The sequence below is a fragment of the Momordica charantia genome (assembly GCF_013281855.1).
Source record: "Momordica charantia cultivar OHB3-1 chromosome 7 unlocalized genomic scaffold, Mcharantia_2.0 BLBB01000007.1, whole genome shotgun sequence".
NCBI classification, from domain to species: domain Eukaryota; kingdom Viridiplantae; phylum Streptophyta; class Magnoliopsida; order Cucurbitales; family Cucurbitaceae; genus Momordica; species Momordica charantia.
The window spans coordinates 924,086-995,203 of NW_028275165.1; the positions used below are offsets into that span (position 1 = coordinate 924,086).

The window sequence follows — 71,118 nt, forward strand, 5'->3', positions numbered from 1 at the left end:
CATAAAGCACAAGAAGTTAGGTAATATCTCAGCTGTCTTTACTGAATAGACTCGATGAAAACATACCCAAAAAATAGGCCAACCTTAATTTGTTCATGAAGAAATTGTATGTATTCCATTGCCTCCAGAAGAACAGAAGCTGTGTCTGTCTGCAATAGATTTTTCGGCTTCAGTCTTCATCAGATAGTTCTCTTTTACTTTATGATAGAGCAGAAAATTTTACTTCCATTAAGCAGCATGAAAGTACAGGAAGATGATGAATAAAACGAAGCCCACATCAAGCACATGAGAGAGATTCTAGAAGAACACAAACATATATTGATCCCAACTTACAAATTGATCGTTTACGATAAAAAGAACGAAAATGCCAAAATGTTTGGCAACTCCAATGAATTGATATCCAATTAGATGTGTTAGACTATACAGTACTTCATACCGTGTCCAAAGATTAATATATTTGATGAGAATATCTGTTAAGAACAATGGTATCCTTTTACCCCAAGTATTTCCAGAATATTACTATGATATTACCCGCTTTAGGCATAACCTTCACCATTTACTTGTAGTTACACCCAAAAGACATCGTACCAATGGAGATAGTTGTCCTCTCTTATATACCATAGATCACTCCCTTCCTTTTCCAATACGGAACTTTGTTTGCACTCTTTTGCAAATCCAATAATATCTAAACTCATTTTGAAAGCTGTCATAACTAGCTCTTGTAAAGGGCATAATTATAAGGTTATAAAGGGGAAATAATGCAGAATATAGTTTGAATTAATTTGAAGAATGTTTTCTTGGTCATATGACATGTTTTGGATTTTTTTCTCTGAAAAGTAATGTAATGAATGGAAAACCATTATAATTATACAGAAAATTAAAAGGCCAAATATCAAAAACTGAAAGTGTTGATGCTAAGAACTCTAGTTTTCTTGCCTTGAACTGAATTTAGGCATTGAGATAGATCGTGGCATTAGCATCCATAGATTTAGAATTATGTTTCCTGAAGTCACCAATGTTCTAAGTTTTACAGGTCAGCTTTTCCATGCATACCTTTCCATAAGGTGAAACAAGTTGTTGCAAAGCTACAATTCTTTCGCCCAGCTTCTCCTTCCTATCCTGTAGCCAGAAAAAAAGCATAATAACCTTAGAAACCAAAGTAAAAATTGTGTGCCTTTGAAGATCTTGACCTGGAGTTGTCAGTTTACCCGGTTTATTTGGAGTCAGTTCTTGGAGGTTTTTGGGATTGAGCCAGTAATAGGGATCGTAGGGCAATGTTGGAAGAGGTGTTGTTTACTCCTTTTCAAAATTGAGGGATCCTGCCATGGTAATCTTGTTTTTTCGACGGTATTTGGATCAAGAGGATTAGTAGAATTTTAGGGCAGTTGAGAGGTTTTAGAGAGAAATTTGAGAGCTGGTTAAATTTAATACCTCTATGTGGATATCAGTTTCTAAGATTTTTGGTAATTAATTATCAATTAGGTGTTAACTTTTTTGATAGGGGTCCATTCTTATAGAATGATCCTTTTTTGTCAGACTTATTCTTAATGGCCCTTGTATGAAATGAAAGCTTGATTTCTCATTTTTTGAGATTAAAATATACTGAACAATTTTGCTCTTGACTACAAGCCTATGAGAGTGAACTTTTCCCAGTAACAAATTCTGTGAAAAAGAAACCAATACCCAATCTAGTTTGGAAAAGCTCCGTGCTTATGAATATTGAAAGAACAATTACAATAGGTGCAACATAATCAGAACTCACTGATATTGTTATGTAATGTTAAGACTGTTTAATTTTCATTGATGTGAACTACTGAATAGTTAATCAAACAATATGTTCATGATAGACATTATATAGTGCCTAAATTCCCAAATTTTATGGAAAAATGCATGCAGCTTGAATGTTTTGCAAAGATGAAAGAAGTGGTTTTGAAGATATATGGGATAGAGTCATTCTTTATAGGCATAGCTTCCTTACGATCTTCAAAAAAAAAAACTTGAGAATTTTGCAATTATTATATACCTTACATCACAACAAGAAGAATTTTCTTTCAATTTTCGTCGAAATGCTAATATGGATAAGAACATTCAGATTGCCATCATATAAAAGGACAGGCTAGGATAAGAAGAAACCTTAGCTGAAATAGAAAATTGAGCCTTGTGCCTTTTGCTAGCGAGAGAAATGAGGTAGCCTTCATCAACGGAGCAAGGGCTTCTTTTCTGTTCCATTCCTCTTTCTTATCTTTGTCACCTACCCCTTGAAGAGAAGCTAAAGCTAATGAATATGCAAATGATTCATGGAAAAGAGGCACTGGGATCAAGATGAGAAACTTACAAAATTAAAGGATATAACTTGTATTTGAGTATGAAATGCATCTCCCCTAGAATACTAATACAGTAAGAAATTCATAATAGAAAAGCACAACTTATGCTACATCAAGACGCCTACCTAAAGAAAGGGGCTTCAAATAACTCCCATCCCTAGATCTCTCCACCCCTAAAAATCCTACCACAAAAATCTTCCCTTTTCCCAAAAAGAAGAAACGATAGAACCTCCTCCATCAAAGTCCAACATACATGGTCGTTATGTTAGTTGTACGGTAGGAAACATCTTGGAGGTGATTTACACGAGACATTTTTTCAACATTTTCACAAGGTCGTTTTATCAAGAATTATAATAATCAATCAGATATTTATCAACAGTGTTAATAGTAATCACTTATGAAACAGTATATATGTCCCTAGTCCTACGAAGAACAATTGTTCTTATGAAGCCAACCTAAGCTTGACATGTTATGCCACCTATCTCCGACTCAAATGTCGCGAATTCAAATCCCCGCCGTATTGTTGTATTTAAAAAAAAAGAAAATAATGAAAGAAAATAAAAAGACAATTGTTCTTATGAAAACAATATCAAGAATGGTCTTCACTCTGCTCTCCTAAAGGCTAGATTTGATAATATAAAATGATTTTGTTCTCACGGCCAAAAAACCATGAAACATAAAACAATGAGATATGCCCCTAGATCATTCTTCCAAAAATAGACTTCCATTGAACGTTTAACTTAAACCAAAAATAAAAAAGAAAATTATCACCCTCAGATTTTTAAATTTAAACAATTTTTTTGTTAAATATTTTTAGGACAAAATAAAATCATTTCCTTTGGTTAGTTGATGCGATCTTTTTGTAATTTTATTAGCTTTGATCAACCTAGATTGTGGTTTGTTTCGATTAACTTGCTTAAATTGTGGGAGGGGTTTCCTCTTCCCCTAGCTTTAGGTTGTTTTCTCCTTCTAGTTGAATTAATTTTTTTTAATAATCCCAAATAAGAATTTTGCTCTCTTATATCAGGGTCATCATCCCTGTCCAGCCCACGAGATATCAAGAATTTTTCTTGTTAAACTCCCAGAAAGTTCAAACATGCAACCTCTAAGTAAGTGTTACTCAAAGATTGCATGCCCATGCCTGGCGAATGGGGCCATCCCTTGGGAGGTTAGGTTGAATGAAGTTTTTGTTTCTTACTTAAAAAAATTGCAGAGTCTTTTACCACTACTAAAAGTTTTCTAACACAAATAAACAGCTGCGATCCACACGTGTGGCAAATCCCCAGAAAATCTGACAATCCCAGAAGCTTTCAAAAAAAAAACAAACAAAACAACTTTACAAACAATTTGTGTGGTCAGATCATTATAATATGTCTTGCACTGTTATCCTCAAGGTTAGGTTTCCAAGTAGACACCAAAACTTATATTATAATATGGCACTAATTAAACTAATTATTTCTATCAGTCACCACTCACCAACTGCAATGCTAATTAAAATATTGTTGACCAAATTACATTTTCATAAGCTGATGATCACTATAGCCACCAAAAATCAATGCTAAATACAAAATAAACAAGGTCAATTAATTCAAATATTGTCTTCCAACTTGAACTGTATATTTTATATTTCATTTGCTTAAATCTCTCTTTACATAATTATAACCAAGTAAAATGCCACAAATGACCTTAACAAACAACACCAATCTAATCTACCTTCTAAAAGTAAAAGGGCAAAAACTGAAGCTATACTGAATCATTAAAACAAAAGTTGGTAGCAAGTAGCATCACCCTACATAAAAAGTAAAAATAAAAATAAAAAATAGTGTGCTGTATTTAATTAACAATTAGACCATATCATTAATTACCAAATAATGATTTGTAAAATTACAATTATTTTATTTTTAATTTTCTATTTTTTAAAACACCAGTTCCATTTTCTTGGTTTAGTTATCTAATTGTCAAAATCGTTTTCAAAATTTAAGAACCAAATTTTAGAAACTAACCATGGTAGTTTTTGAAGAGTTACTTCTATGTCTTAAATTTAGGGAAAAAAAATCAAATGTGTTCTTTTAGGAAATATGGAAAACAAAATTTTGGAGAAGCAAGCATAATTTTTAAAACCATAAATTTAAAAATAAAAAAATGAGGCCTAAGTAATTAATGTAATTAATTAAAGCTGGTGGACCTCGATTTACTTGACAGCATGCATGAACTAGGGTAGAGCAGATCCAAACTTGTATAGAAAATCCTCCAACCAAATTTTATTTATTGTCAAAGAATATCACTATCAATGCCAGACGTGAAGATGACATTTCACTGATGACACGTCATCTTCAACCGAAGTTTATTATTTAATATTAGCAAAAACAACTCCAAAAATTAGTTTAAAATTTAGTCCGTAAATTATTCTGCATCACAGTCCACACAATCCAGAGATCACAAGGCACACTCAAACTTAGCATACATACGCCTCAAAATAAGAATAAGAACAGAATAAGCAACCAAGAAATTTTTTCAAAAATAAATAATAAGCAGGCAAGAAAACATATATATGGAATACATTTACTTGTTTTTGTTGTAAGATTTTCAATTTTTTTTTAGAAATCCTGCGCAGAATCTTCCTCTCTTTCCAGTTAAATTTTGAAGTGTCTATAAAATACAGTGAACATAATATTTTATGACTCAGTAGAAAGATGAATAGAAACTTTGACGAGTTTTTATTTTTTTATTTTTTTAAATATATCAAGAGTCACTCAAGACTTAATACAAGGATGAATGGAAACTTTGACGCTAAAATAGATTAAAATACTTTTTGGTCTCGTAGTTTCAGTTTGGATTAATTTTGGTCCTATACTTTAAAAAAAAAATGTTCATTTTGGTCTCCGATGACTCACCATTAAATAGATAAGAGATTTTATATTCAAGAGACTAAAGTAAACAGGTTCAGGTATCAAAATGAACACAGAGACCAAATAATGGATAGACCAAAAAGTATTTTAACCTATTTAATATATATAAATTTCAGTATATTCACAAAATTGAACGAAAACGAATAGAGTTGGGAAATAGCAATCGAAGTTTGAAACAGAGTTCGCATAGAAACGATGAAAGCAAGCAATGTCCTGTTGATTTCTATACACAAAATTTAAGAATCGAAGAAAGGAACTGTAAGGCTCACCAGAAGTGTGGAGGTCGCCTTCATCTGAAACAGTTTCCGGAGGCAAAATCTTCGCAATCAATCCTTCTTGTATCAACGAACAAGTCCTTCTTTTCCGCTATCGATGGCCTCTGATCTCTCTGTGAAGGAATAAAAGTTACTGAAACCCTCGAGGTTTCAGAAATTGAAGCCGGAAATACGAATCGGAAACTGGAAGCGCAGACGACGGTGGCTGTAAAATCAACATCCGACTTGAGAATCAAAATTGGAAGAAAAGGCCGGAGAAATGGAGAGCGGGAAATCGAAGTGTTAGAGAGAGAGGAAAGGATTTGAAGGTATTTATAGGGCTCATTCATTCGTTCTCAAGAACACCATTTGACAGCTAATATTAGATATTTGTTATTTTTCCAAATTTTGTGATTAAAAATATTGTTTTCTTTTTTTCCCTTTTTTCGAGACACGTAAATCTATAATTACATTTTAGTACAAGTATAAATGGAGTAAAGAGATTCGAACTCATGATCTTATGATTAGAGATAGATGTCAATCACTGTCGAATCAAGTTCATATTTATTTTGTATCGAAATTGTTACATAAATGATTTGACACGAAGTGCTCATTAAAGGATTTGACAAAAAGTTACATAAGAAAGTAGGTAATCTAAATAAAATCCGGGTCACCAAGAAAATTTCGATCCAGTACAACGAATTCTATCCATCCACCCTATCAAATTTTCTGGTCCATCTAACTTATTTTATTTATTATTATTATTTTTTAATGTTAGCTCATACCGAACTATATCACATGAACATTTATAGGTCAATTATTGCTCATCTACTGCTTATTATTTTTATTTATAATTAATTTTTTTTAACACAATGCAAAGGACAATAAAAGACAGTTTTGAGTTTTAAATTTCTGACGATGGGTTAACATTTCTATTGTGATTTCTACATTAAGTTCGACATCGACACAAATAATGAAATTTATTCAACATCGACAAGAAGAATGAATTGACATTTCTATTATATTATAAAAAAGATGTAAAAAAAATACCACTGATATAGACAAAATATCGATTATGATAAAATGTGTATAGATTAATTTAAATATATTTGATAATTTTTTTAATTTTTGTAAATATTTTTGTCGATATTTTCGGAAAATTGAGACTGTTGATTTGATAGGACACGTGGCAAGAAAGGGTTATTGTGATAAATTTGGTTCGTCTCCCTATATAAACCCGTGGGACGTGGGTCCCATCCTATTTGCTGACGTTTATTATTATTTTATTCTGAGATGTAACTATCGATAATCCACCATCCACTTGGAGATCCGGACACGTGGGACAATCGTGCGGCCTGTATAGTTCCTGTGTATGGCGGTAGCAAAAAGTCAACAAAAGTCCTCGCGTGGGACCCACGCGGTTTCTCCTTTGGCGGGAGGGGACAGAGTATATATGTCATCGACAATGACATAATTTCTGAATGCCACGTCACCTTTTTTTACCAACCCCAAGAAAAAAACAAAAGAAAAAGAAAAAACCTCACATCGAATTATAATCATTTTAATTTTCTACTCAAATTTCGAGTTTTCTATTTCGATGATATTTTTTCTTTTAAATTTTCCCTAATTCACTTAAATTTATATAATGTAATGTAGGTGGTCAATCAGGTAGAGAAGGAATTCTCTTCGGAATTCGACGGTTAGATTAACCTTCCTTTCTAATAGGAACATTTTTAAGACGTCAAGCAATCTATCATAGGTATGATAGATCGTTTTGTACTCTTCACGTACCTATCGATGTCTCATCTCTTCACTTCACTCATGTATTAATGTGAAAAAAAGGAAAGAAGAAGAGTGAAAGACGTATCCGAAAGAAAGGAACAAAGCTGCTTTATCGAAGTTACAATGAGAAGAAACATCATCTGTCAATTTTAAGATTACTAACAACGAGGGACTAGTGGCTACAACTAAAAAATGTTAAAGCACGAGGGATTAAATTGAAAGACACTTAAATATCAAGAGCTAAAATATATATTTAACCTTTAAAATAATTAGTATTTTATTTTTATTGGTAGAAGACATATATATCTTAACCCATCACTACAATAATTTTTAAATTTGGCAACGAAACGAATCGTCGTCAAAGGTCAAAAAACGTTGGGAAAAGGTTTATCAACAAAGTTTTTTCGTCGCCATCATCGTCATGAAATGTATATTTGACGATGAAATTCGAATTTTATTATTGGTAAAAAAATTATATATTTTATTAGTGCGTTATTTGACGCAATGTATTTGAAATTTAAAAGAATAAAAATCTCTCCCATTACAGCATTATAAAAAGAAATATTCACTTTAGGGGGCGTTTGGCACACGGGTCAGCATCAATCACTTGGGTTTGCTTTACTAAGCCTAACGGGTTGATGTTGAGATGTTGTGTAGCTTCGTTTTGGGTAGCCTATGTCTAGGGAGGGCTGGATAACATGGATTTGGGTAATATGATTTTTTTACGCGTTTTTTTCTGGCGAAATATTCAACCCTTTATTTAAACTAATTAAATTTGTAAACAGTTTTGTACGAATTAATCCACATTTTGAATTTGAATTTCTTAATTTATATATTTTATAACCATAATTTTCTTTATTTTTTATTCATAGATCCAAACACAAATTAAATTTTAAACTCAATCAAACTGTTGATAATAATTTAGAGCACAATTTAACATTGATATCATGGTTTTAAGAGTCATTGGGACAGATAAAGTAGTTTACCTATATCAAAAGTAAATTTCACCAAACTATTTTTAAAATTTTTTTCAATCAAACTTGAAAATGTACGTATTTTTAATTATTTACTTTAAAATTTTGAAAACATAAAGCATACTGTAAGCTTTTCTTTCAATATTAGTTGTCTCCTAGTATAATAGTTTTGTTAAGTTGCATATTATTAAAAATCAAATAATATCATTTACTTTTTATAATTTTGAACATAGCTAATTTTAAAATTGATTATTCTTTTGTAAAAGAATTGGTTTAAATAAAACGTTGTAAATGAACGAGACGTTTTTTAAAATAAGAGCGAAACAAAAAACAAAAAACAAAGAAAAATAAAACAAATAATGGAAATAATAAAAATGGTATGTAATCAATGGAGTTGAATAGTATCAAACTAGGGTTTCCAAATCCATGACCAAATGACCCCTTAGAAGTTTGGGTTTAGTCATGTTAGCAATATAATGATAAAATATATAATTTATTTTTCATATTAGCATTATAAATGAATAATAAAAACGTTCAATCAACACTAAATTTTTAATTAGCTATATTATGTCAGTCTATTAATAACGTTTTCTATATTTTGTCCAAAATATACGATTTGCTCATCATATTGATATCGAATCTATTGGCAAAAATTAATATGTAAAGTATCATGTACGCTAAATTAATTAACTAATTTTTCCAGTTGGTTAACATCTGCTCTTGGATAGTATATATACTACAATATAATAACTTAGATATGTTGTACTAATATATATATATATATATATATATATATATATAATAACTTGATATAATGTAACAAAAATGAACAGATCAACTAGATAAAATAAACATACGAGAGAAAAAAAATTGACGAATAATAGAAAGAAAATATTTTGTATGTACATAGCATTAAATTATCTCTATTGAACATGTCATTGAAGACGTTAGAATCAAAGTTAAAAGTTGAAGAGTCTAATTCTAAATAGGTATCATTTTCGGAAATAAACTTATAATCTAAATTTATATGATTTGAAATGTTATGACTGTGTGCTTTGGATTTAATTCATTTTGATTTTGATTCTAATTCGTGTATTTTCTACTTCTGTTCATTAGTATTCTCAATTTTGTTAATTTATATTGATCCTTGTACTTTTCACTTTTGTTCATTTTAGTTCTCGTGATTTCAAAGTGTTTATCTGATCCCTGTGCATTTAAAAAGTGACTATTTTAGTCGCTTTATTTTTATTTTTATCTCATTTTTTCGATCATAATTTTAACACTACACTTTCTTCATGAAATTTCTTGAAATTGAACCATAAACTTGGATTAAAAAATTCTTATTGCGTATAGAATTTGTATTAAAAATTTATAAATAAAGACTAAATATATTACTTTCTAAAAGTAAAAGGACTAAAACGAACATTTTGAGAGTACACAAACTAAAAGGAAAAGTTAAAGGTGCATGACCAAAACGAACGTGCAGGTGCGACCATGGAACCATTCTTATGGACATAAAAATTCTTCTAGTGATTTCTTTTTTAATCGTCTAAGATTTCAAAAGTAAACAATTAAGCCTACAAATAATAGGGTATAAATAGTTTTCATAAGTTTGACATTTAAAAATAAAAGACCAAAAACAAAATTAAGGTCATTTTTTGGGGACAATTTACAACTTGACCAACTTTTTTTATCCATCTAAAGCTCTCTTGAAGAACACTATGCCTACTTGAAAACTAATAATAGAAAAAACTAATAACTTAGAAGAACAAAGGCTCTTACCTCATGGCCACAAGCAGCAGGATTGTAAAACTCGAGATGACAAAATTGGTACAACCCCACAGTTTTAGCTTTTAAACCGGATACTCCGACTGATTCCTGGGTTAATTCCCGTCGTCTCTCCACCATAAGAATGAATTGGTTGCTTAACTTCCCGGACCTGACCTTTGCGACGATTTGCTGCATCTTTAAACTTCAACTGCACAACAAAAATATGGATAGAGATGTAAGTAGACAGTTTAATCATAGAGGCTGAAATGTGTAGATGATTTGCATATATTGTTAAGTACCTTGTATTTCTTTCTCGGGTTCTTCGTCAACTTCTTTCGACGTCGAGTGAGGCCTCGATTCTTCTCCATCTGAACATGTCGGCCATGAGAATGTTAACGACTCAGCGTTTGACAGCTAAATCAAGAAGGTAAAAAGCAGGTAGGCAGAGAACTTACTTGATAACTGATCTTGCGTTTTCCGTCCACGGTTTCGGGAGACAATGGAGTTTCCAAGGTCCTGTAGAAGTTGTTTGTTAGACAAAAGTCATACAATAACATATTAGATATAAAATAGAAGGTTAAAGACTTTATATTGGTTGCAAAAAAACAGCCTCGAATTCAGTTTGTGTAATAGAACAGAAAGAAACTCTCCCAAAACCTCCTTTTGATGATATCCCCCATACGAGACACCCGTTTAATTTTTCTTTCAATTCTGTTTTGTATGACTGATTAAAGCTTCCCAAACATCCCGTCATAAATAAGGAGCGACAAAATTTAAGCATACCAAATTATACGTGGTTACACTCGAAAATGAGTCACAAAAATACTACAATAGACACATTAGCTTACACTCTAAAAGAGTATTAGTCAGAGTTAGGTTGTCAAAACAAAAATCACATCATGAAACTTATTTTAAAAATCTATAAACAAAAAACTTGCCGCAATAGATTTCGATTACCCTTCATAAATGACAAGGGCAACTTGTAAACTTTAAGGCAACATGAAGACGATAATGAAAACTTTTGAAGTATAGGACCTTTTTTTTACCTGGAATCCGTGTGTCTCGGCCATTGCATGCCCCTTGATTATTCTCATGGGATAACCTTTTGACACAACTACTTTGGTTGCCAAGAATACTCTTAGAATATCAAATCCTAGATAGGTGGTCATGATTTAAACTCATTTCATCTAAAGCCTTGTACTATTTTTACATTGTCCCTTATTGACCACTAATTTCCTGAAATCTGCGAGTGTCTAGACCATTGCACACACCTTGGCTATTCTCATGGGATAACACTCTAATCCAACTATATTTGATTGCTAAGACAAGACCACATTTTAGGATATTCATTCCTAGACAGGTGGCCACCATTATTTTTATGTTTTTATTTTCATATGAGAGACACCCAAATAATTTAAAGAGAAAAAGAAGACACCAAGACTTTTTGGCTCATAACTCAAATTATCAATGGAACGCCGACTAAACAATGGTTTATAAAAGAAATTGACACGATATCAGGGATAACTATAGACGAGACAATCTGTAGAAGTTGACCTTATTCTTAGGGTTCTGAATGTTTCTCCCCACCAGAGAGAAGAAAATAAACCAAGTCTCAACATAACTAGTAAATTTGTGACATCAAAAAGTAGTGGTAGGAACATACCTGGAGTAAATTTCAGATTTGGCAGCAAGTTTTGCAGCTCGTTGTTGTTTCACTTGTTTGTAGAAATCATCTTCCGAGTCTATAACTTCATCATTTCCTTTCACATCACCATCACTGTCACCATCACTGTCACCCTCAAGAGCACTCGAGTCATTCTTTGACTTGGTTCCAGCTCTCGCCAACATTTGAAGTTCATATCTCCTCCGCCTTTCTCCAATATCATCTCTTGTAGGCAAATCATCATCACCAGAAACAACCTTCAGGGGAAGGAAAGGAGTGAAAACCAAAACCAGCATTAAATACCATTAGGCACAAAAGTTTTAAATACAAGGCATCGTAATTTAGTAACAAATCTTCATAACCCCGCAAAAGAATTCTGCTTCCATCCTGGATCATATTCCAATGCTTGCAGATGAACATCAACACCTCTTTTGGGTGTCCAAAACCAAAGTTCTGCAATTATCCTTTGTTTCTTATGCTTAATAGACCCAGTCCTTTTATTTAGTTTTATTTGGCTTCTTCCTCTGTTTTGTCTCGGCTCCTCTTGGTTAGGCCAACTCTTTTTTTACTTGGCTGTTCTAATCAAATTCCAAATCTTAGTGAAACTCGAACTATATTTCATGCAAGTTCAAGAAACAACCGAACTCCCTTGTACCTAATAATCTAGGGGAAATGAAATGGCTAAGTTTAAATACGGTTCGAACCTTGGGCTTCTTTAGTTTTGCAGCAACAAGCCGTGAGAGATCAGCTGTACTGGCAGAATTATCTTGGCCCTTATTCCTTTTAGCAGCCTGAGCATCTGAAGTATCATCATTAAAATCGGCATACGCTTCAAGCTTCCTATGTGGACGAAACAGGAAAAAATAGTTGTCAAAATACAAGAGAATAATAGGAGGCTGCAATAAGAAAAACAAAGCAATACCGATTAATTGGTTGAAGATGCTTCTTGGTTCCATTTTGCTTTGGTTCAATTAGAGTGAAGTCCTTCTGTTTTAGCTTTTCTTCAAGTAGGGCTCTTACTTTTAACATTTCCATGCTCTGGACACCCATTGGATCGCCCTGCCAAATGTTTTAAGATTAAGAGGGAAAATAAAATAAAATAAAACAAACCCAAATAAATAAAAAAAGGATGATAAGGGCAATAAAGATCCTAATGAAAATTTTAATCAACTTATTTAGCAGTGCACAATTACCATTTGTTTGTGCTTTCCTTCTTTCTTCCCTTTATGCTTCAATTTATCCACATTCTCCGACCACGCATTTGCATTGGGCTGCACATAGAATAAAACCTTAAAAGTCAATAACTTCAAAACTAGTTACATTTTATGTCTAACATTAGACAATACTCATCATTTTTTTTTTATTATTATAACTGGAAATCGAAACTTTGTTCTCCTATACCTGGGGAATCCGCACCTACCCCAAGATCCATATCCAAAAAACATCAAGAGTTTTTTGTATTAAACTAACCCGAAGATTCGAACTTGAGACCTCTAAGCCAGTAAGACCAATAGACCTCAAGCCCTTGCCAACGGAGCCGCTTGAGGCACAATTGACGCAATCTTGCACAAGAGTTTCTTGAAGAAATTTTAGAATAGTCTTTATTAAAGAGATCAGCCCTATTTATAGAGGCTGCCTACTAACTAACACACGGAAAAACAAGTTACTGTAAAGTAACTCAGCAACTAACTAAACTGTTATAATAAAAGCTACAACTTATCTTAGGAAAGGCTTACATGGCAACTTATTACTACATCAACAATACTTATCATTATTATGTCACAAAATCAAAAGGTTACATTAGAATTTGTAAGATTAATTTTCAGAATGAAAAAATTATGATAAAGATAAATGTAGGATAATCATTATTCAAATGTGTGTCTCATTGCCAAACATATGATAAATTTTAAATCTCAAAATGCTTTCTAAGACATGCCAATTATATTACAATGAAAACAAAACTTGCTGACTTAGAATGGTACAATATTTCTTAAGTATTTTGTGAGGTATCTTCCTCACTATTTTTGATATTCAAAAGACGAAATGTCCAAAGGCTTACACGACCAGCCAATTCGAGAGGGCTGGGATCTCTCCTATAGCCAAGCGCTATTACTTACACCAAAAAAGCAAAAAGCTCCCCTCCCTAATCCCGAGGGTCCCCAACCATACTTTCCATTACCCCCCCTCCCGTACTACCCTACAACTTCCTCCTCAATTTCCCTTCCTACCCCTCCTTGCATAAGTACAAACAATTGAAGGTGTAACATATTTTCCCTCCGGAAAAGTGACAAACAGGATTAATCTCATCATGTAGAAATAATATATGCAGATTGGGATAAATAGTCTTGCATATATGACCAAAAAAAAAAACTTCTTAAAATATGTACATACATAATATCCTAGTGCAAAATCAAAATAATACCAATCCCACTTCTTGGCTGTCAGAAGAGTGAAGAGAAGATCCCTGATCTCTTGTGAGCGACTCAGCTAAAACAGGAGCATTCTCTTTGTCCAACTTTCCATCTGTTTCTTCCTGGTGATATTTGTTAATGATCTCTTCCAATTCAGATGGAAGATTCTCATCAAGTTGTTTCACCTGTGGGGTGCAGAACAATTTCATACTTGTAACGTGGAAGGGTGACAATAAAATGCAGACAATGTATAGACCTAATGACAGCATTGCATGCTTCCGTGCAGAAACAAAGGAAGAAAATATGAGCCACTTGCTTTGCTTGATAAACATATTTTTCATATATTTCTATAATAACAGGCTTCTCAGAGAGAAAGGACGAAGGAAAAAGAAATAATAAGAGGCCAAGGAAATCAACCCATCAAGCAAAGGAACTAACAAAAAATTCTTCGAAAGGCGTGTGATAAAAGTGCTTAAGAGAGAAGCACACACACACAAGACCACAACAACGCTTAAAGAAAAAGTTCTTCACCTAATTTCATTGCAAAGATAGGAAAGAAGGACGTCACACTTGTAACCACAAATGATAAAATGTAAGTGGGACCAAACCTCGTTAGAAAATTACAAGTTTCTAAAAGAATAGGAAAACATTTTGTAGTCACCCTTGGGAGCTTATTAACTCAAGTTTTGAAATGTGAACATGCATTTCAAGAAGTCAAACTAACGACCTATAATGTCATTCAAGAGACTTCCATTAAGGGATAAATCAGCAATCACCCTATTAAACCTTGTCATGCTTTTAGCACTCAGACTTGCTATAGAACTTCCAAAGGGCCAATGAGTAATATTGAAGCCAAGTCCCACAACATAAACCAAACAAGTCATCTAGCTCTCTCCAAGACTTACTTCTCTAATGGTAGACCCCCCGCCACAACCCCACAACAGACAATTACAGTTAACACACCTCATCCAATTGAGAAGAGGAAAGAGAAGAACAAGATAGGACTTAGAAACTAAAATTCATTCAAATTAAAAGATAGAAACGGAATATAAACTGAAGAATATTCAAAAGACTTTCCTGAATCTCCCACCAGCACGTCACTATTGACAAGTACAGACAGAAAAAATAGTCTATGTTAGATAAACTCACCCCCCCCCCCCCCAAATTGATTGTGCACTCATGGTATAAGAGAAGAATTAATTGAAAGCGCAAAACAAGGTATATAAGAAAAGGTAAGAGTTCCCTTACACTAAAAGAGACTACAAAAGGCCCTTCATTTGATTTAAATATTAAAGAGAAGTAATTACCAAAAGAAAAAAAAAATCAAGAAAAATTTCACATTGTTCACTATGCTTTCATGGGAAAAAATCATTTCATGGTAAAGCATATAAAACTAAATTGAGGGGGAAAAAACCTTATCCAGAAAGCTTTTTATCTCTACAAGGCGGGCTATTACAGGATGATCCCGAACTGCTTGCCCTTCAGACTTCAGGAGAAGATAGAAGGCAATAGCTTGGCAATAAGAGAGCAAAATTTGCTGCTTTAGCTCCAAATATTGCAGTCCTCCTCCCACTGCAACTTTCCCATTTTGAACCTTTAGAAATCCACAGTGCAAAGACCAGAAAGTTAGTAATAGTAATGCCCACGATTACAAACTCAATAATGTAGAATCTTAAATAAACTCCATAATGAATATGGAACTTTTACTCCCTTGAGAGTAATATAACATAAAAGCCACCAAGAAAAAAAATAAATCCATACCTTCATAAACAAAACGTGAGTACCCATTATTATTATTATTTTTTTTTTTTTTTTTTTGTATAAGAAAAATACATACGTTCACTAGGAAAGCCATCCTTGAGTCAGCATTCCAAGTTATCCTCACTAGTGTTAAGCATGAATAGTCCTCAATTTTAGGCTAAACAAGACAAAGCCATACCTTGTTCAAAACTGGATTAACTTTGCTCTCAAGCTGATCAAGTGCTTCATTCAGTTCAGACAGCAAACCAATTAACTCCGGAGCAGAACTGTAATACCAAGATTTGCAGAAGGGGAAGATGTAAGAAAGCCATAGAGAACTTCAACTTCACACAGAAAGAGGCAATTCAAATGAACAGTTCAATGTTAGGGTTGCAGCTAGAATATGAGAAAATTGAGAGTTCTTATTCATGTACTTGGAATGATCGATTACAACTCTCCCACATTTGAGAGCCTCAGGTCTTTCCCACTCAAATAACCAAATTCAGAGCCCTCTCACTTTCTATGTGGAAATACATCACTCCACTTCTCACTTTGCCACATCACCACATCTCCAAGCCAATTGAACAAAAAGACTTATGTACCCTTCTAATAACCTCCTTACCCACCTGCCTGTCCATCCCTTACCCCTCTCAAATTCCCTATTGCCATATATTTATGTCAGAATAACAGGCGGCTTATCATGCAAAAGAGAGAGAGAATGAAATAGAAAACAGAACAAAAAAAGGCATTTTGAATCACAAAACTAGCAGAAGAACCAAAAAAACTAGTACATGCACCATCAAGAATAATGAAAACAAGTGTGCCACGTAAAATTTGTGAATAAAAAATGTTGCAAGTCAGTGGTACAGGCATGACTACGTGAGCGGGAATAACCACATAGGACAAGATCTTTCAACATGCTTTACCAGGATCCTGTTGAATGAATCTGAGCTTAGCGCTGTTTGCCATCTTTTTCAGAGAAGTCCTTGAGCCTGGGTGAAATTGACTATATCTTTGAATTTGCTAATGAGCCTCTTGGCCAAAAAGGTCGATATAAGCTTGCTCTGCATATCTTTCAACCAATCGACAAACCGGATTGCTATACTAACAAGCAAAGTTATTCTATTTTAGTGAGGCTATTCATTAGTTGAATCCATGTCCACGAATTTCTCAGAGGGGTAGTGGTGTGGGCTTTTTGTCAAACACCCTTTTGGATGGTCTATATGTTAATAGAAAGATCGAGCAGGTTCTGGAAATACTTGGTCAGATCTATATGAATGGACTAAAGATTCAAGTAATTTCATCATCACTTAAAATCTTTCCAAGAATGAAGAATAGAAATCCAGCCATCACAAGCTATTAACTTTATTATTGATGCAGCTTTAACCAAAGGCCAAAAGTGGAGGCTAGTTAAATGCCAGGAGGGGCTTCCAAAATAATAAATAAATATTACCTGCATAAGACATCCATCTGCTCCTCCCTTGTAAGAGCATTCACGTCTTTAGCAATCTCCTGATATGTAGCATCCATGTCATCCGGAGCTTCATTTCTTGCTGAAGTTTTTACATCAGTTCCTTTTGCAGATATTTCCTGTGGAGGCAGAAACTATAGTCATGTAAGAGTTGATTGAACTTTGTAGTTAAATTTTCAAAGAACTTCTCCAACTGAATTGTTTTTACTTGAGAGAAGAAAAGTTGATAATTCAACACTAGAGAAACAAATACAGAATACCTCTAGAGTTAATTCCCTATCACTCTCTTCTCCAAGGCCAAAATCCTCCAATGAGAAAGTCTTTGCTTTCTCCTTCTGCAATCGGATTACCTCTTCCTCCTCTTCTGCAAGGGACTCATCATCACTGGATTGGATCTTCATTAAGTTAAAAACCAAAAGATTATTTCAAGTTCAACTACATTCCAAGTCTATAAGACAAAAAAAATATAAAATATAAATTAGAAGACATTGTATCTTACAGCAATAGAAAAGCCACAAAATTCCAATCAGATTGCCAATCGAACTCAAACAAATAAACAAGTTAAGTAGAAAGGAAATGACAACATCATATGTCCTCACCTCAAAATCACGATTATCAGCATCATAGTATTTGCTCTTCCTTCCACCCCATACGGTCTTTTGTTCTTCCATGTCTTCATCTTCATCCTCGTGCATTTCATCTTCCACTCCACCAAACTTTTCCCGTAAGAATTTCTGTTGCCTAGCAACTATGACAAACAGATAAAAAGGGATCATATTTAAGGATCAAAAACCACATTTATAAAAAAAATATATCCAATGAAAGAAATGACAGGGCTTTTCCGAATTTAATACTGGTAGCAATATTGTTAAAAAAGATATATCTTGAGGATAGTTGTATGAAGTTGTTTTTTATATTTAAAAAAATGGATAACTGCCTGGGTCCAGAAAATATGGACAAGAAAAGGGTAGCTTTTGTACACTTTTTTAGGTGATCCCAGAGTTGGTTCGGCCCTTCTTCCAAACTTCATTTGTTTTAACAAAAGATGCCTTTTCATTTAAAAAATATAAAAAACATGAACACTCTATTTTCAGCCATTGCTGGCGTCTAACATGTGCCCAACAAGGAGACACTTTTAACATAAATGCAGTCTGATTATTTTAAAATCATGTACACATAGGGAACACCCAAGGGACACGTGCCAAAAACATATTTCTGAAATAAAGAATAAAATATTTAAAAAATAGAAATCAAATTTTTTCTTTTCAATCTAGAGCAGAGATATTTACATCAAGAAACAAAGATATAAAATGAATAAGATTTCAAAAAAAAATGAAAATAAACTGAAAAAATAAAGAAAAATAATTAGATTCGTTAGACAAAACTTAATGACGTGGTGTGGGAAGATATGAGAGTGGTATTTTAGGTGCAAGTTTTTCTTCATCGGAATACTTGGATATATTGAGGGACAATTGATTTTATTTTGTTGTTGAAAAATGTTGTCCATGGAGAAATATAATTTACCTTACAATATTCAAATTTACTTTAAATCGAAAAGATGAGAATACAAGCTTCAGCTTGTATCTTTGACTTCTTTACGTCATACAAATCATTATACTTGAAAGAATCAATGTGCAAAAGTATAAAAAATATTTATGAAAAAGATAGGTAATTTATCATGTCCTGTCATTTTTTCAAGAAAATGGTACATCTCCATGTCCGTATTGGGTCATGTTTGTGTCATGTCTGTGCTTCTTAATATTGACTATAAAAAATGCTTAAAATGACAGATTTACCTGACCCATGAGTTATAGAAAATTGTTATTCTACAACAAAAATGAGCAGAGACACAAGAAACTTATAATGTATGAATATGAACATCTCAACCCATATTTCTTACTTTTTGCAGCAAAACCAGTATCATGGATATTTTCCTCTTCATCGTCATTGTCATCATCAACACCCTATAAAGATATAGCAAACGTAAGTACTAAGATCACTTTAGTAGGAATTGGCAACTCCCATGCATGGATTAAAGAAAAAATCAGCTTTGGAATTGAAATGCACATACAGCCTTTGTGATAAAGAAGTCAAAGATACTTGGTTTCAGCCAAATGCACAAAAACCTCTTCCAATTGGCACAAAGAAAAGAAAGGCTGAATTTAAGGGAGCATAAAATTTACAGCATACGAGCTGACTTTCTTCTTATATGGTTCTAATTTCCAACGTCACACACATTAAGGGAACGAAAAACTTAGCATCTACAGTAAAGAAACAGAGTCAGGAAAGATTCCTCCCATTTTCATCTCCTTATACGCATCACTAATACCATATTCTTAATTCAAACAACATAAGAACCAATAAATAGAAACTACTGATAAATCCATGGGATAAGTACAGGATGAGGATCCAATAAGCACAAAATGAGACCCAGAGAATCACAACTGAGACAACAGGAGAAGGAAACTAAATGACGCAGCTTCAAGAAAGGATGCCAGACACTTATGAAAAAGGTTAACGGCTACTATTTGGTCACTCTCTATCAAAGAGTCCAGACCCACCACCATAACCAACCCGTCTCCTTGGTCCTTCACCACCCTAAACAGAAGGCTTGCTAGGGCCAGCGACATCCACAGCCTTATAATGATCAGCTTGCACCTTCATCATAAGCTCCATCTCCTCTCCCTTGCCAAATCTCTCAATTGCATCAACTAACAAATTACTTGTTGAGGAAAGGGTTGTTGCCTACTTGATTCAAGGTGAGGAACCCACACTCCTTGTCACTACTCAATAAAATACAGCTCTACCCACACACTCCCTCACTTATCCTTGATCTCCTGCTAAAGACATACGATACAACCCTAATCCCTTCTTATTGTCTAAAAAATTTAAGTGGTCCATAATTCAAAATAAAAATACATACAGTTCGCTTTTGATCCTTGTGTTCAGCTAGCTTCTTTGGATAAACTTTGTTCAAGTTTTCTTTTGGGTTCCTTGCCAAGAACGAAACCAAAGGATCTTTAAAGACATGGAGCACTCCTTTGGCTGGTTTTATACGCATGATCTTTTTGGTTGTTACTTAGTGTAAATGTTCTCCCAATTTTCACTACTATAGCTATTCTTCGTTTTTATCCTGAAGTTTTTTCGTAACTCCCTTGGATTGGTGTTTGCCCCTCTTATCTTTTCTTCTTTTTATAACCGGAAGTTGGAGCTTTGCTCCCCTATACTCAAGGCACCCGCGTCTGCTCTAAGGCCCGAACCCAGGAGGGTTTGCCCCTCCTTTGTAATTTTCATCAATAAAATAGTTTCTCATAAAAAATAGTAATAACAATAATTTGTGTTAATTTCATCCAACTTTAAGAAGTATTAAAGTCAATCATGCAAAAACTAATTGATCGGCTGGAAGTAAATGATATTGGCAAAGATACTTCTACAACTTGAGAAAAGACAAAATGTAGGAACCTCTAAATCAAAAACAGGCTGCTCATCATCTCCATCCGACTCTGGAGCATCACCATCAATATCAAGTGGAATAACATCCCTCTGCCGGTGAACTGCAAACATGACGCACATCATTAGACTCCATTGCTTCCATTTCCTCAACCATTATAACCATGGATATTAAAGACACCCAAAAGAATTGAAATATCAGTCAACATCGAAACATATGAAAACACTGTTAAATGACCAAAAGAATAATCTTACAGGCATCAATTTCATCGTCCATATCTTCAGAGGCAGCATCATCTTCTGCGACTCTTCTCTTAGAGCTTCTATTGTCTGGCTTACGACTCTTTCTCTTGCCCATAATTAGCTAATAAACTCAACTCAAGTAAGAGAATGATACACCTGCAACAACTTTTGGTTGCCTATAAGCCTGTAACCAAAATAGACCACAAAGCACTCAATTTTCCACGTTCTATCATCCAAAGACCAGACTAAAACATGACTTGCAGTAGTTTCCAGAATCACGTGTCCGTAGAAAGTCAATGGGAAGTTCCATTCCATGTTGAAAAGAAATCCCCGTGGAGGAAACTTCCCATGTTGCTTATTCAGTGAATTAGTTAGTTGGGCAAAACTTTAGAACCGAGTATTGAACAAAGTTTTTTCCGCTACAAATTAAACCGAAACAAACCCAGCATCCGCTTCAAATGCAAACAACAGAAAAACAAAGAAGCTCAAAGAATTAACAATGGAGTTGCTTTTGTTTATACCTGTTGCGGCGAGCGGTAATTGGTGAGTTAGGGAGAGCTGAAGCCTGATGAGGAGGGGAGGCGATGGCATGTGGTTTATAGGGTATCGAACAAAACACAACAATCTGGTTTTCAAGCGAACCGGTCGGTTCGTGGTTCGGGTTTTAGGGTTCGGGAAGAATTATACAACAATCTGAAACATGTGTAGGGTTTGAGAGAGTACCTGAGGAAGAAGATGAAGGTCGGCGGCGGCCGGTCGGCGGTAGAGAGCGGGACAGACCGAGCTAACCGCTAATGTGAAGCAATAGAGAGAGGGAGAGCAGCCGGTGTGGGTTTTGTCGATTTTTTTCCCTAATAAACTTTCTCTTTCATACAAAAAAATAATAAAAATAATAATAATAAATACACTTTCTTTATAACTTTATATTTTCTTTCCAGGTTAGAACAATGGGGCCTCGAAATTATTCATAATAAGATATTGGATACAACTAAAAAGGGTGTGCATTTTTCGCTGATTATAAGTTAGGCATTTTAACCATTTCGTCATTTGATATATGGTGAATAACCAAATTTAAATCAAGAATTGGTCGGACCTCACAATCACTAGCCAATATGTTTTTATCGATCAACTAGGAAAAAAAGAAAGTATTGTGTCAAACTCTTCTTTGATGTCAATGTAATAGCTATAAAAAATCATGATTCCCGGAGAAATATAGAAGAAAGAAGCTTGTTGAGTTTGGGAAGAGGCTTTGATTGATAAAAAGAATAATCTACTTCAACTATTGAGAGTTTAAATCTCTCTCTTGTTCTGCTCGACGAATATGTTTGCTTCTTCATACAAAAGTTAAAATTAGATAGACTAAAATTTACATTTTAAAAGTATATAACGTAGATCAAAGTAAAAAAAAACAATATATATAGAAACTAAAATAGTATTTAAATCTAAAAAATTATATATTTTTTAACTCATATTTTTTTAATGCATATCTTAACTTTTTCTTTTTGTTTTACAGTGATATTTTAACTCATATTGAGGATAAGAAATTAACCTAAAAGTTATATAGCAAAGTTGACTAATGAAATCCAAACTTTCCACGAAATTAAGTTTGGAATAAAAATCAAAGCGAGCATAGCTCAACGTTAATTGACATATACTTTCAATCTCAGTTGTGAGTTTGAATCCTTCTCCAACATATTGTACTAAAAAAAAATAAAAAAGTTCGGAATAAAAAATATCACTTATTGAATAAATCTTCCAAAACTAATAATTTTTCAGATAACGTCTATTAAAATTTGTAGTAAATACTTTTTAGACAAAAATCTACCGTAAAAATTGAAACATTTATTAACTTTAAAATCCAATACGATGAAATTGAACTTTGATAAAGATCCATACCCTCACATTTTATGAAGTAAAAAATATTTGACAGAATCGTCCCTCTTGTGATATTAGGTTTGTTTAAATTGTATTTTGGTTATAAATTTCATATTGCTGTGAAATTAATTAGATGTTGGATCTAAGTATAACTTAGGGTTTATTTGGGACGATAGAAAAAGAGATTTAAATATAATTTATCTTTTAAAATCTAGTTTTCCTAAAATCAAAATTTTAATTTGTCAAAATCAACAAAATATTTTAACAATAACAAAAGTGATTTTGACATTACTTTTTTTGTGAGTTTAAATCCACGTTCTCTCTCACGTGTTATTATATTAAAAAAAAATAATAATAAAATTTCAATTTCGTTGTTTATATACTCATTTTGTCCACTTAGAACTCTATCAATACGCCTTAAATATTTTGACAATTTAGAGAGAAAAACGTAAAAATTAAACAAATTAAAAAATATAACTTTAAAGAGTCAAAGTTTTTCCAATTATAAACGTCGATCACTTTAACATAATGTGAGAAATTAAACTCACAGAGTTTCTTCAAAAATAAAATTCAAACCAATTAAATTATTTTTTAATGTTCTTTTATTTATTACCATGTAGATTTTTCTTTTAAAAGCGTGATTTCCTTGTATCGATTTAGTCCTTGTACTTCAAAATTTACCCAACCCATCAGCTTAAACTTTTAGGTTGAGTGGTTGTTTATTTATCTTTAAGATGGTATAAGAGCGGGATCCTGTATTCAAACCCCTGCAAATTTACCCAATCCATCAGCTTACACTTTTGAGTAAACCAACACCATTCAACCCTCCAATAAATTGGATATATAATACTGAAGGAGTTTGATTTCTTTTTAGGTTTTGATTCAGCATAAGTGATTGCGATTTCGACTCATCTGAGTGTCTTGTATTTTTCGTTCAAAATCTCTCTAAAAAATGAAAACCCAGATCGTTCATCCTTCTTTACAATTTATTTATTTTTGTAAGTCCTAACCCGATCCGTGTACAAATGGAACATAGCTGACGGCGAGATCAGATTTCTGTTAAATCTTAATAGAAATTTTAAGATTAAAGACTAAATCATTACCTAAATTATAGTTAATTTTGAAAGTTCTGGAACTAAATTTGGTTGAGAATGGGAATATGGTGGTTGTTATTATCATTATTTAAATTTAGGGACAAAAGTAGACATTTAAATAGTTCAGGGACCAAAATAAAGCAAACCTGAATGTTTAGAATAAAAAATGCACATAAGTTCCAAGACCAAAATAGAATTCAAACCTAATTAAAAACTAATAAATACTAAATGTATTCATAATTAATAACATGAATCCTAATAAATATCAATTTATCAAGAACTAAATAAACAATCAACTATACTCTGCTCCAAACTATTAATCACATGTACAAACATTAGATGACTTCTTCTTTAAATTAAACTGTATGAAACAAACCGTTACAATTGGGTTTCGACTATACATAAGCTTTCATCAATTTAGGTAATGATTCCAAAACTTTGAAAGAGGGCCCAAGAAAAAAAAGAAATAAGTGGACAAAATCTTCACTTGGAAAATGCAACCTCTTTGGCTCAACTTTCATCTTCTGAATTAGCAGATTCAAGCTCAAGTATGGCATTGAATCCAAACTCTTTTCCTGGAGTAAACAACAGTTTCAGTTCATCTGCTGTTTGTGTTGTGTTAACCTTCTTGTCCTTCACATTTACATTTTCCTGTCTTGGAGTCAACAGAAAAAAATGAACTTCTGCTTTTCAGAATACAAATTCAACAAAAACATACTTGGACAACCACTTTTCCAAGTGATTGATGTCTATTTAGTCCCTAAACTTTAGAATATTTCAATTATGTGATACACTTTCTAACATTAACACTATTGACTACACGATGACGTTATGTACTTATTAAATGACAGAAGAAAAGAGTAGACAACAAGACTAATCAAAATAGTAACTATGAACTTCTTTCTGTCATTTGTCTGTCATGTCATGCAAGTTCAACTAAACATTTGCCTATTAGACATGTCACATCATGATTTAATTAATAATTATAGAACTATATAAAATCCCAGCTCAAAGTTCAGAAATGTAATTGAAACTCTTAAAAGTTTAGGGACTAAATAGTGTAGAGTATAAATTTGTAAAGTTGTTATATTGGTTAAAATAACAGGTTTATGAATACTGATTTTAGTTTACACAATAACATCAACTTCTACTAGTCATCTAGAAAAACCATTTTAAAAACAGCTCAGAAGCAAAGCAATGGTGATAAGACTTGCCTTCTTTGCATAATCTGCCATGGTTGAGTTCAATATTTCTTGTATGACAAACTTTGTGACACGCTCCTCACCAAGGACTTCTAATAGGAAGCTTTTTGGGACCTGAAGGAATTTTTTAGTTAGAAATAAAAACCTTCAGGAAGAAGAGCATGAAATATATAAGATGTAAATCCCGATCAAATTTAGCCAAATCTAAAGACAAATATTCCAAGTTACGTAATGGGAAATGGGAATGACTTCTTAAACTTGCCCATATTTCATGAATATGTTCTTTTTAGATCTACATCATAATAAAATTTTGGTTAAATTGCAAGTTTAGTCTATGAACTATCATTCTAAAAAAAAAAAAAACTATTAAGATTAAATACAAAATTGAAAGTTAAAGATAGATTAGACACTTTTAAAATTCAGAAACCTATTAGATATAAAATTAAAAGTTTAGAGACCTATTAGATGCTTTTAAAACTTTAAGTCCATTTGATAACGTTCCCGTTTATTGTTTATGTTTTCTCCTTTTTGAATAAAGAAAAATAGAATTGTGTGGCCCCAACACTCTATAGATTCAAGAATGATAAAACAACTTTTTAATTTATATTTTGGAACAAAAGTGGAAATGGAAACAAGAAACGAGAAGCTTATTTTTATTTTTTTCAAAATTTCTATATATTTTTTTCTTTCTTTTTAGAATTGTTTCCACAAAAAATAGAAATAAAAAACATAAATAGTTGTCAAATACTTGGGTTTCTTAATAAAATTGGAAAAGAGAAACAAGAAATGGGAATGTTACGATACGGGTCCTTAAAGATCTATTAAACATGATCCTTCAGGAACTAAGCTTCTTATTTAACCTAGGATCCCAAGGAATCTGCCGTTAATTTTGTGGAAGTATAATTAGGACTAAATCCTGAGAAATAAAAGTAGGAAATGATAAGGCATATATTATACGAGTTAGAATAGAATCAAACAACAAATTGGAAAATCAATGGAATCCCGAAGGGGGAAGTAGAAAAGGAAAAAAGAAACAACTCACATTTGATGTTTTCCCTGTCAAAGCATCAACGGGCATGAGGACACGAAAACATTAGAAATCATATAAGGCCAATTCATCGGCTACGAGATATAAGAGCTCAGAAGCTGTAAAGAAACTACATATATGAATTCATATATATACATAGAAAAATCAATTCCCATGCTTCTCTAATATGATGAACATGTAAAAAAAACTTCCGTTACATTATGAATGAATTGTTGTGACATTCAACGGGTAAGGGGAGGAAAATCATGATACTACCTCCTTTTTGCATACGAAATCCTGGCATTGGCGGTGCGGAACGGGCCAAATTTGTCAAAACCTGATCGAAAATTTTTTGTGTCTCGTCCCCACTCAAGTCCACTCGAAGCTGCCAATTGGATCTCATAAGACTTTTGGATAGCTCACTAAGAGTAAATGTATAACAAAGGGAATGTGTAAAAAGTGTAGGGACTTATATTGAGAATAGATTTTTAGTTAGCATTAGTGGGCATAAATGAGATATTATTGGGAGTGTGACCATAGTCCTATATTAGCTAGATAAGGGAAAGACCATAGGTATATAAATAAACGACAACATCTCCATTAGTACGAGGTCTTTTGGGTAAAACTAAAAACAAAGCCACAAGGGCTTATGCCTAAACGGCCTTATGCCTAAACTTGACAATGTCGTACTATTGTGGATATGTGGAGAGATTGATTGTCCTAATAGGTGGTATCACAACAAAGTAGTTGTGAGCCTTGAAGATAGTCATGGTAGTCTGTGGTTGAGCTCTATCAAATGAGAGATGTGCTATGAAGAAAAAGAGTTGACATGGATAAAAGCAATGTGTTCGAAAGTAGTGGATGAATGACTATAATAGGGGACACAGTGATACTTTGTTAAAAAGGAGGATTATCATAGTGCGACCAAATTCTCACATTAACTAGATAAGAGAAAGATCAAATATAAGTGTGGGTCAATATCTCTACTGGTATGAGTCCTTTTGAATGAAACCAAAAAAAGAGTCATAAGTGCTTATACTCATCATACCATTATGGAAAATGTAAATGGTCAGTTGTCCTAACCATATATATATAAAAGGAAATGCAGTTTTTACTCTAATAACAAAAGCAAAGATCAGATATTAAAACAATGACAATTAAAATGGTAAAACTAAATGACGGCGGATTGTCAATCCCATGGTGCAGCCAAAAATGTTACAAATGCCACAACTAGTTCACATAGGTATAGCCTTACCTGTATCAAGTTTTCATCTTCAGACTCTACAACTATCTTAGCATTTTTTAAGGCTATTGCATTGCCTTTGTAATCTGTGATGGCTGCCTCCAAACCTATGACATCACAACAGAAGAACAATAAAACAACACAAGCCAAATTTTTTTTTTTTTTTTTAACGATCAGAACTAGAGTTGTTCTAAAAATTTATGGTTAATAGTTCAAAAAGTAATGATAAAACTACAATAATTTTTAACCAAGTCCAAAATTGTGTTTCTTAAACATGATTTATTAGGTCTATTACGGTGTTTCTTAATCACATCTACAATATATTCGACACTGAGACTATTTTCTGAACTTTAGTTTATAACAATTTAGTCACCCATACTTATAAATTGGTAACGATTTAACCCCTGAATTTTAATATGTAACAATTTAGTTCCTATAATTTGAAATTCATAGCAATTTAGTCCTACAATGAAAAATCTCATCAAAATTAAGTTTTGAACTTTCGAATCTTATCCTATATCTGTAATTTGTAAACATATTTGACCCCTCATCGGTTTATATATCAATCTACATATATCTTAACAAAATTTTTCATAACAGGAATTAAATCGTTACGAACTTTAAACTATAACTACATCGTTACAAACTAAAGTTCAGAGACTAAATCGATTCTTCGATGAAAGTACCGAACCAAAGTTTTTTCTAACCTTTCTAATAAATCAATTCATAGCATGTACTAGGCATGATTTACTATGAAAACTAGCCAAATTTTGTCATTAGTTTTAAGTAGCACTACTTTTTGTAATTTTTATCCAAAGTACATTAAATAAACAGAAACCCTAAATTCAGAACTACCTGAACTAGCTATTGAAGTCGGTCTGGACAAAAATCTGGAACCCAATTTGTGAGGACTACAAGAAAATGACGACCTGAGAAAAGGAAAAATAATGCTTCAACTTCTATCCATCGGTTTTCATATAGGATTCACCAAATTCTAACATGAACAAGCTATATACATCATTAGACTTCTCAATAAACAAATAATAAACTAAGAATCGACATCGAAATTGGAAACCAACCAAAATACAAATTTACCTCCTGCACAGCCCATTTTGTACATTATCGAATTCAACGCCTCCGGAGTTCGAACAGGCCAGAACACTGCGGCAGTAGCCTTTAACAGGAACCTGAAACACAAGAAGAATTTGAAACTGATGATATTGTAAACTTATCGGCGCCAAAACGGAGCAGAAGAAGAAGCAAGATGAAATTGAAATTCGCAGAATTGCTTACTTTGATAAAGCTTGCCCGCCGGTATTCTGAGGCGAGATTGGTTACCGTTGCGGTTGCGGACGCCATTTTTCGGCTGGAAGTTTCTCTCTTGTGTTCTCAGTTCTCGCAGAGCAGATACTTATCCGAGTCCCAATATGACGTCGTTCTCGGTTGGTTTCTTTCCCTCCTTTCCTCTATTGTCGGTAAATTTAAATTTGGATTTTTCTTTTCGATACCATACCAATTTCAACGCACCACATTTTGCTCGGAGATACATATACTTGAGCTAAGGTCAAAGTTGACAGATTTGAATTCTTAAAATTGTTATTTTTTACCCCAAAATTTAATTTTAATTTTTATTGAAATCCGCTGCAAATACAAAAATATTTACTAAATTAACAAAATAACACAACATTTAATTTATTTAAATATAACTTTTTTTTATAGAAAAATGGGGTTCAATTTTAAAATGATAACTTTATCCAAATGATATATCTGTAATATATATGTAATTTATCTGACTATTGATATATGAATGTGATATAATATGAGTATCTGTGCAATATATATGTAATATATATGATATAAGTGTATGATATATTACTGATATGAGTAGATTTTTTTACTACATTTGAAAGTTAAAAAAATAAATGACATTTTTTGAAATACGTAAAAAAATTTTGCTACCCAAGGCAATTTTTATTTTTATTTGATTCTTAAAATTTTAAATGTAATATATCTGTCCCTAGACTTAGACTTCAATTGTTCATTAAGTTTAAGTTTGGTACTTTTCTCTTGTACCTACTTTCAATACTTTTATATAAATTTCTTTGACCTAATTTTAAATATGAGTGAACAAGCACACTAAATAATTGAAAAGTGAAGATTAAATTTGTAATTTAACTGTAATATTTTAAAAATGTATTAAAAAAGAGAGAATTACTAAAACCATATAAAAGAGAATGAGAATAGGTATCTATTTTTTTATAATGTATTCATTAAGTTTGAAAATTTTATAAAAATGATATAAATTACAAACTTATATAACTAAATCCTAAGATAAACACCTGCCTTGGAAATTAGTAATTTCGATGTGTTTATTAGCACAAAATATTATAGGATTAGACGTTGTCCGAGATTAGTCGAGGTGCGTGTAAGCTGGTTCAGAAACTCGTTGAAAAAAAAATAATAATAAAATCACATGAATCAAAGGTGTAATTCAAAACTCATTTTTTCAAACCATATTAAAAAAAAAGTGATGATATTTTTAGAAAAATGGCTCATGAAATATTTGCATTGGGCGAAAACCGCCGTCTGAAGAAAGGAGACGCGGCTTCATTTCAGTAAAAGTGGATAAGAGAGACGAAATCGACAATGGAAATCGCCGCTACCAACTTCTTTCTCTCCGCAAATCCCAAGGTAAACCTTTCGATTCTCTCCGCCTCAATTCGTTTTCCGTTCAACTTTCAGTGTAATATTCTGACTTCAATCCCGAGTTGATGGAATTCTTCAATTTGTTACCGAACGTTATTGATTGGGCAAGGAATAGGAGAGGCAGTGAGCAATATAACTCACAGTACTGTGTATTAGCTCAGTACAATTTGTGCTGGGATACAAGTTGCTGCCAGACTGATATTTGGGTTTGATGAGCAGTACTATTTATCTGAAATTGAGAGGTTTTTATTCGACGGTTCAAGTTCAATTTGTCCCAATTTGCCACTTATTTGGCATTTTTGGCTGATTTGCCCTGAGTTTTGTGGCATTCCATGGAAATAATCGAAGGATATGTTGTTGTTTGGAGAGGAAGTCGGTTTAACATTGTTTGACATGTTTTGTGGGCAATGACGTAGGAAGTAATAATTTCTTGATAAGAAACAAGAATATATTGAGAACAAAAAGGGGGGAAAACAGCCTAGAGCCGAGGGCCAAGGAGGCCCCAACAAACTAACACATTCCAGCTTTCCAATCTTGTTGAAATAAGACTACACCATAGTTACGAAAGAATTTTCTATGAGTAAGGCACCAAGAGGTGTTCACAAAAAATATCAAAGGACGTCGCTGAGTTGTTGAAGGCTCTTTGCTTCCTTTCATGGAGGAAGTAATATTATACACTCACAATTATCTGGTCATATATTTTGTGGGTTTTGCTTAAAGTTATTTGTTCATACCCGAGGTAGTTTTAGAAAAGTTATTTTTTAAAACATGGTTTCTGTGATCTTAGACATGTCTACTTTACTCACTTTCTTTTATATCCTTCCGTTTCTAATTTTGGTTTCTATGTTGATATTCATTCTTATTAAACCTTCTTTCTTGATTGTAGGTTATATATCATAAGCAGACAGCAGATTGCTTTACTCCAAGCCTCACCTGCACAAGTGTGTCTTTTCCAAGTCAAATAGTATACAGTAGCAGAAAAATTTCTTTGAGGTAATTTCTATTTAATTTTACCAAATTATGTTGCAAATTGTTGCATAAGACAAATTATGAAAGCTGATCGTGCCTCAAATTAGGAAGACTTCAGCATCTAATTGATTTACTCTGAAATTTTCTTTAATATGATGAAGCTAATAGGTTGACCGTTGACCAACAAAGTTGAGTAAAAATAAAACTCATAAGAGACTTGATTTAAAAGGAATTTTTTTACTACTAATCTGGGTGGATATATAAACGCTCATGATTTTCTTCATTTTTCCCAGTTGGATGCTGCATACCCTGTTCTGTAATTTAGTCACTTCAAAACAGAAAGTTAACGTATCATCATGAAATAGCCATCAAGACCATAACTAAATCTTTGGATGGAATTTATTTGGTGGATGGAAAAACCAACTCTTATCTCAACGAAACTACAAAAAAGGCCACCAAAAGCAGGAATGCACCAAAAAGCAATACAAGAACAAACACCAACTGTTTGCTAATAAATCATTAAGAACATTGGCATGATGGCTATATTTTTATTTGAAACTGTTTTGATTGTTTAAAAAGACAAATTGGCATCATTTGTGGCTGCTTCATCTAATTGAGGTCCGCCCACTCCCAACTCCTTAACTGATAAATGTAGCCATCATCATTTGTGTGGTTGTGAATGACAAATAGGAGTTGCCTATGTTTCTAATTATAAATTTTTCTTTGTTCGTTATACAGTAGAAGTAACAGATTTCTTCCAGCTGCTTGTGCTGTGTTATCAGGTTGAAATACACTTCCTTCTCTTCCAAGAGTAATTTCAATATTTTCCATTCGTAAAGGACTTTGTTGGATAAATTTAATTCTATTGGGTACAGAAGATGTGAGTGTTTCTTCTTCTCAGTTTGAAGACTTCTCTGTCACTAGTGCTCTCAATGAGAATAGAGAACTAAAGGTATGAAATACGGTGAGTTTTGGTTGTATTCTTTATTCTTGGCCCCTTTAGTTTGTAGTCCTCAGACTTCTATTGTTGGTTTAGATCCTATTTGGATCCTTAAACTTTCCTACTTATTTTGTTTTAGTCTTTCCCCTTTTCTAATTTAGAATATTTTATTTAGTTCCTAAACTTTGCGTAAAAACTATTGTAATATTTGCCATTGATACTTCATGAATCATTTAACAAAAAATTTGACTCCATTTCAAAGCTCAACATTTAACGCACTAGATGCGACTTCAAACACCACCAACCCATCGTAGATCAGGTAAATGAATAAAAATCATGCTTATGTTAGGTTTCTGTTGAACAGTTTATAAAAAACTAACGGCAAAGATTAAAATGATTAATTATACAAATTTTAGAACTAAAACAAAATGTTTTAATGTTTAGGACCTAAATAATACATGTGAAAATACAGGACCCAAGTAGAATTTAAACCCTTATTGTTTTATGGAGAACTATTTAGTGCAGTTATTTAAATCATGCTAATTTTATTGAGTTTGCAACCAGATTCGTGTAGAGGTGTCCGGTACCAAAACTCGAGCAATTTTCAACAATGTTTTTGATGAAATGGTTGCTGAAGCCCAGCCTATTCCAGGTTTTCGAAGAGTGAAAGGAGGTAATGTGGAGACCCATGTTTCTTATTTGGGGTTCTCATGGCCTTCATTTTTATTTCCCCAGAAATCAGCATAATAGTGTTGCTATCGCGATTGATTTCTGTCGAGCTGTTGAATATTTTGACACGCATAGTTAAGGATATAGGTGGCTGTGTTGTTTTTATATCTCATTTACAGTTCTCATATTATTCAATGACCAGAAACTTGCTTCCTTTCACTTGTTTTCTTACACTGTTTTCATTTTTCTTATCCTTTCCAATTCATTTCATTGGCCTGGAATAATTCTGCTCTTCATCGGATATCAGGAAAGACGCCGAATGTAAGTTTTCTTTCCTTTCAATCTCTCGAGGTTGAGCAAGCAACCGCTGCCAATCTTAATAGTGAATACAGGAGAAGTTGAATACTGACAAGTTCATGAATCGTTTGTAACAGATACCCAGAGACATTCTATTAGAGATACTAGGACCTTCTAGGGTGTACAAGCAAGTTATCAAGAAAGTTATCAACTCTACTGTTGCTGCATATGTGGAAAAGGTAAAGATATAATTGGCATTTTCATATTCTGATTCATATATTTTCCTCATCTTCATGTGCTCACCTTATGTGAAATTGGTTGCTTCAGGTATGTTTGATAGTGTTCCCGGTTTTTGTTTCCATTTTTAAAGAAAAAGAAACAAAAATGTGTTTTTTAGGGTTTTATTTTTTGCTTTCCATTTTTGAAAAGAAAAAAAAAGGAACAAAAATATTTTTCGTAGGGTGTTTCTTGTTTTCCAGTTTTGAAGTAAAAAAAGAATCATTTTGTACAGTGGCCAAATGTTTGGAGATACCCTTTAGGCTCCAGGGTTCTTAGGTTCAAGTCTTTAGGTAGAAAGCTTTAATTTAAATGTGTAGGCTTAGGCCACTAGAGGCTTTCAATACCCTAGATTTTAAAAAAAGTTAATTATTTCTTGATTTTGTTTAGCCTGCAAAGCTCAAGTCATTGGTTCAGTACTACTCTCCGGGGCAAAATGTCCAATATTTACAATGCTTGGGTAGTTATTTGGTAACTTTTTTATAAAAATGAAAGATTTAGTTGGAAAATATATTTTCTTAAGAAGATAAAATATTCAAAATTATTATAATTGTTTTTAGTTCATTTTGTTGAGGGGTGGGGCTCTCAAAGATTTTGATGACTTTAAAGAGATTCTCAGTGCAAACCTTGGCAAATGGATAAAAGGATTGTGTCATCCGCAAATTTAGGGTGATTTATGTCCAAGGAGTCATTCCCAAAGAGCGAAACAAGTCATACTTAGACATTCAACTACTAGAGGGAGAATGTCCTTTATCGAATAACTCTAGATGCTTTGATTTTTCCCCTAGGTTTCCCATTGATAATAGTAGGTAGAAGGTTTAATAACTCTAGATGCTTTGATTTTTCCCCTAGGTTTCCCATTGATAATAGTAGGTAGAAGATATGCAAACCCGAATCCAATCTCTCTTTTAGTTCATCAATAAAAGCTCATTGCGATAAAACAAGAGCATCGAGGACTTGTCTCCCAAACACAAATGCAGATTTGTATTCAAAGATTAGTGCGGGGAAGTATCTCTTTAGACCTCCAAAAGAATTTAGGTGATAATCTTATACAAACAAGAAATGAAACTGATAGGTGTGATGTCATTCACCATTTTAACCTCCAATTATTTTGGGACGAAACAAATGTAGACTTCGTTAAGACTAGTTGGCTTGAATGTATTATTGTGTTGACAAAATGTTTATAGAAAGTAAACAATGATTTTACTTCATAGTTAATATTATCTATACATGGACACAAATATAAAAAGATAGATGGTAAATAGGAGGCCGAGGCACTATTAAGAATATGGTCAGAATTCATTAGTCCTTGATAGGAGGCACCCTAAATTCCATCCATTTAAATCATATACTTGAAGGAGTGGTGCAATTAATATCTTAATTAGTTAGGTCGTGTTTGGTGACTATTTTGTTTTAAGTTTTTTCTTTTTGATTTTTGAAAGTTATATGCTTGGTTCCTCGTCATTTTTTTAGATATGTTTTTCACCTTTCTTAATAACACATTTGAATTTTTAGTCAAAGTTTTAAAACAAAAACAAGTTTTAGAAACAAATTTTTTTTTTTTTATAGTTTTTCAAAATTTGCCTCGGATTTTGAAGACGTTTTTAAAAAGTAGATACAAAATAAAAAAAACACATTGCTGGAAATGGTGTCTATAAGTTTAGTTTTTAAAGAAAGGAAAACTAAAAACCGAATGGCTATGAAATAGGACCTCAAGGTTTTTTTCTTTCTTTCTTTCTTTATTTTTTTGTTTTGCGTTTGAATATTTGTGACCAGAAATATTTATGATTGGATAAGACTATTTTTTAGGTATTAATTTTTTCAATTGTGTTGGATGTTTTTAGTTAATCGGATTTGATATTTTGTTGCTAAGTTTGAGTGTTTTTTATTTGCTTGATTTTATGGCAGCTAGATTCAAGTATTTTCATGATTGAGTTTGGACATTTTTGTAACACGATTTAGGTATTTTGTTAGTTGAATTTTGTATGGTTTGTAGGCAGAGTTTTTGTTTTTTTTTTTACTTTGGGTTGAATCCATTTGCTTACTCTTGGAAATGTTCTTCATGCAATCCAATGAGTAAGATCACTAAAACCATTTGGTTTTTAGTAAAAATTATACTCGTTTTTGTACCATTTCATTAGTAAGTTTTTAATCTCTCTTAAAAATGTATTTGAATTTTTAGCCAACTTTTAAAAACAAAAAAGGAGTTTTTGAAAACTATTTTTTAAACATACTTGAATTTTTTAGTCAAATTTCAAAAACAAGAGACCAAATTTTGAGAACCGTGTGTATGTATGTGCGTGTGTTATATATTTATTGTTTTCAAGGCCTAGATTTTGGAAGTGCTTATAGAAGCTATATAATATAACAAAACAACGACTCCGTGGAAGTAATGTTTCTAAACTTAGTTTTTAAAAACAAAAAATAAAAAACGAAATGATTATCAGATGGGGCTACCAATAATATTTCACCGTGTTGGGACATTTCATATCATAGTGTTTTTCTCTTTCCTTGAAAGTTTTACTATTGTAGCAGGAAGCTCTAAAAGTGGGTAAAGACTTGAGAATAGAGCAAAGCTACGAAGATCTTGAAGATCAGTTTGAACCAGATGAAAATTTCTTTTTTGATGCCATTATTCAGCTCAACAAAACAAACTAAACTGTTGAGCTATGTCTAATTTACTTCCACTCAAATATATTGCAATTTCTTCCATGAATTTCTTTGCTAGGTTGGGCATTATTTGTTCTTGGTTGAAGGCTATCATCAATTCAACTAGAGTTATGCTTGGAATCGCTTTTAACTAAGATATAAAATCTTTCTGGTTTAAATATTATTTTGATTTTGATTCATTTTGGTTCTTGTACTTTCAGAACGTTCGTTTTGGTCTTTGTACCTTCAAATTTTGTTCATTTTAGTTCTTGTACTTTCAAAATGTCAGTTTAGGTCCATGTACTTTTAAAAAAACTAGTCAGCAACACGTGTGATGCACGTGAAATTTATCATTTTATTACTACTACCGAGTAATTTTGTCATTTAAATACAAATTTTTCACTCAATTACGCTAATTTGAGCTCTCTTTCTAAATAATATCTCTCAATGTTTAATATATATATATATATATATCCATTTTTACAAATTTTCTCTTTTTAAATACTAATTTTTGTCCACGTGCAACATTTTTCCCTTCTAAAAGTAAATTTAATGGAGAATTATTTTTGTAACCTCTAATCTGACCAATGTAAATTTAATGGAGAATTATTTTTGTAACCACGTGAGCTGACCATTTGGTCATAGATAGATGTTTTAACACTTGAGCGATGTTCGATTTGACTTAATATTTGTATTAATATAGTAAATTGCGTCCCAAAATAATAAAAATACAACCTTAATTAAAAATAATTAAAAATAAAATAAAATAATTATGATTTTCTATTAATATTCTTTGAAAGCACCCTAAAAAACAAATATTGAAAATATCAAAAGGTATGGACTTTTTATTTTATGTCTAATAAATTTTTGAATTTTTAGGTCTCATTGTATATTCATTTCGTTTTTAATTTTACGTTTTTATAAATTATGTTTGCTTCCTCATCATTTCTGTTTATGCAGGATTTTGCACAATGGTTCTTCACGAATCGAGCTCGAACCCGGTCTCCCGTTCCGACCTGAACACTAGAGTGAACTTGCACAAGAGGGTAAGCACTCCGACGCTCAAGTCAGTATAGATCAGACTCCTTATTTAGTTCGAGGTGAGATTCGATACCTGAGCGTGAAATGAACTCCTCTATTTATAGGTAATGGATCCGACAGTACACACGACCGGCGGTTACATGTCTTTTTCTCATCTCGGACCTGTCGGGTTCCGAGCAGGTCGGACCCCAGTCAGGTCGAACTTTGCTGCCCACACTTAGTCTTCATGTCGGGTAAACTTGGTCTCCCCGGCGGGGCCGAGGTGGACCTAAGCAATCCTTTTTATGCGGTTTCTTCAAACATTAATAAGGGTCCTCCACGTGTCTCGGGTGTGTTTACCCCCAAACATTGGCCCCCTCTCTGTCAGGTTCGATCTCGACCTGGCAGAGAAGTTTATTCGAATCTATTTTGGACACGTGGCGACTTTCCATTTGTAGAGGGAATATGACCGTTGCGGAATACGTTTCGACCTGCCAGGTTGTCGGAGTACTCAAGCGTTTCGCCGTTGCGTATCCCGAGAAGATCCCAGTCGCTCGTTGATTACACGTGTACGACGCGGAGGTTTTTCCGATCAGCTATAAATAGTCCCGAAACTTCAGGTCAAACTTTACGTTTCCTGAATTCCTGGAGTTCGATCTGAAACCAGCTCGAACCCTTACTCTAGGTCAGTCATTTCTCCTTGCTCTTACTCTTCTTTCAAACATGGTAGTTTTCTTATCTTCCCCCTCCAATAGTGATAGCCTGGGTAGTGTAGGTCGGACGATAAGTAGTTCGCCCCCCAAACCGAGTGACTCTGAGGAGGTCTTAGCTCGTAAGCTAGAGTCCGAGCTTGAAGAAATAGAGAACTTTAGGTTCTCAGATGATGGAGAGGATAGCGACACCTTCACCTCGGGCCAGGGTCTGAAGTACCCTTCTAGGATGCCCGAACATTATCTTGGACCCCTTCGTAGGGGGTTTAACATTCCGAACGACATCCTCCTTAGGATTCCAGAGGAAGGGGAAAGAGCTGACAATCCCCCAGAGGGATGGGTCATACGGCCTCAGACTTCCTCTTCATCCCTTTGCTCAGGAGTTCTTAAACCGAACTGGACTGACTCCTGCTCAAGTGGCCCCCAATGGGTGGGGTGTCATTTTTGCTTTAGTCATTCTCTTTTGGTTGCGAGCTCGGGATGAGGACGAGGCCGAGCTGCTAAGTGTCAACCAGCTGCCTGGGTGTTTTGAGGCTAAGAGGATAGCCAAAAAACCTGGTCGGTACTATATGTGTGCAAGGAAAGGCGCAAGTGGCATAGTCAAGGGGCCGACCTCCATCAAGGGATGGGTAGGAAAGTGGTTCTTTGCCTCGGGAGAGTGGCTGGCAAAGGACGAGTCAGGTTGTCCCTTCTTTGACGTACCCGCTAGGTTTGGGAACCTAGGTATGAAGTCTTTCTCGTTCTCTTTTCTCTTTCAGCTTCTTGATATTTGCATCTAACTCGAATTTTTTGCTTACTGTGTGCAGTATCGATCAAGCCGATTCCCGAGCTCGATCAAGCCACTTTTGACACCCTCAAGTACTACAAGGACAACTTCCCCAAGGGCAGGAAGATCGGAACCTTGGTCACCAACAAGCTTCTCTTGGAGTCGGGGCTTCTTGACTACAACCCTCTAGTTCGGCCAATTGAAGCTTCGAGGCCAAACTCCGAGCTCGGTAAGTCGTGTTCGATCTCAATCTCAATTTTAGCTTCAAGTTTTTTTTTTACTTCTAACCTTTCTTCCTATTCGTACTGCAGCCATGGTGTGTGGATTCACGAGCAGCGTGAAACGTAAGTCTAAGGGCCGTGCTCACGCCCTTAAGACAATTCAAAGCTCTGACCCAGTTACTCCTGCTGTGGATCAGAATGCAGCTCAGGACCAGGCGGGTCCATCTTCTGCAGCTCCAACTCCGGTGATTGAGTTGGATTCTGCCGGGGAGCGCTCCAGGGAGAAGCGCTCAAGGAGCGAGTCTGAGGCCTTGGACGTGTCACCTCTTCGTGAGGTGAGAGAGGGCTCTCCTCTGAAGAGGAGGAAGAAGAAGAAGAAGACCACCTCCTTCTCGGAGGTTGGACCCCGTGGCCCCCTGCCTTCAAGCCACGCCGAACTCGTAGACGATCCTGAAGCTCGGATGGGGGGCACATCCGATGTGAAGACGCGGTTCAGAATGGAACCGTCGAGTTACGGGGTGAAAGACCAGGTGTCACGCATCTCGGCTGCCTGCTTGGATCGCTGTCTCAGGAGAGCCTCCAAGTTTGTGAGCGACCCAGGGTCCGTACTGCAACGGACTATCGACCACGCCGTCGAGGTAAGACCTGCTCTTTAATACTTATTTTGTTGTCTTATAGCTTTGACTTGGTTTAACATATGCTCGCCTCTTATGTCTTACAGGCGTTCGCTGCCTCTATCCATTCAACAGTCATGATCAAGGCCGAGCTGGATGGAAGGGAGGCCTTGGCAGCGAAGGAGAGGGAGAATTCCTCTGCTGCCCTGGAGGCTGCTACTACGCTCAAGGGGGAGCTGCTGAAGGCTCGGAGCGAGGTGGACATACTGAGGGCTGAGGTTGAAGCCAAAGCCGAGCTGCTGAAGAGGGAGGATGAAGGCACAAGGCCCACCTCCGAGCTGCCCACACTATTACTAAGGGGCTGGAGAAGGAGAAGTTCCAACTCCTTAAAGAGAAGGACGACCTGCTCCAGGCCTTTGAAGGGAAAGACGCTACAATTGGGCGTCTTACTGCCGAGTTGAAGGCGGAGAAGGAGCGCCTTTCCAATGGAGCTCTTCTTGAAGCAACCTTCAAGCAACACCCAGATTTTGACGGGTTTGCCAAGGACTTCAGCGACGCAGGCTTCAAATTCCTGATGAAGGGGATTGCTGCTGACATGCCACACCTCCAAGTCGACCTCGGCGATCTGAAGAAGAAGTACGCTGAGAAATGAGCTTCTGGGCCTAATGGCACCCCAGGTCATGCATCGCTGGTGGACAAATACGTTAGAGATCTGGACTCTGACTACTCCGACCTGGAGGAAGACGAGGTCTCAGGTCAGGAGCCTACTAAGGTCGGCACCACCCAAGAAGGAGTCCCTTCCCAACAGAACGAATCTCAGGAGGTCAACCTTCTAGGTTCTCAACGCGAGTTATCTTCTCACCTCGGGAGCGGCTGAGTCACTAGTTTAGTTAGTTTTTTTTTTGTAAGCCCTTAGTTTTTTGTAAGCCTTTGGGCTGGGCTACAAGGTACATAAGCCTTGGCTCTCCCCTTTTGATTAATGAAATTTCCAATTCTCCACTTCCATTTGTTCTTCTGCTACTTCTTCTTTTAGGCTTTTAACCTTGCTTTTGCAAGTTGGAATTTACAAATGAATAAATTCACCTCGCACCTTTAACTTAAAGGATCGCACCTCTAACTTAAGGTTTGAATTTGAGAGTTTCTTTTGTTAATCTTTAATATTTCTCCTCGAACTCAGAAGTCCGGAAGAACACTAAGCAATTGGAACTTCTACATCGCACCTTTAACTTTGTACGTTCAAAGGGTTGATTTTTGTGTCCATAGCTAATATTCACATCGCCCTCGAACCCGTAGGTTTAGAGGATTGAATTTCCCTAACCTTCAACATCGCACCTTTAACTTAAGCGTTCAAAGGATTGAATTTTGGTTCGTAATTGATTTTGACATCGCACCTCGAACCCGTGGGTTTTGAGGATCGAATTTGATCAACTTTAAGTCTTATGGGAGTCCGTGGCCCCCATTTAATTTCTAATCGAACTCGGAGTTATGAAATTAAATAACTCCCTTTATTGAAAGCTCCGCCCCTTGAAAATTTGTACAAGCCCATTTTGGGACGATTTCGACATTTCAGGGGTAATAGCGCTTCAAGTGCTCCGCGTTCCATGGATGCGCAAGCACTCTTTCTTCCAGGTCAGCCAACATATAAGTTCCAGGTCGGACTATGCCTTTGACTTCGAACGGTCCCTCCCAACTTGGGTCAAGGGTGCCAACATGACTCTGAATTTTTTTCAAAACCAAATGTCCGATTTGGAAGCTTCGAGGTCGAACTCGGTCATTGTAATGTCTGGCCATTCTGTTCTGATACTCTGCTAAGCGCAGCTGAGCCATTTCCCTTTTCCCTTCCAACAAGTCCAGGTTAAGGAGTAGCTCTTCCTCGTTCCTCGTTGGCTCATACTGTTCTACTCTGTCTGTTGGTATGCCGATCTCTACTGGTACCACGGCTTCGGAGCCAAAGGCTAGTGAGAACGGAGTTTCGCCAGTTGACTCTTTTGGGGTGGTTCGATATGACCACAAAACTTCAGGTAGCTCCTCGGCCCACCGTCCCTTTTTGGAGTCCAACCTTAGCTTGAGTCCTCGCTTTATAATCTTGTTTACTGCTTCAACCTGCCCATTTGCTTTTGGATGTGCAGGGGACGAACTGAGGTGGCTTATGCCCAACTTTCTGCAAAAGTCCTTGAATTTTGCATTGTCAAACTGTTTTCCGTTGTCTGTCACGATAGCATTGGGTATGCCAAAGCGGCACACAATGTTTGTCCATATGAACGACGTGACTCTGGACTCTGTGATGTGGGACAGTGCCTCGGCTTCAGCCCACTTAGTGAAGTAGTCCACAGCGACCACCGCGAACTTTGTTTGTCCTTTGCCCAGAGGAAAAAGACCTATGATGTCCACCCCCCATTGGTCAAATGGCCATGGGGCTGAGATGGGGGTGAGCAGTTCAGGAGGTTGGCGGATAATGTTTGCGAAACGCTGGCAGTTGTCTTAAGCTTTCACAAACTGCCTTGCATCCTGCTTGACACTGGGCCAATAGTACCCTTGTCGAACTACCTTAGCCGATAACGACCTGGCGCTAGAGTGGTTTCCACACACCCCTTCATGAACTTCCCTAAGAATGTAGAGGCCTTCTTCGGGAGTCACACACTTGAGGAGAGGCAAGGAGAAGCCACATCGGTACAACATTCCTTCTCGGAGTGTGAACCGAGCTGCTCTTCACGCCGTCTTCTTTTGCTCCTTCGGATCTTGCGGTGGGTTTCCTTTGATGAACTCCACGATTGGGTCCATCCAAGTGGGTGATGGAGTATCAACCTCCATCACATCTGGCTCCAAGATCGAAGAAGTGTCCAAGATTTCGACCGGGACCGATCTAGCCAGGTCGGTCTCGTATGCTGATGCCAATTTGGCTAAGGCATCTGCATTAGAGTTCTCAGATCTTTGAACTTGACTCACCTCGTAAGTCCTGAACTGGGCGAGGTGCGATCTGACCTTGCCTAGATATTTTCCATCCGGGGGTCCTTCGCTTGGTACTCCTCCTTGATCTGATTTACAATTAGCTGGGAGTCACTAAAGACCTTTATGTGACTGGCCTCCAGTCCTTTGGCAACGCGCAGGCCTACTACGAGTGCTTCGTATTCGGCCTCATTGTTTGACGTTCGAAAGTTGAACCGCAGAGCATACTCGAATCGCTCACCTCCTGGTGCGAGCAAGAGAATTCCTGCCCCGCACCCCTTCTTGTTGGAAGATCCATCAACGTAGATCGTCCAAGGGAGATCAGACTTGGCCAGCTGAGGTGGTGGAGTGAGCTCTGCGATAAAATCAGCCACTGCTTGCCCTTTCATCGCAGTTCTGGGCTCAAACTGGATGTCGTACTCGCTTAATTCCATTGCCCACTTCATCAGACGACCTGACGTTTCAGGCCTACTGAAGATGTTCCTCAGGGGCAAGTTTGTAAGTACTACGACCGTGTGCGCTTGGAAGTACGGCCTAAGTCTTCGGGCCGAGGTGACTAAAGCGAGGGCCAGCTTCTCCATTTGGAGATATCTGGTCTCGGCCTCGGTCATGACCTTACTGGTGTAATAAACGGGACTTTGGTTCGCATCCTCTTGCTTGATTAGTGCCGAGCTGACGGCGCTAGCAGATACCGCCGGGTATAAATGAAGCTTTTCCCCTGGTAATGGCTTTGCGAGTAGAGGTGCCGAGCAGAGATAATCTTTTAACTGCCCTAGCGCTTGCTCACACTCTTCCGTCCATTCGAACGGTCCCTTCTTCCTAAGAATTTTGAAGAACGGAAGACACTTGTCCGTCGATCTTGACACGAACCTGTTCAAGGCTGCAATCCTGCCATTGAGGCACTGAAGCTGCTTTAGAGTCTTGGGTGCCTCCATCTCGAGCACGACCTTTATCTTCTCTGGGTTAGCCTCAATCCCACGGTTATTTACCATAAAACCAAGGAATTTTCCCGAAGAAACTCCGAAGGCGCACTTGGTCGGATTGAGCTTCATTTGATACTTGCGTAGCACTCCAAAGGCTTCCGTCAGATCGGAAAGATGCGACTTTGACTGCTTGCTCTTGACAAGCATGTCGTCCACAAACACTTCCATATTCTGACCGATCTGCTTGGCAAACATTTTGTTCACCATCCTTTGGTAGGTCGCACCCGCATTCTTTAGGCCAAAAGGCATCACCTTGTAGCAGTACAGACCTTGGTCTGTTATAAACGCGGTGTGATCTTGGTCTGGTAAATGCATTTTAATTTGGTTATATCCGGAGTAGGCATCCATGAAGGTGAGTAGCTCGTGCCCGGCTGTTGCGTCCACGAGCTGGTCGATCCTTGGAAGGGGGAAGCAATCTTTTGGGCATGCCTTATTTAGATTTGTAAAGTCCACGCACATCCTCCACTTCCCGTTGGATTTTTAACTAGTACAACGTTAGAGAGTCACTCAGGATACAAAATTTCTCGTATATATTCAGCTTTCAAGAGTTTGTTTACTTCTTCAACAATTACATCACTCATCTCTTTATTTACAGGTCTTCTTTTTTGCTTTACAGGTCGGAATGATGGGTCTATGTTGAGGAGATGCACCATGATCTTCGGGTCGATACCAGACATGTCCTCGTGAGATCATGCGAAGACGTCTGAGTTAGACCTGAGGAAGTTGATCAGTTCTTCCCTGTCAGTGGCCCCCAGCTTAGTTCCTATGCTTACTTGTTTTTCGGGGCTAAGTAAAGGAACAAGCTCGAGCTCTTCTGTTGGCAGGGAGAACTGCCTTTTGCCTTCCTTTGGCAGGTCATGCTCTGACTCCTGCAGCTTGCCACGATTGGTTTGTTCTTCCAGGGCACATACCGACGATCTTTTGAGCGCGGACGCGTAGCACTCCCTTGAAGTTTTTTGTTCACCTCGAACCGTGCCCCCTCCATTAGGAGTTGAGTACTTCAAGACTTGATGCAATGTGGAGGGGACAACTCGAAATGAGTGGATAATGGGTCTCCCAAAAATGGCGTTGTAGGCCGATTTGCCGTCGATTACCACGAACTCGGCCATCTGCGTTACTCGGGTAGCATCTTGCCCGATAGTTACCAGCAGGTTGATGCACCCTTCTGGGGAGACCGATTGTCCAGAGAATCCAACCAAGGGTGTTGGACTCTTCTTCAATTGTGACCTGGTCCATCCCAATGCTAGGTATGTTGGGAGGGACAAGATGTTGGCAGATGCGCCTCCATCAACCAATACTCTTTGCACCAGGACGTGATCAATGAGAGGGGCGATCACGAGCGCGTCATTGTGGGGCAAATGGATCCCCTCCAAATCGGCATCGCCGAAAGTGATGGAGCATGTAGGTTTCTGCTCTCTGATGATGCATACCTCGCGCCTGGCCTCGCGAGCTAGCTCCTTCCTCTTGTTTCCAGACTGGCGGCCCCCGCTCGGACCTCTGAAAATAGTGTTGATGACTGCAGGTCGGTCATCCCGGCGAGGCGGCGTTCTTGAACGCTTTCTCTCTTCTTTCTTTTCGACCGAGTTAGACCTCGGTTTGCCCACAAATTTTTTGAAGTAGCCATCTTGAATGAGATCTTCAATCTGGCGCTTCAATTCCCAGCAGCTTGTCGTATTATGACCGTTATCGCGATGAAAACGACAGTACTTATCTTTGTTGCGCTTCTCTGGGTCTCCTCGGAGCTTCTCAGGTCGCTTGAGGAGCTTTTCCATCCCACTTTCCTCGATGTTCGTGAGTATCTCGGAGATGGGGATGGTGGTTGGAGTGTACCGTTCATAAGGTCGGCTCCGGATGGGGCCGCTCTCCGACCTTCGGTACTCTGTTCTGCCACTAGAGGAGGATGGTCCCTTATCTTTGGACTTGACATAAGTCCTCCTCTTCTCCTGGCTAAGTTTTTTCTGATCGATCTGCTTTTCAGGTCGGCCAGTTTTGGTTCGGAGGAGCTCCTGCCCATCAATGACTTTCTTCGCCTTCTGTAACACTTCGGCGAAGGTGGCTGGAACTTCCTCTCCAAGTTTTACGGTTAAGGTCTCATCGGCCAGGCCGGTGAGGAAGTAGCACATGGCCGAATCGTCAGAGCAGTGCACGACTTTCAGTTGCTCCTCCTGGAACCTCGTGACATATTCTCTCAGCGTCTCTCCTTCCTTCTGCCTGATGCTGGCAAGGTGAGTCGCTGTCTTTCTGTCATAGTGCCGAGAGGAGAACTGACTGATGAACTCTTTCCTTAGCTGGTAATAGGTCGAGATCGACCTGGCCGGCAGTCTTCGGTACCACAGGGGCGCGCTGCCGGTGAGCGCGATCTGGAAGGCGCGGCATTTGATCGCATCTGTTGCCGCTTGAAAGTCCATGAGGCCCTCGAAGACCTCAACATAGTCTTTAGGATCCTTAGACCCATCAAAGGGCTTCATGGTGGGAGTCTTGAACTTCGGAGGGATTGGAGCCTCTAGGATGTCCGCGGTGAATGGCGATTCTCCCAAGTCGCTATCGTCGAACGAACATTCTTTCTTCTCGCACCTGGCCTTAAGCGCCTCGACCTGCTCATCGAACTTGTTCTTCATCAGGTCGAACTCTTCCCTAGTGATCACAGCTTCCGGTGCTAGAGGCTTGTATTTTGATTGAGCCTTTAGGTTCGAGTTGGAGAATTCTCGGGAGTAGGAAGGAGAGTCTTCCGACTCCCGAGATGCTCTCTTCTTCTTTTCCATGAGATGCTTTCTCAGGTCGTTATCCCGCAAACCGTAATCCACTCCTCCATCGTTGGGAATGAGCTCGCGACCGCCAGGTTGGATAGACGGAGCTCCCTTTTCACCGGGTGCGGCCGGGGCTATAGAGGGAGACGCAGTTTGGTTAGCACGTGTTGCCTCGGTGTACATTTCCTTCCATTGTGCACAATCGATGGCGCATATCATCCAACTCGCGCTGGAGAGTAGACAGAGCTTCAGGGTCTGCTTCTTGGTTGGCCCTTTGGGAGGTCTTTCTCGACGTCCCTCCTCGGCCTCTGTTGGCTTTTGAGGTTTCGGGTGAGCAGGTGGTAGCTCTTGGTTCGCATGGCAGGCAGATCTGCGCGGCAGATCTCCCTCTTGCCCTGCTCGGACATGGTCCTCGACTATTCTTGCACCGGGGTCTCGTTGAGGGCCGTTATCAGCGTTCACACCCCTCTGTTCTGTCGTATTGGCGGAGTTCGCTGGATGCACCATCTTTGCGTATATGTTTTTTTTTTAGATCGGGATGACTTAAGATGTCCTCTCCACAGACGGCGCCAAATGTTTATGTAGGATTTTGCACAACGGTTCTTCACGAATCGAGCTCGAACCCGGTCTCCCGTTCCGACCTGAACACTAGAGTGAATCTGCACAAGAGGGTAAGCACTCCGACGCTCAAGTCAGTATAGATCGGACTCCTTATTTAGTTCGAGGTGAGATTCGATACCTGAGCGTGAAATGAACTCCTCTATTTATAGGTAATGGATCCGACAGTACACACGACCGACGGTTACATGTCTTTTTCTCATCTTGGACCTGTCGGGTTCCGAGCAGGTCGGACCCCAGTCACGTCGAACTTTGGTGCCCACACTTAGTCTTTCATGTCGGGTAAACTTGGTCTCCCTGGCGGGGCCGAGGTGGACCTAAGCAATCATTTTTATGCGGTTTCTTCAAACACTAATAAGGGTCCTCCACGTGTCCCGGGTGTGTTTACCCCCAAACAATTTCTTTGGTATGTTTTCATATTTCTTACAGACATATTTGAATTCTTAGCTAATTTTTAAAAATAAAAATAATTTTTTTTTAGTTTTTAAATTTTAGCTAAGATTTTGAAAACATTTTTTAAAATAGATAGTAGAACAAATAAATACATTGATGAAAATGGTGTTTACAAGCTTAGTTTCGAAAATAGAAAACCAAAATCCTAATGGTTATCAAACTTGTCATATAAAAGATTAGAAGCATCCATGTTATCCAACCACGAGAATGATTAGATTATGTCTTATCATGATTTGATCTACCGTCGTTTCAACTCAAGACACTCTCGAATTTCCCCCGAATAATGATGAATTTCGAGAAAGCCAATGGCTACCATCAACTTCAATTCAATTTTAACTCTTCTATATCTTTGCTATCAATTATGCCTTTGATTGCCCTTACGCAAGTTGCCGTTTCCAAAGCAGGAGAATAAATGCCGAAGAGAATTTTTCAATCAAATTTGTTCAACTGCCTCTTGATTTTTTTGTTTCGAAGAGAAAAGTGAGAGAATTACTTATACATGGAGGAGAATTAAAGAGGAAGATGAAAGGATTTGGGAGAGGGTGGGGTGAGTATCTCTCTCTCCCACTTATGGGAGATAATGGGGGAAGTTGAATAGTTTGACTGTTTTTGGGAGCTTAATGGGCTTTTCTTCTAGTGAAAATTTCACGGATAAGTTAATAAATTATTACTTTTGTAACATTATTTTTCATTATTAAAATAATACCAAAAACCTTGTATTTTAATGATAAAATTATCCTCAAAATAATAGTGAAAAGAATTAAAATAAAAGGGCAAAGTTGGGATAAAAAGTTTCTCCCTATAGCCACTTTTATATATAGTATATAGATGACCAATTTGATCTCTATTTGTAAAATTTTAACATAGATTTTATATACAATGTTAACGTTTTAATATAAATTTATAGCTACATTTCAAAAAAATTTAGTGCGAAGTGTTATATTAAAACTATAATGGAAAGAAATGAGATAAAAATAGAAATGAAGGGACAAAAAATGATCACTCTTTAAAAGTACACGTAGATGTTTTGGAAGTATGGAAATTAGAATGAACAAAAGTTGAAGTACAATAGATAGACCAAAACAAAATCCTATTTCGATCCAAATAGTATTTAAATCAATATTTTTAAATGGTTAAAAGCATTTACCTTCAATATTTTTCAGTCTGTGTTTGGGAGCTTTTGGCAGGATTCAAATAATTTTGTCACAGATAAAAAACATGTTTTACTCAAAGTTTTATGCTTGGGAGTAAAATAAAGTGCTTCATAAAATTGTCAAAAATGCTTGATGACTAAATATTTATGCCGCACACTGACCGATGGAGCGATTGTTCGGTACTTACTTCTGTCACAGGTAAGTTACCCAATTCAAAATGGGATTGTCGATGGTACAATGGTCGTATCTCACCACCTCCACTCTCATTCTCGAGAAAACTGTTTTAGAAAATGGGTTATTTAGCGGAAGGACAAACTACATAGCTAATGTTGCAATATAATAATTATTTCAAACTAAACTAACTATTCTAACAATAACGACCCGTTGTTAAAACATCAATGATTGAAAGGTGGAGGTTAGAATCTCCCTATACGGTGTTGAACTAAAAAAATAATAGTATTCTTTGTTCTTCTTTCTTCTTTCATTTTTCCACTTTTTAGATTAAAATTGGACCATCCTTAGAAGCAACAATTCCACAACTTGATGGAAAGAAAGATCTAAGAAAAATATCATGATTTATTTTTTCTGACACTTGGTACTATTGTGTCATTAAACTTAGCGATTTTCTTACCCTTAGTAGTATATAGAATGAGAAGTTACATTTTCAAAATCATCCCATTTACAAGTAGTGCTATTTTGTCTTTAAACTTAGCCGTTTTCAATTATATCACTTGTAAATTTCAAAAAAAATAAAAATCTATGATTATTTGCCATTCCAAAAGATTCATCAATTGCTCGATAAAGTTTGAAGCAGTTTTATCATTTCACTTGTTTCAATCGAAAAAATCGTTCTATATAATCCCCACATTCCAAAACTTTTCTTTCACCTCAACATCACAATCATTGATTGTTAAATAAAATAATAATTAGATTTAGGTTCGAAAAAGAGGTGAAAGCATCAACTATTATTCCAGAAAAAAATATGTCATAATATCTATATCCTTTTTGAAATTATTATTGTAACTCTAAAATATTTTTTATTCAATTGTCCAAATTTGAGGAGAGAAAATAAATTATTATTGCAATATAATTAATTATTTGTTAAATTACATTTGATTAATAATTATTCTCGTTTACCACACGTCATTGAGTCTCCGCAAAAACGGAAGGGCACGTGTGAAAGGAACATACGAAAGTGGCACCAGTTTGGAATAAACCGAACTGAGTGCGCAGTCATCAAGTCGATTCCAATTTATTAGAACCCTCATGGCTCAACCGATTTCCTCCACGATACGCGCAGTTGCCTAAATATCAGGAGGAAAAACCGCTCGTTTGAATTTTGAATCGCCTCTACTCCAACAGTTATTTGTAAACTTCTATAAGTACTCCAAGATATGGAGAGAAAGGGGTATGCAATATTATTTTTTGAAACGTGACTATTTTGACAAAATCTTTGGAGTGCTAACTCTTTTTTACAGGACTTATCTTTGAATGTTCTCAAAGGTCTATTGTGATTATGGAAACTTTTCGCTAATAACAACATGCTTCCTTCTTTTGAAGACTTTTTAACTAAATGTAGTTAAAAAGACTCAGGGTGAAATTTGAAGGACCAAATTTAATAATTAATTAACCAATTAATATTAACTTTGAGTATTATTAGCCTAATTACGATTTGATAAGTTTCTATATCATATTTTTGCTTTCACTACCATTATTTTAGCAGTTAAATGTGTTACCATCTCATTTTACACTACAAGAAATTTGGGATTCGGTGACGACATATAGTTTCGTCGCCCAAAGTAGCTTTCGGCGACGAAACAAATTTTCGTCGCTGAAGGTCTAGCTTTCAGCGATGAAACGACATGTCGTCGCTGAACGTTCAGCTTTCAGCGACGACATTTGATGTGGTCGTCGAAAGCTAGACCTTTGGCGACGACTTAATATGGTCGTCGAAAGCTAGACCTTCGGCGACGACTTTAGAAAATCGTCGCCGAAGATGTACGTTCCAGAACCCCGATAAGGTTCTGGATTGACCTTCGGCGACCAATTACATATTTCGTCGCCGCAGGTCTAGCTTTCGGCGACACATTTAATATGGTCGCCGAAAGTTAGACCTTCGGCGACGACTTTAGAAAATCGTCGTCGAAGGTGTACGTTCTAGAACCCCGATAAGGTTCTGGATTGACCTTCGGCGACCAATTACATATTTCGTCGCCGAAGGTCTCGCTTTCGGCAACGAAGGGCAAGTTTCGTCGCTGAAACCTAAACTGGTTTCGGCGACTAAACATATAATTGGTCGTCGAAAGTCGCTTTTGGCGACCAATTTTCTATTTCGTCGCCGAAAGTAGTTTATTTCATTTTTTGGCGGATCTTTTCAGCGACGAAATCCCGATTTCGTCGCCAAAGGGTAAATTTGAATTACCTTTCGGCGACGAAATGTGGACCTTTGGCGACCACTTTAAAAATCGTCGCCGAAAGGTGCCCTAAAAATCCAATCACCTTCCCCATTTCTTCATTTCTCTTCTCTCTTTCACTCATCTCTTTCGCGCGCCGCCCCCCCTCCCGCATCGATTTTCGACCTCCAGCCAACCGTCGCCGCCCGCCGTCCGCCCGCCGCCACTCGCTCCAGCCCCGCCGTCCGCCTCTTATCCACCGTTTCTAGACTTTTGGGTTACTCCTTTTCGGTTCCACCGCCTGCTGCAGCTGCACCTCCGTCCGCCGCGCCCGCCGGTCGCCGCTGCTCGTCCGCCGCCGCCTGACACCCTAAGGTTTATGTTTTCCACTTTATTTATGTTAATTTTTTTTAATATTAGAATATATTTATTTAGGTTATTTTGATTATTTTTAAAATATTATATTTATGTATATTATTTTGTTTTTTTTAATCTTGAACACAAGCTTGATTTATTTGAGAAATTTTTGAATTATATTTGGGATACTGTGAATGTTATGTGAGAAATTGTGAATTATATTTGGGATATTGTGAATGCTATGGAGAAATTGTGAAGTTGATGTTTTGTAATCTTGAACAAATACTTAAATTATATTTTGTATAGTATTTGATGTTTTATATGAGTTATTTGAGAAATTGTGAAATAAGTTATTTGAGAAAATATGAAAGTTGTTATTTGTTTGATTTTGACATACTTTTTTTGGTTGTGAGATGTTGAAGTCTTGTTTGTTTGATTTAATTTATTGGCTTTGTAAGTATGATTGTTTTATTTATACATAAATTAGTCGATGTTTGTGTGCATTTGTTTTATTTATATGTATTCTTTGTGATTTTATTGTTGTTAGTTTTGAATTTATAATGAATTAGGAATGATTATTATGTTGGTTGTGACCGACGTTGGTCTAGGATTTTTAGACGACATCTCTAAGTATGTTTTAGTTCTTTTTTTAAGGCCTCAATAATACTTTCAAACTCTTCTACTTTTAACTACAACACTCATAATCGACAATAATGACCACACCCTTGCATCCTCGACTCAGTTTGAAAACAAATTTTAGATATTTCTATTTTCAAAATATCCTTAGGTTGATGACAAAATGAACATAATCTTTTATCTGATTCTTTTAGGATTCAACATTGACCATTTATACTGAATTGGAGATTTTTTAAAGAGTATTATCATCGATAATGAATGAGGATTGGATTAAGGTTAGGGATAGATTCTCGCCCGAGTATGTTCAAGGAGTAAAACATTTCATAGAATTGGCAAAACTTCACGTCAACAATACGGAGAAAACAAGATGTCCATGTAGATATTGTATGAATGTAAAATGGCTTTCAATTGATGAAGTAGAAAGACACTTGTTTATAAATGGAATATCACATTCATATACTCAATGGATATACCATGGAGAAGAACCAGTCCCTTCAAGTTGTTATACAAGACGTGATACTCCTTCCCACAATGAATTAAATAAAAAACACAATGTTATGAATAATGAGGATGATGATATGTCTGGACTTCTCAATGATTTACAGTACCCCATGGTAGAGAAAAATGTAGAAGGTGAACAATTTTGTTTTGAGATGCCCCCAAACGAACATGGAAGAGGCACGTCTAATAGTTTCGAGTAGTTGTTCAATGAAGCGCGTAGTTAATTGTACCCAGGTTGTACAAAATTTTCATCATTGAATTTTTTAGTAAAGCTGATGCATATCAAGATCATTAACAATTGTTAAACGAAGCATTTACGATAGTTGCATCTATACCGAGTACGTCATACGAGGCTAAAAGGAGACTGTGTGATTTAGGACTTTCATATGAGTCCATACATGCCTGCAAGTATGACTGTATATTATTCAGGAAAGAATATTCTGAATGTCAAAGTTGTCCAGTATGTGGTGAACCTCGTTATAATAACAGTGATGAGAAAGCTTCACAAGTCCCCCAAAAAGTGTTACGACATTTTCCGTTGATACCAAGATTGAAACGGTTCTTTTCTTCAAAACATTTCGCTTCTGAAATGAGGTGGCATAAAGAAAAACGAGTTAAGACAGAGGGTGTCTTACGACATCCAGCTGACGCTTTGGGGTGGAAACATCTAGATAGCACATTTCCTCAATTTGCTTCAGACCCACGAAATGTTCGTTTGGGACTAGCTTCAGATGGGTTTAATCCATTTGGGAATATGAACAATTCGTATAGCATGTGGCCAGTGATACTTATTCCATACAATTTGCCTCCTTGGAAGTGCATGAAGGAAAGTAATTTATTGATGTCATTGCTGATTCCTGGGCCAAAGTCACCTGGAAAAGATATCGACGTTTACTTACAGTCATTAATTGAAGAGTTGAAAGAGTTATGGGATACTGGGGTTCGTACTTACGATTGTGCAAGTGGTGAGTACTTTCAACTACATGCAGCTCTTTTATGGACTATTAATGACTTTCCAGCATATGACGACTTGTCCGGATGGAGTACGAAGTGATACCAAGCATGTCCCATTTGTAAAGAGGATAATTCATCTTTTCGAATAAGAAACAAAATTTGTTTCATGGGACATCAACGTTATCTTCCCCAAAATCATAGTTGGCGTGGGAATAGACTGCATGATGGAAAGTTAGAACGACGCCCCCCACCAGTGTCAATGAATGGAGATGCGATTCTTCAACAAGTAAATACACTGACTTTTCCAGATTTTGGTAAGAATCCAACCAAACAAAAGAGTAAAAGAAAGCGAGATTTAAATTGGACGAAAAAAGTATATTCTTTGAACTTCCTTATTGGTCGAAACTTATGTTAAGACATAAGTTGGATGTGGTGCATATCGAGAAGAACATATGCGACAATCTAGTAGGAACTTTGTTAAATATTGATGGGAAAACAAAAGACACGATCAATGCGCGTCTGGATTTGGAAGATTTAAAAGTTCAAAAAGATTTACACTTACAAAATGAGGGGAATAAAGTTGTAAAATCACATGCTACATATACATTGACTGCTGCTGAGAGGGTGAAGTTTTGCAAATTCTTGAAATCAGCTAAGTTTCCTGATGGATTTGTGTCAAATATATCAAAATCTGTGAGCGCAGAGGACGGGAGATTATGGGGGTTGAAAACTCATGACTGTCATGTTTTGCTACAACGACTCTTACCGATTGCCATTCGAGCATATGTACCGAAGTTTGTGGGTACGACTATCGTTGAGCTATGTAACTTCTTTCGTGATATATGTGCAAAGACAGTACGCATCAGTGATTTGGATCGATTGCAATCTGACATTATAATCATCCTATGTAAGTTGGAGAGAATATTCCCACCAACATTTTTTGATGTTATGGTATATCTTGCAGTTCACTTACCATACGAAGCAAAAATTGTGGGGCCAGTTAGTTACAGTTGGATGTACCCTATCGAGCGAAGTCTCCGAACCTTAAAACTATATGCACAAAAAAAGAACAGAGCTCGTCCTGAGGGTTCGATAGCCGAATCATTCGTTATGAATGAATTGGTGATTGTTGATGTTTTACATAATAAAAGCAAGTTTTGAGAATTTGAAGTTTGAAGATTAGTTTTTCTTAACTTTGTGGGGTATTATACGTACCTTTCCTTTAGTTTGTATAATTTGAATTGAAGTTAATGAGAGTTATATGGACATGAGAGAGTTGTGTGTGTATTTTGATAGTGAGACTAAGTTTTGTGCATTTTAAGTTTGTTTGGGAGAGTTTTTATTAGCTTTGAATATTTGAGAATGTTGGGGGGGGGGGGTCTTAAGTGTTTTTGGATAACGTTATTGAATTTTAAGTGAATTGTGATAGAGTTTGTGTCAATGTTTTTTAGAATTGGTGAGAGTAAGCTTTGTGAATTTGAAAGTTGTTTTAATGAGTTTTTGTTAACTTTTATTACTTACTTTGAGTTCATGCATGCAAAGCTTGAATAACATTTTCGGTTTATGACATGTGCAAAACTTGAATGTTTTGTTTGAAATGTGGAATGAGTTAGAATTGGAAGTTTGTTTGAATGGAAGTGGTGAGTTTGTTTGAAGTGTTGAGTTATTAAGTGTTTTTGGATAAAGTTGTTGATTTTTAAGTGAATTGTGATAGAGTTTGTGTGCATGTTTCTTAGACTTAGTGAGAGTAAGTTTTTGTGAATTTGAAAGTTGTTTTAATGAGTTAACTTTTAATGCATACTTTGAGTTCATGCATATGAAGTAAGAATAATATTTTTAGTTCATGACATGTGCAATTAGTTTGTTATGTGGAATGAGTTAGAATTGAAAGTTTGTTTGAATAGAAGTGGTAAGTTAACTTGTGGAAGTATTTGTTAATATGTATATTTATTATTTATTTTTTCAGGTTCGTTTGATTTCTGTATCGAAAGCTTCTAAAAAGTTGATTATCTCTCGTGAAGAAGTTGATGATAGAGGGTCATTATATTTAGGTTTTTTATTTTGAGACTTCTTGTATGTATGAACTTCTTGTACTTTTTGTAAAACTAAATTTTATTTAATATTATAAGTTTTATATGTTTTTCAATCTATGGTATTTAGGTTTATTGTTGAAAAAAAAAGAAAAGAAAAGAAAATAATTAAAAAAAAAACACCTTCGAAGACGAAAACAGATTTGGTCGCCGAAGATGCCGAAGGTGTCTTCGGCGACCAGAAGAGATTTGGTCGCCGAAGGTATCTTCGGCGACCAAATTAAAGTCGTCGCCGAAGATGTCTTCTGCGACCAACTGAATATCGTCGCTGAAGATATCTTCGGCGACGACTACGTATTTGGTCGCCGAAGATATTTTCGGCGACCAAATAGAATTTCGTCGCCGAAGGATGGTTTGGGCGACGAAAAATACAAATCGTCGCCGAAACCCTCTGACGACCGGGCAACGGCGACGATTTTGGCGACGACACATTTTCGTCGCCAAAGACTTTCAGGGACAAAATTTGACCTTTTAGCGACGAAAAGTTTCGTCGCCGAAACTCTTAATTCTTGTAGTGTTAATTATTTGCATTGTGATCCAATAAACTCGAGCTTTTTTTAGTACAACATGTGAACATGTGGGAGTGGGAGATCGAACTCACAACCTCTTGGTTGGAGATATATGCAAATTACAGGTTGGAGATATGAACTATGCTTCGCTTTGGCCAATAAACTCGAGTTATACTACACATGCTTCCAAAAGTTTTTAAAATCGATTCAAATGATAACTCATGAGAAGACGTGCAAGTTCGTGACTGCATGAGCTCAATATAATTTCTCTCTTAATTAATAGTGGAATTAATGGACATAAAAATATGGAAGAATCAAATAGATTTAGTTCATAATTATCATAAGATAACAAGATAGAAATGAAATAACATTGTATCAAATTGAGACCACCATCTTTGTGATTGATATCAAATGAAATAACATAGAATGAGATGACAGATTCTCAAAATTGTCCTATTTATATGTATTATTATTTTTAAATAACTTATCGATTGTTAATTCACTCCAACAAATTCGGGTTTTCATGACGGGCATTACCCGTCACTAAAAGGTATCAATGACGGTCAGATGATCGTCATTTATACGAGTGTCCTTATTTCATTTTCAATGACGTACAGTTTTAATGACGGGCATTGCCTGTCATGAAAGGATAACCATGACGGGCAATGACCAACATCTTTACCAATGTCCTTGTTTCTTGTCATTTTTCATGGTGGTTATTGCCGTCATTGTATGTACGTCATTGTTTGTGCGTCATTGTTTGTGCGTCATCGTTTGTGCGTCATTGAATGACTACATTTCATGACAGACATTGACCGTCATTATTTCATGAAAATTTTAATTAAAAAAAAAATAATTGGTTGCTGATTGAGTGGCTAACCAACCATATTTCCTTCGAATCTATTCTCAAAATAATATCTCAATATTGTAATCAGAATTAGTCAATTAATATGCAACTGAAACTTTTAATACATTCATCCACTCTAAAACAATATAATTCATAAACTAAATATGACCTCAATATCTTAATATCTCAACACGACCTCTACCTTAGAATGACCTCTTTTAGAATAATCTAAAACTAATCTGGAATGCAATAAAATAGTACACAGGATTCATATGAGTCCATTCATCCCTCCACAAACTTCGATATATAAGTAACACCTCCTACACAAAAAACGAATGGTTAAACCACCCATTACTCAAAAAAGTATATTCAGCAACAATCAAACACTTCAATATAAACTTCTATATATATATATATATATATATATATATATATATATATATATATATATATATATATATATTTAGCATCCTTCTACAAAAAAAAAAAAGAGAGAGAAAACGAAGAGGGCCACCCCATTCTTCTACAGAGTGTATTAAGCAACAATCCAACACTAATATAAACAAAAAAGTATTTCCATTCTACTACAGAAAGCAACTCGGTCCAAATACTTACCTCAAATAAAAAAAATGAAAAATTCAAGAGTAGGCCTACATAAATCTTCCAACAAAAGTTGCACATTCTATTCGAACCTCGTCTATTTCTTCTTGTCTAAATGCACTTTTTCTACTAAACTACAAAAAAGAGAGATAATCCTAACCTAGGAATAAATCAATAACATATACACACATAAAGATAGATAATAATACGTATAAGTTCTTTATGAGAATACTAGATCTAGAGTTTTGTACTATTTCTCGTATATGCTTCACACACAGTACTTGTACTATATAGACCCCTCTTAACGAGAACACTACATATTGAAAGTCCTTTATCCAAAAGGAAACTCCAAAAATAGTCTCATCTCAAACATTATAAATATTGATTTTTATCATCAAAGAAGAAGTTCATACAAAACCTAACCATCAAACAAGAGAACACTAGAATTTAGCTCCTTACCTGTGGTTTTCGGGACTGATTCTCCAAATAGATCAATGACAAATCGCCCTGAGGTAAAGAAATTTGGTTATGGAATACAAAGTTGTCATTTTAATCAATATAAGCTTCTGGTTCAAAATATATAATATTATACCACTTGCCATTTTCAAAAATAAAAAAAGAAAAAAGAAAAAAAGAAATCTATAATTTTTTTTTGAACAGAATAAAAAATTATAATTATTTATCTTTTTCACAAAAAATTTATTAATCGTTGGCTAAAGTTTAAACTACTTTTTTTTTATTTTTTATTTTTTATTGTTTTTACTTGTTTCAATTCAGTCTAACCTTTTCCTCACCTCAACACCTCAACAATGACATCCCAACCATGGATAGTTTAATAAAATTATTATTAGATTTAGTTTAAAAAAGGAGCTAGTTAAAAGGCTCAATTATTCAAGAAAAATATATATGATCACATCTCTATATTTTAAACATTATTATTAGTGTGCGTTGGATCCCCACCCCACTCCTACATGTTGTATTAAAAAGAAAATTATTATTGTTACTCCGGTCATAACATATTTTTACTTTTTCTTTGAAGTTGTTAGTATTTTACTGTCTTTTTAGGTACAAAAATTAGATTAAATGGCAGAAAATAAATATTTATAAAAATATCATTACCTTTCATTTTTCTAAAGAAGTTACGGTTCAGACGTGACTTTCTTATGGTCTCGCGTGATTGATTAAGTTTGAAATATATATATATTTTTCCTTTTGTCCTATTCATGTAATTCTCCCTTTTTTTTTATTCAAAGTACATAGCTGAATTTTGCAAACTAATAATTATTTTAAATGAGAGAAATTTTGTAAAAGTGGCATTTCTAATTATGTACAAATGGAAGCTCACTTAGGCACCATCTCTGCCTAACTAACTATTCATTTTATAATTTTCTTTTAACAATAATTGAATTGCAAACCTAATTATAATTTAACTGGTTAAATTATAAATCATTGATTAAAATATCGAGGTCAGACCCCATTTTTTGTGTATATTTCTCACATACTTCAATGAAGTGGTTTAAAAAAAAATGTCGAGCTTAGAGTCTCCTCTCATAAAACTAAAAAACCAATAATCTTTTTTGATCTTATTTTTAAAAAAAAATTATTTATCAATTGTACTATTACTTTCTTCTTCTTGTTTTACTTTTTCCAGCTTTATGATTTATTGCTTTTCAAATTAAATAAAATCAACAGAATATGAAAAATATTAACAAAATGTCATTAATATATACATAATATTAATATTAATTATTTTTGTACTTATTTAGAAATATGAAAATGTTTATTTGTTAATTTAAATATGAAAATATCCATTGACATCGACATTTTATCGATATTTTCATGAAATTGAGACTTCGACATTTCCATCGACATCGAAATTTAAAATCTTGATTCTACTTCGGGGTTTAATTTGATAAAATTACTGAATAATAAAGGTAAGACTTCTTCACCTTTCAAATGAATTTTTTCCGTCCATGAATTTTACATAGAAAGGACTTTGTGGTATCAGCTACTATCAATATTCATGGGGTTCAATCTCAAAATCAATGAAAGGAGTAGCATGTGGGATCCGTAACATGCCCCCTTAAAATCGTGGCTCTTTTGGCTCATCAATCTTGGTCAGATCCCATTTTTTGAATCGGATGCTCGTTTGATCAGTTTTTTGGACTCAAGTAGCCTGTGGGATCCTTAACAGCTACAGGTTAAGTCCTATGCTGGTATGTGTTGCTTAGTCCACACAACGAGTCTAATCATAGGAGTCCATAGCGTAAACCACACGACATCGATTTCAGAAAATATAAAGAAAATCGACTTTAAACCCTTACCAATATATAAGTGCGTTTAGGTTATTCGGGTTGGAGAGAGCGAGAAGAGTAGACAAAGCGATGGACGTTTATTTATCAAAGATGAAATATATGAAGTATCTCAATATTTCCACCTTGAATTATAGGTTTCAATTATCAAATACAAGTTTTAGAAAATGATTAGTCTAATCATATCTAGTTAGGACCATAGAATTTTGAAATTTACATCTTAAAAATCATCTCATTTACCCGTATTATTATTTTCACCACCCACTTGATTGTCAATTATATCAATGGTCATTTTCAAAAAAAAAAAAAAAAAAAAACTCCTATAATTATTTCTCTTTCTCAGAAGATTCATTAATTAATCGACTTGTTAAAGTTTTAATTACTTTTTATCGTTTTACTTGTTTCAATTGAAAAATTCAATCTATGTTCCCACCATCGAAACTTTTCTTTCACTTCTAAATCAGTAAAGGCGAGCACATCACAATTGGATCACTATAATTTATCTTTAACTAAAACTAGTTAAATAGATACGATCTTGAAAATTCAAAAATCAAACTTTTAATAACTAATTAAGGTGGTACCATCCTATTTACTTAGTAATCCAGCTGAGTTTATTATAAAAAAAAAAGAAAATAATAAAAATTAATGCATGTAATAAGTGAGTTTTTTCTCCCAATGATGCACTATAGTATTATTTAAAATGGCTTTTCTTTTTTAGTTATATAAATGATGAGAGAATGTTCCAATCAATGACTCGTGAAAAGAGGTATACAAGTTCCTTGAACTCGATATAATTTTTCACTTTCATTAATAGTGGAATTAATGGGCAGAGAATCGAACAATAAATAGATTTAATTTAAAATTGATTCTCCTACCAAAGAAAAGAAAAGATAAGATGATTAAATAACTAGGACACCGTTAAAGATGATTTTTTAAATGAATGTATCAGGAAAATAACAATTCATTCTTTTGGCCAAACTTAACCTAGCTCAAATGGTTAAGACACCTATCTCTGACCAAAAGGTCATGAATTTGAACCTTCACCTCACAATGTTGTACTAAAAAAACAATTCATTTTTATGATCAGGGAATGTTAATTAATTGGGTCTAATAATATTTCATAATTGAATATTTAGTTTGAAAACAACCATTCATTTTTCATGGTCCAAAATTTTCTTGTGAAGGTTAATATAAGTATATAATTGTGTCCCATATATAGTATGGTTCTAAATGTCCGCCGACACATCGACATTTCTATTGATATATCCATGTTTTCATGGGTTTGATATCGACGTGAGAGATGAATCGACATTTCCATCATAATACAAGAAAATCAACCAAATGTGAAAAAAAAAAACAAAATGTCACTATATATAACATTAATATTAATTATTTTTAATTAATTTATAAATAGTAAAATGTTTATTTTTAATTTAAATATTTTTTACGATTTTTTGATATTTATAACTTTTACAAAAATATCCATCGACATCGACATTTTATAAATATTTCCATTGATAGTTACATGAAATTGAGATTCCAATATTTCCATCGACATCGACATTTAAAACCTTGATATATAGTTCTTGATACTCGAATTATATCAGTTTGAAAGCAATAATCCAAAGAGATGCTTCCATAATTTTTGTTTTTTATTTTTTTTGGTTGAAAAATATAAGATTTTGTAGTTAATAATAAAAAGTAACGGGATAAAGAAATGGGATAACATTATGTAAATTTGGGACCACTCTATCACAATACGTACCATCACTTGTCTTGTCGGGACCATATATAGAATTAGATGTTACATTCTTTTAATTACTATTTTTTTATTACGTAGCGATTGTCAATTATATCACTTGTCATTTAATTAAAAAAAAAGAAACAAACTATATAATTGCTTGACATTTTTCAAAGATTCGTCAATCGCTCGATAAAGTTCGAAGTACTTTTTATCATTTTACTCACCTAGCTCAATTGAAAAAAATGGTTGAGATATTCATAAATGAATTAAATTTATCAAACACATTTGCTTAAGCTTTTGGGTTGAGTAGTGGTTTATTCATCCTTAACATGGTATCAGAGCGGGAGGTCCTGTGTTTGAACTCCTACGTTGTTTCGATTTCCCTATGATTTCCATTTGATGTACTATTGATATTCTTGTTTGATATTCTACTGATATAAGTGTATGATATATTACTGATGTCATAGTCTCATATACGCCTGATATACTACTAATATCAGTGTTTGATATACTACTGAAATGACTATTTGATATACTACTGATATGAGTGTCTGATATATTATTGATGTAATAGTTTGATTTACATATGATATAATGCTAATTTTACTTTAACAGGAGAATGAAATATGGTATTCTGGTGAAAAAGTGCAACAATATTCAAAATTAGAATCAATAGATAATATTCTCAAGATGCTAACACCAATCCAAATCGAAATCTTTGGAAGTGGACCATTTGGACACTTTTTGTCATTTAATATTAGGAGATGCCCACTACAGTTATTAGTGCATCTAATTCATCGAATATCTTAAAAGAGCCCATGAGATACGGTGGTATTCAATCTAAATGAAAACTTTAGAAGATTTGGATTGAGGGAGTTTAGCTTGATTATAGATTTAAACTGTTTTGATAAATACCCTAATATTGACCAGATTCAGGGGTACATCAGATTTATATCAGAAGTATATCAGATGTACATCAGATATAAATTAGATGTATATCAGGTATAGATTGAATATATATCGAATATAGATATACATCGGATATCGTAAGAGTAAAATTGGAATAATAAAAATTTTAAAAATAAAATACAAATATTTTACTATATTCGAAAATTTGAAAAGCTGGTGACATTTTCTGAAATAGATAAAATATTTTTGCTATCCACCCACTGCGATTGCCCTAATTTTTTCTTTAATTAATAGTGGAATTAATGGACACAATCGAGGAATCATATAGATTTAGTTTAAAATTAATTCTTTTATGAATGTATCACTGAAAACAATGATTAATTTTTCTTGTCGTGAATGTTAATATAAACATATAACTGGCCCAATTGTAATTGATAATTGATTATACTAGTTGAAACTAACAATTATTTTTCACTGTCTAAATTTTTTGGTGAATGTTAATACAATCATATATAATTTGGCACAATAGTATTTCATAATTGAATTATTATTGTCAGTTTGAAAGCAATAACCCATCTCGGATCGACTTTATGGTCCATTTAGTTGGAAAGAAACAATAATAGACCCTTTACAAATTCTACATTATCGAGAAAACAATAATTCACAAAGACTTCTTTTCTTTTAGAAACTTTCATAGTTATTATAACATAACAAGATAAGAAATAAAATAACATTGTATCAAACTGGAACCACGTCCCATTTACATGTATTGATATTTTTAAACAACTTATCGATTGTCATTGTCATTTAAAAAAAAATTCATTAATCGTTTTTTATAGTTTTATTCGTTTCAATTGAAAAAATCAATCTATAGTCCCCACGGTCCAAACTTTTCTTCACCTCAATAACGAGGTCCCAATTATTGATAGTTAAATAAAATTATAATTAGATTTAGTTTTTTAAAAAAGAGTCAAAGGCTCAATTATTCAAGAAAGATATGTATTATCACAATCTCTATATTTTAAACATTATTATTGTTATTCCCACCAGACATTTTTACTTTTTTTTTTTTTTTTTTGAAATTGTTAGTATTTTTACTATCTTTTTACGTAAGATATTAGATTAGGTTGAAAACAAATATGTATTTATAAAATAACTTTTGGTTCGTCTTGCTTGATTATTAAGTTTATTTTTGTGAAATTTTAATCATAATATTTTAGATATAAATACACTTTTTTTTTTCCAATTCAAACTACATAGTTGAATGTTGCAAACAAACAATTATTTCAAATGAGAGAAATTTTGTAAAAAATGACATTTTTGAATATTTTTTCACTTTTACTTATCCAATTATTTGATTGAATTTGTAAATTACATTGAATTTTGAGAATGGAAGAACTTGGTACGAATTTGTATTGTAATAAGTTAAATAATTATTAATAGTTAAAAGAACCAAGGGAAAGGACTAAAATTAGTTTTATAAATGTAAATGAAAAAAAAATGTTATATTTATGTTAGATCATTTAAAATGAAAAGAATAAATGGAATATACTAAAATGTGTTTTTATGCAAATTAATAAGACGACTACAAATTTTTTTTTTTTTTAAAAAATATATAATCCGGTCTTCCCACCAACCATCAACAAAAATTTGACAATTCTTTTAACTTTTTGTAAAATAAAAAAGAATATCTCTTTTCTTGCCTTCTACCCCTCAAAATTTAATGGTAATTAGCAGAAACGAGGAGTGTTTGAACCATAAACACTAACTAATGTTCAGGACTAAAATTGGAGGGTTGGAAAGTTCAAAATAGCTGGATTAAGCAGATTTCTAAAACCAATTTAAACCTTTTCTTCTAAAAATATTATTAATCACTAATTATCTTTAGTATTTGTACTCAATATGTTTACCTTATTGAGGCAGCGGATCGAACCATCAATCTTTGAGACCGTAACATGTGCATTATTCATGGACTTATGTTCGAATTTGCTACCACTACTATATTTCTATAGTTTCTTAGATACTATTTTTTTGTTACATTTTATCTCAACTGGCCAAGGATGACGCAGCGGCAGAGACATGAAAATCTTGTGGTATCACCTACCATGTTGTTCTTCCATTCAAGTCCTATATTTTTTTAATAAAAAAATAGAGGTCCAATTTTAAAATGACAACTTTATCTAAATGATATACATCTGTAATATATTTGACTATTGATATATATATGTGATATATATATGATATACTGCTGATGTGAGTATCTGATATACTTGCAATATGTATATGATATACATCTGATATACTAATATACATCTAATCAACTACTGATATGAGTGTATGATATATCACTGATATATATTAGTAATATAAGTGAAAATTTTAAAAGCAAGTGACATATTTTGAAATACATAAAAGATTTTCGCAACCGACTATAATTTTCCAAAAAAAAAAATTATTGGAGATATCTTCGAACCCTAACCGAAACCCATCCACATATGTCACAATTCTCATTTTTCATGGCATATATATAAGTGGGTTTAGGTTATTGGGGTTGGAGAGAGCAAAAAGAGTTTAGAGAGAGGGCATTAATTAGGACAAAATTAACGATGGATCCTACCTTATTAATGAGAGCTGCTGATGAGGCTGAGTTACGGGAGCTGGAAAACAAGTACAAAGCAATAACAAGAAAGACAACCGACACATCGGATGAAGGTAAATCAGTACAGCAACTCCCAAAATATTTTGCTTTGCAACGATTCAACCCAAGTTCTTCAGACCCCAAAACTGGAGCATATCTGCGGTGTGTACAAGATCATGAGATTTTAGGAGATGGATTCCTCAAAGTCACTGGGAAAAGTGTGCTGAGTCCTTATTCCAAGATGGAATCCGAGGCGTCCGAGGATAGGTCTATACCCCGAGTAACTCCACAATGGTATGATATTGTCCATTTTGGGCATAGCCCTCACGGCTTTGTTTTTTATTTCACCCAAAAGGCCTCATACCGATGGAGATAATTGTTCTCTCTTACATACCCATGATCACTTCCTTCCCTAATCAATATGAAACTTCGTTTGCAATCATCTTACAAACCCAACATATTCATTCTTTGCATTTATGGATTGAGATTCATTATTTATATTCCCCAAGCACGTGACCTTTAAGGGTCGCAATGGCAAGTACTTGAGACGCAATGGTGAGTATTTGCAAATCTCTGGAATTGATGTTGAACATCCATCGCTTATCCATGAAATCTTCCCTCAGAATGATGGAACTATTCATATAAGAAATGTCGGTTCTTGAAAGTTCTGGATTCATGATCCTAATTGGATACTCATTCTAGAAGAAGGTATTATATACACCTAACGCTTCAATTTACCATAAATCACGACGCAAAAGTATTAAAGTCGTGTTTGATAATCATTTCGTTTTTAGAGGTACAGTTAATGCTTGCTTTCCTACAATTTCTTTAGTTATTTTTTCATATTTGTTAAAAGTATATTGGATTCTTAGCCAAACTTAAATAACATAAACAAGGATTCAAAAGGAATATTGAAATATTGCTAATATATTTAATGTGACTAATATACATCATATTAAGTATATTAATTAATAACTGATATATATACTCTATATAACATTGATATACTTTATATGTTAACTCGATGAAGATTTATCAATGATGTGCCTAATATGATGTATATCATCCACTGTATAACATTGATATACTTGACATGTTAACTCAAAGAAGATTTATCAATGATGTGTCTAATATGATATATATCATATTTCATCCACTGACTGATATATTTCATATTATATAGATTAGTTATATCAATGATATTCTTTTTATGAGTTGATGTTGTCAATTAAAAAGCTAAGAAATGTTACAAAAACAAATCTTTGACTCGAAGAGATTTATAAATCATATATCTAATATGAAATATATAGTTCATATATTTAGTATTATTTCATATTTGGTATATTATGGATATACTTTATATTTGGTATATATTAGTGATAGACTTTATATTCGATATATCAGTTATAAAATGTATATCATTGGTATATTTAATATAATGCAAGCTTACCACTGATATAGTTTATATATCAAGAAGAAAGTTAAAATGTTATTTAAAATAAAATATTTAACTCGAAGAAAATTTATCAATGATATACATAATATAAATTGTAATATTCATATATTTAATGTGATTAATATACCTCATATTAGATATATCAATGATAACTTTATATTCGGTATATCATGAAGTATATCAATATTGGAGGCTAAATTGGAATAACAAAAAATTGAAAAAAATTTGATTTTATAAATATTAATATATTTGCAAAACCAAATACTCGTGGCTATATTTGTAAATAGGGCAAAATATATTTTTGGTCCCTAAGGTTTTAGGTAGGTTTCTACTTGGTCCATGAAGTTTCAAAATGGACACTTTTGGTCCCTGAGATTTCAGATAAGTGTCTACTTCGTCTCTAAAGTTTCAAAATGAACATTTTTGATCCCTGAGGTTTGAGATAGGTGTCTAAAAATGAACACTTTTGGTCATTGAGGTTTAAAGTAGGTGTTAACTTGGTCCCTGAAGTTTTAAAATGAACACTTTTGGTCCCTGAAGTTTGAGAAATAGTTCTAAATGGTCCCTGATTTTTTTTTTTACTGTTAATTAACTAATATTAAAATAACGTGGCAAATTACAATTAAATTGTTTATTATAGTTGCTGATGTGACAAATTATATTAATTAAATGGTATATGTCCGGTATGAATAGCGAACGGCGACAACAAAGACGTGGTGGTCGTCGGAAAAGGGTAGAAGAAAGAGAGCGAAAAAGATGAGGAGAGGAGAGAGAAAGTACTGTCACCTACACATATATTATTTAATTAATATAATTTGCCACATCAGTAACTATAATAAACAATTTAATTGCAATTTGCCATATCATTTTAATATTAATTAATTAACAATAAAAAAAACCAGGGACCATTTAGAACTATTTCTCAAATTTTAGGGACGAAAAGTGTCATTTTAAAACTTCAGGGACTAAGTTGACACCTACTTTAAACTTAAGGACCAAACATATTCATTTTGAAACTTCAGGGACCAAGTAGACACCTACTTCAAAGACCAAAAGCGATCAAGTAGACACCTACTTCAAACCTCATGGACCAAAAACGATCATTTTAAAGTTTCAGGGACCAAATAGACACCTACCTGAAACCTCATGGACCAAAAATGTATTTTGCCCTAATAAATATGATCAATATTTTTTTTTGTTACCCATTAAAATACCCCTTTTCGAAAACTATTTTTTTTTTAATTTTCAAAATTTCACATAGGTTTAAAAATGTTATAAGAAAGTAGTTAAGGAAACAAAAAGAGAACACATAGGGGCATTGGAAATAACGTTTATAAATTTCCAAAATAGAAAACCGAAACAAAATATTAACGAGGGCGTAAATTGATAGAGTTAACCACCTATAAAGACCTAACAGACACAAAATTAAAAAACTTCATGTTAAAGAAACAAAAACTTGTGATTCAATTTTTTCAATTTAGGTTAATCATAGGTTTTTTATTCTTATGTGTTTCTTAGGAGCGGGTGGGTTCAAATCCCAATAATCACATGTTTTTCAATTTAGGAATTCCTATGTGTTTCCCAACACCGAATGTTGTAGGGTCAGGTGTTGCCTGGTAAGATTAGTCGAGGTGGACGTAAGTTGACTTGGACACTCACATATATTAAAAAAAAAAACCTAAATTGAATATTTTCATTCATTCTTATTTGTTGAGAATCTATATATATGAATTAAATTTACCCAACGTATTACCTTAAGCTTTTGGTAGAGCGGTGGTTTATTAATCTTTAACATGGTATCAGAACATGATGTCTGTGTGTTCAGACCCCTGCATTGGTGGTGGTTTATTCATTCTTAACAAAGAGGCAGAAAGGACGATCCCAACACATTGTTTAAGTCGGTGAAAGTTGACCACAACATTGTGGCTCTTCGTAACATGGGGAACAACCAATTCTGCTTATCACTCACCATCGATGGAAAGAAAAATTACTTGAATGCTGCAAATCGAAGTGCAGAAGAGTAAAACAATTTAGGTCAATAGAAGGTGGCTCATCAATCGAGGCTGAGAAGATAGTTTCATTATTAGCTTTTAATGAAGGGTAACACAGAGAGCATGCATGGGGACACAACTTCTCATCTTCCTCATGTTCTAACTTCCCCCCTCAAACGATACGGAGCTTCCAGCACGTTGACTTTGTTTATCATCTCTTTGAATTTTGCTTCTAATAAACCTTTGGTTAAACCATATGCCAATTGTTCACTAGTGGGCACATACCGTATATCCAATTGCCTGGCCAACACCTTGTCTTGAACGAAATGAAGGTCAATTTCGACGTGCTTACTTCTTGAATGAAGAACTGGGTTGGCAGCTAGAGCAAGAGTACTGGTGTTATCACACCAAATTATTGGAGGAGAGTGCGGCAACAACTCAATTTCCTTTAAAATTGATTGAGTCCAGCTTAGTTCGGCAGCAGCGTGAGCGAGGGCTCTGTATTCGGCTTCCGTGCTTGACCGACCCACCACCTTTTGTTTTCTAGAGGCCCACGAGATCAAGGAGTTTCCAAGAAACACAAGATAGGCTGAAATTGAACGTCGGTCGTCTGGATTGCAGGCCCAGTCAGCATCCGAAAAGGCAGTAAGGTGCATTCCATTTGAAGCCTTTAAATGTAACCCATGATATTTCGTTCCCTGTAGATATCTTAGTACTCATTTTGCAGCTTTCCAATGTGTTACAGTAGGTTCTTGCATGAATTGGTTAAGCTTGTTCACAATAAACGCAATTTCTGGTCTGGTATGTGAAAGATATTGTAGTGCTCCTATATAGCTTAGCATTTTCCATTGGTTCTCCTTCGAAGGCTGAAAGAGACTTGCCCACAGCCGCTGGTGTTCCACATGGCTTTAAATGACTCAAATTCAATCTTTCTAATAGGTCATTTATGTACTTTGTTTGAGTGAGATACATACCTCTCTCATTTCTAATAACTTCAATGCCGAGAAAGTAATCAAGGTCTCCTAGATCCTTTAGAGCAAACATGTTGTTGGGTTGCTCGACGAACTTTTCAATCATTTGTTTGCCATTTTCGGTCACAAGAATATCATCCACACAAACAAGGATAAAGAGAGTTTGATTACCTCAAGTGATGTGAAAAAGGGAGTTGTCAGCCTTAAAATTCTTGAATCCCCACTTTGTGAGAGCACCTTTTAGATTATCATACCAAGCTCGAGGAGCTTCTTTTAAACCATAGAGAGCCTTATTCAACTTACAAACATGATTTGGTTTTTTATGATCAACAAACCCCTCAGGTGGTTGAAGAATGTAGACATCTTCCTCTTGTCTTCCATTTAGGAAGGCGTTGTTTATGTTGAGATGCCTCATGTTCCATCCTTTTACCACTGCAATAGTCAATATAATACGAATGGTAGGAGTTGTTACCACTAGATTAAAGGTCTCATTGAAATCCAAACCTGGATGTTGATGGAAACCTTTTGCAACCAACCGCGCCTTGAGTCTTTGAATGGCTCCATTTTGATCATACTTAGTCTTGAAAACCCATTTGTTCCCCACTAGATTGTAGCTACTAGAAAAGGGAACTAGGTTCTAAGTATTATTTCTCTTTAAGGCTTCCATTTCCTCACTCATTGCTGATTTTTAGCCCTCGTTTTTTAACGCTTCAGCAATAGTTCGTGGCTCACTTTCAACCTCTACTTTTCTCTGTTTTGCAGTTGAGTGGGTGAGATACTTTCTGATTTTTGGCTTGAAAATTCCACTCTTGGACCGTGTTTGCATGGGGTGACTAACACCAGCCCTGTTTTCCTCTATTTTGGACAACACACATGTTCCTTCATTTTCAGTTTGCTCCACATTTATGGTTTGATTATCAAAGAATTCTTTACGTTCAGCACCTTCAGTAGCATTTTGTGTTGAAGTAGGTTCACAGTTGGGTGGTGCTTCAAGAGAGTTTGGGTCACTGGTGGTTTGATTCTCTAATGGTATGGGAGACATACTTGGGTTAGGTTGGGAGCTAGGCAAAAGTGATGGAGTATTGGAATGGTTGTTTTGGAGGGTATTTTCATGAGGTGTATTCAACCAAGTTGTAATGGTTTCATGGGACTGTTGAGTAGGTGGTGAGGTGGATAAGAAGCAATGTTTAAAGGGGAACTCCTCCTCGTTGAATATGATATTTCTAGAGACGTAGACACGACCACTTGAGCTTAAACATTTGTAACCCTTGTGTTCTTCACTATAGCATAGAAAAACACATTTGGTGGAATAAAATTGGAATTTATGCGTTTGGTATGGTCTTAAACATGAGAAGCACGAGGAACCAAACACTTTGAAGAATTTGTAGTCTGTTTTTTTTTTCCAAATGCCTTTTCATAGGGGGACAAGTGGTCTAGAATAAGTGTAGGTAGGCGATTAATAATATAGGTTGCAGTGAGAAAGGCACACCACCAATATCTCAACGGCATTGATGCTTGAGCTAGTAAGGACAATCCCATTTCCACTATGTGGCGATGTTTTCTCTCTACAATGCCATTTTGTTCACTAGTATGAGGACAAGTGTGTCGAAATTCTATTCCTTTGGCTTTGAGTAGAGGAGCAAAAAGCCTAAACTCTCCTCCCCAATCACTTTAAAAAATTTTGATTTTCTTGTCAAACCTATGTTCAACAAGACTTTGATATTGGGTAAAGGCACTTAGGGCTTCTGACTCCTTTTTTTTAAAGTAAAAATGTGTGTTAGCCTTGTAAAATTGTCAACAAAGCTAATATAATTGTTAAAGCCCATTGTTGAGGAAATTGGTGAGGGACCCCAAAGATCACAATGAACAAGCTCAAGTGGTGCACTAGTCTTAGACGTTGATTGTTTGAAGGGGAGAGATCGAGATTTTCCGAATTGACAAGCATCACAGAAGGTAGAATTTTCATTAATAGGAATCCTTTCATTACAAAATTTGAGTACATGGCTCAACACTCTATCGGACAAATGACCTAATTGTTGA

General features: G+C 35.0%; 6 protein-coding genes and 1 pseudogene across 15 annotated transcripts in view; 4 read left to right on the forward strand and 3 right to left on the reverse strand.

The window, feature by feature from the left end:
* Positions 1-5,810, reverse strand: part of LOC111022570 (transcription factor bHLH153) — an 8,141-nt gene extending 2,331 nt beyond the window's left edge. The window contains exons 1-4 of the mRNA XM_022299731.2: positions 5,503-5,810; positions 2,134-2,257; positions 1,054-1,119; positions 84-149 (exon numbers count right to left, since the gene is read on the reverse strand). Of these exons, the coding sequence (XP_022155423.1) occupies positions 84-149; positions 1,054-1,119; positions 2,134-2,229 (228 nt within the window). The 5' untranslated portion in view covers positions 2,230-2,257; positions 5,503-5,810. The remainder of the gene's footprint in view (positions 1-83; positions 150-1,053; positions 1,120-2,133; positions 2,258-5,502) is intronic.
* Positions 5,811-9,814: 4,004 nt separating this feature from the next.
* Positions 9,815-21,868, reverse strand: EMB2777 (Sas10/U3 ribonucleoprotein (Utp) family protein). Of its 4 annotated transcripts, XM_088126562.1 has the most exons (18): positions 21,715-21,858; positions 21,513-21,616; positions 21,004-21,175; positions 20,761-20,852; positions 19,199-19,262; positions 17,898-18,046; positions 17,559-17,693; positions 17,281-17,417; positions 16,027-16,114; positions 15,502-15,681; positions 14,099-14,272; positions 12,870-12,947; positions 12,599-12,735; positions 12,381-12,516; positions 11,677-11,933; positions 10,469-10,529; positions 10,313-10,381; positions 9,815-10,221 (listed from the first exon to the last, which is right to left on the reverse strand). In XM_088126562.1, exons 3-18 carry the CDS (start codon positions 21,104-21,106, stop codon positions 10,090-10,092), a joined length of 1,992 nt encoding a protein of 663 aa, XP_087982688.1. In that variant the 5' UTR covers positions 21,107-21,175; positions 21,513-21,616; positions 21,715-21,858; the 3' UTR covers positions 9,815-10,089. The 4 variants fall into 4 exon arrangements, with proteins under 4 accessions (XP_087982688.1, XP_087982689.1, XP_087982687.1 ...); XM_088126563.1 differs by lacking the exon at positions 21,513-21,616 and having other exon boundaries at positions 21,715-21,868; XM_088126561.1 differs by having other exon boundaries at positions 21,513-21,807.
* A 2,417-nt stretch (positions 21,869-24,285) lies between these two features.
* LOC111022553 (uncharacterized) lies at positions 24,286-28,929 on the reverse strand. 2 transcript variants are annotated; one of them, XM_088126829.1, is made up of 8 exons: positions 28,726-28,929; positions 28,528-28,619; positions 28,288-28,361; positions 27,445-27,539; positions 26,466-26,574; positions 26,205-26,218; positions 25,175-25,276; positions 24,286-24,615 (listed from the first exon to the last, which is right to left on the reverse strand). In XM_088126829.1, the coding sequence occupies exons 1-8, from the start codon at positions 28,789-28,791 to the stop codon at positions 24,580-24,582; spliced, it is 588 nt and encodes a 195-aa protein (XP_087982955.1). In that variant the 5' UTR covers positions 28,792-28,929; the 3' UTR covers positions 24,286-24,579. The 2 variants fall into 2 exon arrangements, with proteins under 2 accessions (XP_087982955.1, XP_022155406.1); XM_022299714.2 differs by having other exon boundaries at positions 24,286-24,611; positions 28,726-28,922.
* A 1,037-nt stretch (positions 28,930-29,966) lies between these two features.
* Positions 29,967-37,034, forward strand: LOC111022592 (uncharacterized). 6 transcript variants are annotated; one of them, XM_088126451.1, is made up of 8 exons: positions 29,967-30,123; positions 31,025-31,131; positions 31,846-31,889; positions 31,983-32,059; positions 32,612-32,720; positions 33,024-33,037; positions 33,151-33,252; positions 36,899-37,034. In XM_088126451.1, the coding sequence occupies exons 1-8, from the start codon at positions 30,079-30,081 to the stop codon at positions 36,956-36,958; spliced, it is 558 nt and encodes a 185-aa protein (XP_087982577.1). In that variant the 5' UTR covers positions 29,967-30,078; the 3' UTR covers positions 36,959-37,034. The 6 variants fall into 6 exon arrangements, with proteins under 6 accessions (XP_087982577.1, XP_022155448.1, XP_022155449.1 ...); XM_022299756.2 differs by lacking the exon at positions 36,899-37,034 and adding an exon at positions 35,822-36,016; XM_022299757.2 differs by lacking the exon at positions 36,899-37,034 and adding an exon at positions 35,825-36,016.
* Positions 37,035-38,237: 1,203 nt separating this feature from the next.
* On the forward strand, positions 38,238-40,268 carry LOC148209973 (uncharacterized). The gene is made up of 4 exons (XM_088126450.1): positions 38,238-38,391; positions 38,475-38,663; positions 38,746-39,293; positions 39,377-40,268. Exons 1-4 carry the CDS (start codon positions 38,238-38,240, stop codon positions 39,728-39,730), a joined length of 1,245 nt encoding a protein of 414 aa, XP_087982576.1. The 3' UTR covers positions 39,731-40,268.
* Positions 40,269-51,810: 11,542 nt separating this feature from the next.
* On the forward strand, positions 51,811-54,172 carry LOC148209974 (uncharacterized; annotated as a pseudogene).
* A 13,660-nt stretch (positions 54,173-67,832) lies between these two features.
* Positions 67,833-71,118, forward strand: part of LOC148209975 (uncharacterized) — a 9,324-nt gene continuing 6,038 nt past the window's right edge. The window contains exon 1 of the mRNA XM_088126206.1: positions 67,833-68,757. The gene's annotated coding sequence lies outside the window, so the exon portion shown is untranslated. The remainder of the gene's footprint in view (positions 68,758-71,118) is intronic.

Bases quoted from the DNA above. Each gene is read 5' to 3' on its own strand.
- EMB2777 (XM_088126563.1), bottom strand. From the start codon at position 21,106: ATGGGCAAGAGAAAGAGTCGTAAGCCAGACAATAGAAGCTCTAAGAGA. The intron at 12,736-12,869 runs GTAATTGTGCAC...AACATTTGGCAG, and splicing joins AAGGAAAGCACAAACAAATG to GGCGATCCAATGGGTGTCCA. The intron at 12,517-12,598 runs GTATTGCTTTGT...TCGTCCACATAG, and splicing joins CATCTTCAACCAATTAATCG to GAAGCTTGAAGCGTATGCCG.
- LOC111022553 (XM_022299714.2), bottom strand. From the start codon at position 28,791: ATGGCGTCCGCAACCGCAACGGTAACCAATCTCGCCTCAGAATACCGG. The intron at 28,620-28,725 runs GTAAGCAATTCT...CTTGTGTTTCAG, and splicing joins GGCGGGCAAGCTTTATCAAA to GTTCCTGTTAAAGGCTACTG. The intron at 26,575-27,444 runs GTAAGGCTATAC...TCCAATTGGCAG, and splicing joins AAGATGAAAACTTGATACAG to CTTCGAGTGGACTTGAGTGG.
- LOC111022592 (XM_022299756.2), top strand. From the start codon at position 30,079: ATGGAAATCGCCGCTACCAACTTCTTTCTCTCCGCAAATCCCAAG. The intron at 32,060-32,611 runs GTATGAAATACG...GTTTGCAACCAG, and splicing joins ATGAGAATAGAGAACTAAAG to ATTCGTGTAGAGGTGTCCGG. The intron at 33,253-35,821 runs GTAAAGATATAA...TTACTATTGTAG, and splicing joins TTGCTGCATATGTGGAAAAG to CAGGAAGCTCTAAAAGTGGG.
- LOC148209973 (XM_088126450.1), top strand. From the start codon at position 38,238: ATGTGTGCAAGGAAAGGCGCAAGTGGCATAGTCAAGGGGCCGACCTCC. The intron at 38,664-38,745 runs GTAAGTCGTGTT...TTCGTACTGCAG, and splicing joins GAGGCCAAACTCCGAGCTCG to CCATGGTGTGTGGATTCACG. The intron at 39,294-39,376 runs GTAAGACCTGCT...TATGTCTTACAG, and splicing joins CTATCGACCACGCCGTCGAG to GCGTTCGCTGCCTCTATCCA.